This window comes from Lissotriton helveticus, chromosome 8 (assembly GCF_964261635.1).
Source record: "Lissotriton helveticus chromosome 8, aLisHel1.1, whole genome shotgun sequence".
Classification (NCBI taxonomy): Eukaryota; Metazoa; Chordata; class Amphibia; order Caudata; family Salamandridae; genus Lissotriton; species Lissotriton helveticus.
The window spans coordinates 1,214,723,046-1,214,795,134 of record NC_136069.1 but is presented as its reverse complement, the minus strand read 5'-3'; positions in this window follow the sequence as shown (position 1 = coordinate 1,214,795,134).

The following is a 72,089-nucleotide window of genomic DNA, read 5'->3' as shown; positions in this document are numbered from 1 at the left end:
CTTATATGCAGTCTCCCAAGATGGCCACCAGAGACAAAAGAGCCCAAATGTAGCCCAAATATCAGCCAGATGTAGCCCAACTCTAGCCCAATGCCAGAATGTCCCAGAGTGTTCTAAAGAACAACTAAAACTCTGACAGTTTTACTTATGACAAAAGCATGGCACACCTGAAGTCATCTTGATTGGAATAAAGTGGTAACACTTAATACATTTAATTTGAAAAGGAACAAAATGAGGGGTTTCATTTTGCCATAGAATTTTTATATTACCTACTGGCGATAGCCAGTAGGTATATATAGTTAGGATTGTTTTCCATAGGGTAATCGCAACATTCTATTGGGAATAACTTTGGCGCCGGTTGAGGAATCTTCCTGAAATTTTCCCTAACTTTGCCTCGCGGCGCTCCGCTCCTTACCTGAAAGTTTGGTGGGGATTCGTCAAGCGGGGGCTGAGATAAAAGGGGTTCCCAAAACGTGTTTTCCCCATGTTAATTTCCATAGGACGGTTGGACTCACTTTTAGCCCGAACGGCTGAATGGTTTTCCACCAAACTTGGCAAAATTGTAGGGACTGGTAGCCCAATGTGCCTTTGCTATGTCTCAAGATATGTGCTCCAGTGGTTTTTACGAAAATTAACTTTGAAAAAATATATATTGGCCTACATTGGGCTATATATATGTTAGAGCCCAAATGTAGCCCAATGTAGCCCAATGTAGCCCAAAGATGGCCACCAGAGACAAAAAAAAACAAATGTAGCCCAAATATCAGCCAGATGTAGCCCAACTATAGCCCAATGACAGAATGTCCCAGAGTGTTCTAAAGAACAACTAGAGCGCTAACAGTCTTACTTATGACAAAAGTATGGCACACCTGAAGTCATCTTGATTGGAATAAAGTGTTAACACTTAAAACATTTAATTTGCAAAGGAACAAAATGAGGGCGTTCATTTTGCCATAGAAATTATGATTAGTGCTGAAGAAAGAAAAATTAGGGCACATTTTGAGTGACTTCTCAAATCCTCTTATATTTCATTAAAAGAATTCGGATATGCAGTCTCCCAAGATGGCCACCAGAGACAAAATAGCCCAAATGTAGCCCAAATATCAGCCAGATGTAGCCCAACTATAGCCCAATGACAGAATGTTCCAGAGTGTTCTAAAGAACAACTAGAACTCTAACAGTTTTACTTATGACAAAAGTATGGCACACCTGAAGTCATCTTGATTGGAATAAAGTGGTAACACTTAATACATTTAATTTGAAAAGGAACAAAATGAGGGGTTTCATTTTGCCATAGAAATTGTATATTACCTACTGGCGATAGCCAGTAGGTATATATAGTTAGGATTGTTTTCCATAGGGAAATCGCAACATTCTATTGGGAATAACTTTGGCGCCGGTTGAGAAATCTTCCTGAAATTTTCCTTAACTTTGCCTCGCGGCGCTCCGCTCCTTACCTGGAAGTGTGGGGGGGATTCGTCAAGCGGGGGCCGAGATAAAAGGGGGGTCCCAAAACGTGTTTTCCCCATGTTAATTTCCATAGGGCGGTTGGACTCACTTTTAGCCCGAACGGCTGAATGGTTTTCCACCAAACTTGGCAAAATTGTAGGGACTGGTAGCCCGATGTGCCTTTGCTATGTCTCAAGATATGTGCTCCAGTGGTTTTTACGAAAATTAACTTTGAAAAAATATATATTGGGCTACATTGGGCTATATATATGTTAGAGCCCAAATGTAGCCCGATGTAGCCCAAAGATGGCCACCAGAGACAAAAAAAACCAAATGTAGCCCAACTATAGCCCAATGACAGAATGTCCCAGAGTGTTCTAAAGAACAACTAGAGCGCTAACAGTCTTACTTATGACAAAAGTATGGCACACCTGAAGTCATCTTGATTGGAATAAAGTGTTAACACTTAAAACATTTAATTTGCAAAGGAACAAAATGAGGGGGTTCATTTTGCCATAGAAATTATGATTAGTGTTGAAGAAAGAAAAATTAGGGCACAATTTGAGTGACTTCTCAAATCCTCTTATATTTCATTAAAAACAATTCTGATATGCAGTCTCCCAAGATGGCCACCAGAGACGAAAGAGCCCAAATGTAGCCCAAATATCAGCCAGATGTAGCCCAACTATAGCCCAATGAGAGAATGTTCCAGAGTGTTCTAAAGAACAACTAGAACTCTAACAGTTTTACTTATGACAAAAGTATGGCACACCTGAAGTCATCTTGATTGGAATAAAGAGGTAACACTTAATACATTTAATTTGAAAAGGAACAAAATGAGGGGTTTCATTTTGCCATAGAAATGTTATATTACCTACTGGCGATAGCCAGTAGGTATATATAGTTAGGATTGTTTTCCATAGGGAAATCGCAACATTCTATTGGGAATAACTTTGGCTCCGGTTGAGGAATCTTCCTGAAATTTTCCTTAACTTTGCCTCGCGGCGCTCCGCTCCTTCCCTGAAAGTTTAGGGGGATTCGTCAAGCGGGGGCAGAGATAAAAGGGGGGTCCCAAAATGTGTTTTCCCCATGTTAATTTCCATAGGGCGGTTGGACTCACTTTTAGCCCGAACGGCTGAATGGTTTTCCACCAAACTTGGCAAAATTGTAGGGACTGGTAGCCCGATGTGCCTTTGCTATGTCTCAAGATATGTGCTCCAGTGGTTTTTACGAAAATTAACTTTGAAAAAATATATATTGGGCTACATTGGGCTATATATATGTTAGAGCCCAAATGTAGCCCAATGTAGCCCAATGTAGCCCAATGTAGCCCAAAGATGGCCACCAGAGACAAAAAAAACCAAATGTAGCCCAAATATCAGCCAGATGTAGCCCAACTATAGCCCAATGACAGAATGTCCCAGAGTGTTCTAAAGAACAACTAGAGCGCTAACAGTCTTACTTATGACAAAAGTATGGCACACCTGAAGTCATCTTGATTGGAATAAAGTGGTAACACTTAATACATTTAATTTGAAAAGGAACAAAATGAGGGGTTTCATTTTGCCATAGAAATTTTATATTACCTACTGGCGATAGCCAGTAGGTATATATAGTTAGGCTTGTTTTCCATAGGGAAATCGTAACATTCTATTGGGAATACCTTTGGCGCCGGTTGAGGAATCTTCCTGAAATTTTCCTTAACTTTGCCTCGCGGCCCTCCGCTCCTTCCCTGAAAGTTTAGGGGGATTCGTCAAGCGGGGGCCGAGATAAAAGGGGGGTCCCAAAACGTGTTTTCCCCATGTTAATTTCCATAGGGCGGTTGGACTCACTTTTAGCCCGAACGGCTGAATGGTTTTCCACCAAACTTGGCAAAATTGTAGGGACTGATAGCCCGATGTGCCTTTGCTATGTCTCGAAATATGTGCTCCAGTGGTTTTTATGAAAATTAACTTTGAAAAAATATATATTGGGCTACATTGGGCTATATATATGTTAGAGCCCAAATGTAGCCCAATGTAGCCCAATGTAGCCCAAAGATGGCCACCAGAGACAAAAAAACAAATGTAGCCCAAATATCAGCCAGATGTATCCCAACTATAGCCCAATGACAGAATGTCCCAGAGTGCTCTAAAGAACAACTAGAGCGCTAACAGTCTTACTTATGACAAAAGTATGGCACACCTGAAGTCATCTTGATTGGAATAAAGTGTTAACACTTAAAACATTTAATTTGCAAAGGAACAAAATGAGGGGGTTCATTTTGCCATAGAAATTATGATTAGTGCTGAAGAAAGAAAAATTAGGGCACATTTTGAGTGACTTCTCAAATCCTCTTATATTTCATTAAAAAAATTCTTATATGCAGTCTCCCAAGATGGCCACCAGAGACAAAAGAGCCCAAATGTAGCCCAAATATCAGCCAGATGTAGCCCAACTATAGCCCAATGACAGAATGTTCCAGAGTGTTCTAAAGAACAACTAAAACTCTGACAGTTTTACTTATGACAAAAGCATGGCACACCTGAAGTCATCTTGATTGGAATAAAGTGGTAACACTTAATACATTTAATTTGAAAAGGAACAAAATGAGGGGTTTCATTTTGCCATAGAAATGTTATATTACCTACTGGCGATAGCCAGTAGGTATATATAGTTAGGATTGTTTTTCATAGGGAAATCGCAACATTCTATTGGGAATAACTTTGGCGCCGGTTGAGGAATCTTCCTGAAAGTTTCCTTAACTTTGCCTCGCGGCGCTCCGCTCCTTCCCTGAAAGATTGGGGGGGATTCGTTAAGCGGGGGCCGAGATAAAAGGGGGGTTTCAAAACGTGCTTTCCCCATGTTAATTTCCATAGGGCGGTTGGACTCACTTTTAGCCCGAACGGCTGAATGGTTTTCCACCAAACTTGGCAAAATTGTAGGGACTGGTAGCCCGATGTGCCTTTGCTATGTCTCAAGATATGTGCTCCAGTGGTTTTTACGAAAATTAACTTTGAAAAAATATATATTGGGCTACATTGGGCTATATATATGTTAGAGCCCAAATGTAGCCCAATGTAGCCCAATGTAGCCCAATGTAGCCCAAAGATGGCCACCAGAGACAAAAAAAAACAAATGTAGCCCAAATATCAGCCAGATGTAGCCCAACTATAGCCCAATGACAGAATGTCCCAGAGTGTTCTAAAGAACAACTAGAGCGCTAACAGTCTTACTTATGACAAACGTATGGCACACCTGAAGTCATCTTGATTGGAATAAAGTATTAACACTTAAAACATTTAATTTGCAAAGGAACAAAATGAGGGCGTTCATTTTGCCATAGAAATTATGATTAGTGCTGAAGAAAGAAAAATTAGGGCACATTTTGAGTGACTTCTCAAATCCTCTTATATTTCATTAAAAAAATTCTGATATGCAGTCTCCCAAGATGGCCACCAGAGACAAAATAGCCCAAATGTAGCCCAAATATCAGCCAGATGTAGCCCAACTATAGCCCAATGACAGAATGTTCCAGAGTGTTCTAAAGAACAACTAGAACTCTAACAGTTTTACTTATGACAAAAGTATGGCACACCTGAAGTCATCTTGATTGGAATAAAGTGGTAACACTTAATACATTTAATTTGAAAAGGAACAAAATGAGGGGTTTCATTTTGCCATAGAAATTGTATATTACCTACTGGCGGAGAAGTGTGGCTCAGGGGTTAGAGGCAGCAGATCCGGAAGCTGAGATCGGTCCTGGACCAGGGTTCAATTCCCCGCCTCGGCGGGTCTTGGGCTAAAAATTCCACGGACTCGATAATTCTCGCCCCGGTGCCTCCTCGACTCACGGGTTCACACTCTGCGACTCTGGGCAATAGCTTGCTTAATCTCCACAACGGCACCTCGCCTGACTGACTTTCACCTTGTGGATACCCTGCTATCTCACAGGGGAATACCAGGACGGGTTCCCTAAGCAAGCGCCGGGAAACCCACTGCGGGTAGCTGTGCGCTATATAAGCTCAACTACATTTACATTTACATTTACATATATAGTTAGGATTGTTTTCCATAGGGAAATCGCAACATTCTATTGGGAATAACCTAGGCGCCGGTTGAGGAATCTTCCTGAAATGTTCCCTAACTTTGCCTCGCGGCGCACCACTCCTTACCTGAAAGTTTGGGGGGGATTCGTCAAGCGGGGGCCGAGATAAAAGGGGTTCCCAAAACGTGTTTTCCCCATGTTAATTTCCATAGGACGGTTGGACTCACTTTTAGCCCGAACGGCTGAATGGTTTTCCACCAAACTTGGCAAAATTGTAGGGACTGGTAGCCTGATGTGCCTTTGCTATGTCTCAAGATATGTGCTCCAGTGGTTTTTACGAAAATTAACTTTGAAAAAATATATATTGGGCTACATTGGGCTATATATATGTTAGAGCCCAAATGTAGCCCAATGTAGCCCAATGTAGCCCAAAGATGGCCACCAGAGACAAAAAAAAACAAATGTAGCCCAAATATCAGCCAGATGTAGCCCAACTATAGCCCAATGACAGAATGGCCCAGAGTGTTCTAAAGAACAACTAGAGCGCTAACAGTCTTACTTATGACAAAAGTATGGCACACCTGAAGTCATCTTGATTGGAATAAAGTGTTAACACTTAAAACATTTAATTTGCAAAGGAACAAAATGAGGGCGTTCATTTTGCCATAGAAATTATGATTAGTGCTGAAGAAAGAAAAATTAGGGCACATTTTGAGTGACTTCTCAAATCCTCTTATATTTCATTAAAAAAATTCTGATATGCAGTCTCCCAAGATGGCCACCAGAGACAAAATAGCCCAAATGTAGCCCAAATATCAGCCAGATGTAGCCCAACTATAGCCCAATGACAGAATGTTCCAGAGTGTTCTAAAGAACAACTAGAACTCTAACAGTTTTACTTATGACAAAAATATGGCACACCTGAAGTCATCTTGATTGGAATAAAGTGGTAACACTTAATACATTTAATTTGAAAAGGAACAAAATGAGGGGTTTCATTTTGCCATAGAAATTGTATATTACCTACTGGCGATAGCCAGTAGGTATATATAGTTAGGATTGTTTTCCATAGGGAAATCGCAACATTCTATTGGGAATAACTTTGGCGCCGGTTGAGGAATCTTCCTGAAATTTTCCTTAACTTTGCCTCGCGGCGCTCCGCTCCTTACCTGGAAGTGTGGGGGGGATTCGTTAAGCGGGGGCCGAGATAAAAGGGGGGTCCCAAAACGTGTTTTCCCCATGTTAATTTCCATAGGGCGGTTGGACTCACTTTAAGCCCGAAAGGCTGAATGGTTTTCCACCAAACTTGGCTAAATTGTAGGGACTGGTAGCTCGATGTGCCTTTGCTATGTCTCAAGATATGTGCTCCAGTGGTTTTTACGAAAATTAACTTTGAAAAAATATATATTGGGCTACATTGGGCTATATATATGTTAGAGCCCAAATGTAGCCCAATGTAGCCCAATGTAGCCCAATGTAGCCCAAAGATGGCCACCAGAGACAAAAAAAAACAAATGTAGCCCAAATATCAGCCAGATGTAGCCCAACTATAGCCCAATGACAGAATGTCCCAGAGTGTTCTAAAGAACAACTAGAGCGCTAACAGTCTTACTTATGACAAAAGTATGGCACACCTGAAGTCATCTTGATTGGAATAAAGTGGTAACACTTAATACATTTAATTTGAAAAGGAACAAAATGAGGGGTTTCATTTTGCCATAGAAATTTTATATTACCTACTGGCGATAGCCAGTAGGTATATATAGTTAGGCTTGTTTTCCATAGGGAAATCGCAACATTCTATTGGGAATACCTTTGGCGCCGGTTGAGGAATCTTCCTGAAATTTTCCTTAACTTTGCCTCGCGGCCCTCCGCTCCTTCCCTGAAAGTTTAGGGGGATTCGTCAAGCGGGGGCCGAGATAAAAGGGGTTCCCAAAACGTGTTTTCCCCATGTTAATTTCCATAGGGCGGTTGGACTCACTTTTAGCCCGAACGGCTGAATGGTTTTCCACCAAACTTGGCAAAATTGTAGGGACTGATAGCCCGATGTGCCTTTGCTATGTCTCGAAATATGTGCTCCAGTGGTTTTTACGAAAATTAACTTTGAAAAAATATATATTGGGCTACATTGGGCTATATATATGTTAGAGCCCAAATGTAGCCCAATGTAGCCCAATGTAGCCCAAAGATGGCCACCAGAGACAAAAAAAAACAAATGTAGCCCAAATATCAGCCAGATGTAGCCCAACTATAGCCCAATGACAGAATGTCCCAGAGTGTTCTAAAGAACAACTAGAGCGCTAACAGTCTTACTTATGACAAAAGTATGGCACACCTGAAGTCATCTTGATTGGAATAAAGTGTTAACACTTAAAACATTTAATTTGCAAAGGAACAAAATGAGGGGGTTCATTTTGCCATAGAAATTATGATTAGTGCTGAAGAAAGAAAAATTAGGGCACATTTTGAGTGACTTCTCAAATCCTCTTATATTTCATTAAAAAAATTCTTATATGCAGTCTCCCAAGATGGCCACCAGAGACAAAAGAGCCCAAATGTAGCCCAAATATCAGCCAGATGTAGCCCAACTCTAGCCCAATGCCAGAATGTCCCAGAGTGTTCTAAAGAACAACTAAAACTCTGACAGTTTTACTTATGACAAAAGCATGGCACACCTGAAGTCATCTTGATTGGAATAAAGTGGTAACACTTAATACATTTAATTTGAAAAGGAACAAAATGAGGGGTTTCATTTTGCCATAGAAATTGTATATTACCTACTGGCGATAGCCAGTAGGTATATATAGTTAGGATTGTTTTCCATAGGGAAATCGCAACATTCTATTGGGAATAACTTTGGCGCCGGTTGAGGAATCTTCCTGAAAGTTTCCTTAACTTTGCCTCGCGGCGCTCCGCTCCTTCCCTGAAGTTTGGGGGGGATTCGTTAAGCGGGGGCCGAGATAAAAGGGGGGTTCCAAAACGTGCTTTCCCCATGTTAATTTCCATAGGGCGGTTGGACTCACTTTTAGCCCGAACGGCTGAATGGTTTTCCACCAAACTTGGCAAAATTGTAGGGACTGGTAGCCCGATGTGCCTTTGCTATGTCTCAAGATATGTGCTCCAGTGGTTTTTACGAAAATTAACTTTGAAAAAATATATATTGGGCTACATTGGGCTATATATATGTTAGAGCCCAAATTATGCCCAATGTAGCCCAATGTAGCCCAATGTAGCCCAAAGATGGCCACCAGAGACAAAAAAAACAAATGTAGCCCAAATATCAGCCAGATGTAGCCCAACTATAGCCCAATGACAGAATGTCCCAGAGTGTTCTAAAGAACAACTAGAGCGCTAACAGTCTTACTTATGACAAACGTATGGCACACCTGAAGTCATCTTGATTGGAATAAAGTATTAACACTTAAAACATTTAATTTGCAAAGGAACAAAATGAGGGCGTTCATTTTGCCATAGAAATTATGATTAGTGCTGAAGAAAGAAAAATTAGGGCACATTTTGAGTGACTTCTCAAATCCTCTTATATTTTCATTAAAAAAATTCTGATATGCAGTCTCCCAAGATGGCCACCAGAGACAAAATAGCCCAAATGTAGCCCAAATATCAGCCAGATGTAGCCCAACTATAGCCCAATGACAGAATGTTCCAGAGTGTTCTAAAGAACAACTAGAACTCTAACAGTTTTACTTATGACAAAAGTATGGCACACCTGAAGTCATCTTGATTGGAATAAAGTGGTAACACTTAATACATTTAATTTGAAAAGGAACAAAATGAGGGGTTTCATTTTGCCATAGAAATTGTATATTACCTACTGGCGGAGAAGTGTGGCTCAGGGGTTAGAGGCAGCAGATCCGGAAGCTGAGATCGGTCCTGGACCAGGGTTCAATTCCCCGCCTCGGCAGGTCTTGGGCTAAAAATTCCACGGACTCGATAATTCTCGCCCCGGTGCCTCCTCGACTCACGGGTTCACACTCTGCGACTCTGGGCAATAGCTTGCTTAATCTCCACAACGGCCCCTCGCGGCGGGATGCCTGACTTTCACCTTTGTGGATACCCTGCTATCTCACAGGGGAATACCAGGACGGGTTCCCTAAGCAAGCGCCGGGAAACCCACTGCGGGTAGCTGTGCGCTATATAAGCTCAACTACATTTACATTTACATTTACATATATAGTTAGGATTGTTTTCCATAGGGAAATCGCAACATTCTATTGGGAATAACTTAGGCGCCGGTTGAGGAATCTTCCTGAAATTTTCCTTAACTTTGCCTCGCGGCGCACCGCTCCTTACCTGAAAGTTTGGGGGGGATTCGTCAAGCGGGGGCCGAGATAAAAGGGGTTCCCAAAACGTGTTTCCCCATGTTAATTTCCATAGGACGGTTGGACTCACTTTTAGCCCGAACGGCTGAATGGTTTTCCACCAAACTTGGCAAAATTGTAGGGACTGGTAGCCTGATGTGCCTTTGCTATGTCTCAAGATATGTGCTCCAGTGGTTTTACGAAAATTAACTTTGAAAAAATATATATTGGGCTACATTGGGCTATATATATGTTAGAGCCCAAATGTAGCCCAATGTAGCCCAATGTAGCCCAAAGATGGCCACCAGAGACAAAAAAAAACAAATGTAGCCCAAATATCAGCCAGATGTAGCCCAACTATAGCCCAATGACAGAATGTCCCAGAGTGTTCTAAAGAACAACTAGAGCGCTAACAGTCTTACTTATGACAAAAGTATGGCACACCTGAAGTCATCTTGATTGGAATAAAGTGTTAACACTTAAAACATTTAATTTGCAAAGGAACAAAATGAGGGCGTTCATTTTGCCATATAAATTATGATTAGTGCTGAAGAAAGAAAAATTAGGGCACATTTTGAGTGACTTCTCAAATCCTCTTATATTTCATTAAAAAAATTCTGATATGCAGTCTCCCAAGGTGGCCACCAGAGACAAAATAGCCCAAATGTAGCCCAAATATCAGCCAGATGTAGCCCAACTATAGCCCAATGACAGAATGTTCCAGAGTGTTCTAAAGAACAACTAGAACTCTAACAGTTTTACTTATGACAAAAGTATGGCACACCTGAAGTCATCTTGATTGGAATAAAGTGGTAACACTTAATACATTTAATTTGAAAAGGAACAAAATGAGGGGTTTCATTTTGCCATAGAAATTGTATATTACCTACTGGCGATAGCCAGTAGGTATATATAGTTAGGATTGTTTTCCATAGGGAAATCGCAACATTCTATTGGGAATAACTTTGGCGCCGGTTGAGGAATCTTCCTGAAATTTTCCTTAACTTTGCCTCGCGGCGCTCCGCTCCTTACCTGGAAGTGTGGGGGGGATTTGTTAAGCGGGGGCCGAGATAAAAGGGGGGTCCCAAAACGTGTTTTCCCCATGTTAATTTCCATAGGGCGGTTGGACTCACTTTAAGCCCGAACGGCTGAATGGTTTTCCACCAAACTTGGCAAAATTGTAGGGACTGGTAGCTCGATGTGCCTTTGCTATGTCTCAAGATATGTGCTCCAGTGGTTTTTACGAAAATTAACTTTGAAAAAATATATATTGGGCTACATTGGGCTATATATATGTTAGAGCCCAAATGTAGCCCAATGTAGCCCAATGTAGCCCAAAGATGGCCACCAGAGACAAAAAAAAACAAATGTAGCCCAAATATCAGCCAGATGTAGCCCAACTATAGCCCAATGACAGAATGTTCCAGAGTGTTCTAAAGAACAACTAGAGCGCTAACAGTCTTACTTATGACAAAAGTATGGCACACCTGAAGTCATCTTGATTGGAATAAAGTGTTAACACTTAAAACATTTAATTTGCAAAGGAACAAAATGAGGGGGTTCATTTTGCCATAGAAATTATGATTAGTGCTGAAGAAAGAAAAATTAGGGCACATTTTGAGTGACTTCTCAAATCCTCCTATATTTCATAAAAAAATTTCTGATATGCAGTCTCCCAAGATGGCCACCAGAGACAAAAGAGCCCAAATGTAGCCCAATTATCAGCCAGATGTAGCCCAACTCTAGCCCAATGACAGAATGTCACAGAGTGTTCTAAAGAACAACTAGAACGCTAACAGTCTCACTTATGACAAAAGTATGGCACACCTGAAGTCATCTTGATTGGAATAAAGTGGTAACACTTAATACATTTAATTTGAAAAGGAACAAAATGAGGGGTTTCATTTTGCCATAGAAATTGTATATTACCTACTGGCGATAGCCAGTAGGTATTTATAGTTAGGATTGTTTTCCATAGGGAAATCGCAACATTCTATTGGGAATAACTTTGGCGCCGGTTGAGGAATCTTCCTGAAATTTCCTTAACTTTGCCTCGCGGCGCTCCGCTCCTTCCCTGAAAGTTTGGGGGGGATTCGTCAAGCGGGGGCCGAGATAAAAGGGGGCCCAAAACGTGTTTTCCCGATGTTAATTTCCATAGGGCGGTTGGACTCACTTTTAGCCTGAACGGCTGAATGGTTTTCCACCAAACTTGGCAAAATTGTAGGGACTGGTAGCCCGATGTGCCTTTGCTATGTCTCAAGATATGTGCTCCAGTGGTTTTTACGAAAATTAACTTTGAAAAAATATATATTGGGCTACATTGGGGTATATATATATGTTAGAGCCCAAATGTAGCCCAATGTAGCCCAAAGATGGCCACCAGAGACAAAAAAAACCAAATGTAGCCCAAATATCAGCCAGATTTAGCCCAACTATAGCCCAATGACAGAATGTCCCAGAGTGTTCTAAAGAACAACTAGAGCGCTAACAGTCTTACTTATGACAAAAGTATGGCACACCTGAAGTCATCTTGATTGGAATAAAGTATTAACACTTAAAACATTTAATTTGCAAAGGAACAAAATGAGGGGGTTCATTTTGCCATAGAAATTATGATTAGTGCTGAAGAAAGAAAAATTAGGGCACATTTTGAGTGACTTCTCAAATCCTCCTATATTTCATTAAAAAAATTCTGATATGCAGTCTCCCAAGATGGCCACCAGAGACAAAAGAGCCCAAATGTAGCCCAATTATCAGCCAGATGTAGCCCAACTCTAGCCCAATGACAGAATGTCACAGAGTGTTCTAAAGAACAACTAGAACGCTAACAGTCTCACTTATGACAAAAGTATGGCACACCTGAAGTCATCTTGATTGGAATAAAGTGGTAACACTTAATACATTTAATTTGAAAAGGAACAAAATGAGGGGTTTCATTTTGCCATAGAAATTTTATATATATATATATTCACTGAAAAAACCATAGGTTACACACCAGTTATAGTTAGGGATTAGCATTTAAAAAACCTTTGAAATTCACTGAAAAAACTATAGGTTTCACACCAGTTATAGTTAGCTGGAAATTTTACTCGCATAAAACCATTGAAATTCCCACGTTATAGTTAGTTGGACTCACTATAACTTGCAGGTCTGCAATGCACTGCTGATGACGTCACATATTACATCACTCATGCATATATTTAAATATTTAAACATTACTCGCTAATATATGTATTCACTAAGATACACTTAATAAGCCAGTTAACCAATCAATTAAAAAAAAAAAACACTGAAAAAACCATAGGTTTCAGGCCTTATATAGTTCGGAATTAGCATTTAAAAAACCTTTGAAATTCACTGAAAAAACCATAGGTTTCAGGCCTTATATAGTTAGGAATTAGCATTTAAAAAACCTTTGAAATTCACTAAAAAAAACACAGGTTTCAGGCCTTATATAGTTAGGAATCAGCATTTAAAAAAACTTTGAAATTCACTGAAAACACCATAGGTTTCAGGCCTTATATAGTTAGGAATTAGCATTTAAAAAAAACTTTGAAATTCACTGAAAAAACCATAGGTTTCAGGAGTTATATAGTTAGGAATTAGTTTTTAAAAAACCTTTGAAATTCACTCAAAAAACTATAAGTTTTAGTGGTGTTGTAGTTAGCTGGACATTTTACTCATACAAAACCAATGAAATTGCTCCTATATAGTTAGTTGTACTAACTATATTTCGCGCACCCGCAATCCACTGCTGATGATGTCACATATTAGATCATTCATGACATGGTCAGTGACATGAAATGAAATGAAATGAAATGAATGAAAATGCGTCTTATATAGCGCGAAGTAGCTGCCCGGGGGCGTCCAAGCGCTGAAAGACATCTCAAATGACATCACTGATGACATCACTGATGACATCACTGATGACATCATCCACGTGACAATCACATACACCTTTTCATACACTATTACAATTTTTCATCACTGTTTGTAAAATACAGAGTATCATATTTAAATCTATTGTCACAGCAATACAAGTATCTAAAAATCCACTCAGTGATTCATAGATGTATACACACATCTAATCACTTACCTATGGATTCACTCATACATGCTGTCAATGAACAATAGAACACTATCAAAAATACTTATACATCTATATCGCCATTAAACAACAGCACGCATCCCATTCACATATGAAGTCATCCTACTCACTTATGCAAACAATGGATCATACTTACATATTTACTTAGCAAAAACACTTATACAAACACCACTTCTTCTATTCATTTAGATAGTAAGTCATACTTAGTGAATTATAAAAAACAAGTATACAGTTATCCATACAGTCACTCACACAATCACTGTGTCTTATGTATACTTATTTACATACAACAACTGACACATACACTGCCTTTTATTTTTATAGTTTGTTGGACATGTACCTTTGAGAAATATATTTGCTCATCACCACACCCATGAAGAGATTCCCTCACCCAAACTGTAGAAAATGTAGTTTTGACTTCATATATCTACTGAATCAACTATTCACACATCTTTGGACAGTCAAACCCCCCCCACCGAACCACACACACTTTCACACTCCCATACAAATACTCAGTTAACTAATCAATAACTAATATAGACTTTCACATAGCTAGTAACCAACTGTAGAATCAGTTTACACAACAACTGACAAAGTGATACAGATATTCACACAGTTTAGTCACTATCCACTATATTTAGTGAGACATTATAAATTGGTCAAGTAAACAGTCAATTACACTGCTACTAAATCCTCCATCCAAATATTTATTTATATATATCCACTCATTCTTCAATGTAAATTGCTATATATATAACGCATATTTAAATAACGAAGCAAACCACATTCACTGGATGATGTCATCAGTGATGTCATCAGTGATGTCATTTGAGATGTCATCAGTGATGTCACTGACCATGTCATGAATGATCTAATATATGACATCATCAGCAGTGGATTGCGGGTGCGCGAAATATAGTTAGTACAACTAACTATATAGGAGCAATTTCATTGGATTTGTATGAGTAAAATGTCCAGCTAACTATAACACCACTAAAACTTATAGATTTTGAGTGAATTTCAAAGGTTTTTTAAAAACTAATTCCTAACTATATAACTCCTGAAACCTATGGGTTTTTCAGTGAATTTCAAAGGTTTTTTTAAATGCTAATTCCTAACTATATAAGGCCTGAAACCTATGGTTTTTTCAGTGAATTTCAAAGGTTTTTAAATGCTGATTCCTAACTATATAAGGCCTGAAACCTATGGTTTTTTATTGAATTTCAAAGGTTTTTTAAATGCTAATTCCTAACTATATAAGGCCTGAAACCTATGGTTTTTTCAGTGAATATATATATATATATATATATATATATTAATTCTGGTTCCAAAAGGAAAAAAGGAAAATAAAAACGCACTCACTCGTTGGGGCTAAGGTTGCATTAAAACCGCTATTACTTCAATTCAAAACGAGTGAGTGCATTTTATTTTCCTTTTGGAATCAGGATTAATACAAAACGGCAGACCCAGCCGCAAAAAAAACGCACCACGCTACAACGAGAGCGCCGGTACCACAAAGGGTCACAACTGCCATATCTATATATATATATATATATATATATATATATATATATATATACATATATATTCACTGAAAAAACCATAGGTTTCACACCAGTTATAGTTAGGTGGAAATTTTACTCGCATAAAACCATTGAAATTCCCACGTTATAGTTAGTTGGACTCACTATAACTTGCGCGTGCAATGCACTGCTGATGACGTCACATATTACATCACTGATGACATCTCAAATGACATCACTGATGACAGCATCCTTGTGACAAAGTGGCAGACCTCCTATCAGCATAAAATAACCTTTGACACACACACATTCAAAAAAAGAAACTAACATTTTCTTAAAAAAGGAGAAACCAATACCAATTACAACAACTTATTAGGTAATTCCAACATCTACATACACATCCACTCATTCACCAACAGTTCTATATAGTCACTCATGCATGTACTTACTCATCATATGTACTCATACACCTATACATCCTGTTACACACTAATACTCATCCATATAGTTACTCACACACAAATTCACACATGCAAATAAACTATCAAAAAAACATTTACTTGATTATACTGCTATATACACACCACTACACATACTTCTACAGAAACGGAAAATTATTTACTCTCCTAAACAATCAATTATAAAAACACATACTCACTAACCCACCCATACACACAATCATCCACCCATACAGTCTTGCACACATGCTGTCTTCAAAATACATACAAATAGTGAGTCACTCATTCATGCATCTGTGCTCTAAGTAATATCCCCCACCGATCCATACAGACACTGATACTGATACTCAAAAAAACAACTAATAACCCATATACACACTCATGTAGCTACTCACCAACCCATGTAGCCACTTATACACAAAGTGAGACACAGATACAGATATTTAAATATTTAGACATTACTCGCTAATATATATATTCACTAAGATACATTTAATAAGTCAGTTAACCAATCAATTTTACACAAAAAAAACATCCATTTAGACATTTATTTACCCATTTATTCTTCCATCAACCTTTAGATATACATATATAAAAAATATTTATTTTTCAGAAAGATACACATTCACTGGATGATGTCATCAGTGATGTCATTTGAGATGTCATCAGTGATGTCATGAGTGATGTCACTGACCATGTCATGAGTGATGTAATATGTGACGTCATCAGCAGTGCATTTCACGCGCAAGTTATAGTGAGTCCAACTAACTATAACGTGGGAATTTCAATGGTTTTATGGGAGTAAAATTTCCACCTAACTATAACTGGTGTGAAACCTATGGTTTTTTCAGTGAATTTAATAGGTTTTTTAAATGCTAATTCCTAACTATAACTGGTGTGAAACCTATAGTTTTTTCAGTGAATATATATATATATATATTTATATATATATATATATATATTACCTACTGGCGGTCGCCAGTAGGTATATATAGTTAGGATTTTTTCCCTATGGGATTTTTGAAAATTCTATGTCTAATAACTTTGGCGTTTGTGGACGGAATTGGCTGAAATTTTCAGCAAAATGGAACATTTTGTTTCTGAGCAGCCCCTGGAAATTTGGGGGGAGTTGGTCCAGGGGGGGCCGAGAAAAAAGGGGGGTCCCAAAACGTGTTTTTAACATTGAGTTTTCCATAGGGCGGTTAGCCTCACTTTTAGCCAGAACGGCTGAATGGATTTGCATGAAACTTGGCAAAATTGTAGGGACTGGTAGCCCGATGTGCCTTTTGTAGGTCTCAATATATGTGCTACAGTGGATTTTGAGAAATTAACGTTCAAAAAAAGATATATATCTAGAGCCGCGCCTGGAGCGCTCCTCCGTACGCGTACCGGGGAGCGCTACAGGCGCGCAACGCGACTTGCGCACGGCAAGCTGATTGGTTCTCGGGTGTCTATAAACATTCGAAACAGTCCGCAGCGGCCGCCATCTTGTGTCTCGGTAGGATTGAGACACAAGAGGTGGCAAAAATCAAAGGGGGAAATGAGCAAGAGGGAGCAGGGTACACACCCCCTGACCCCCTAGGTTTCATGTGGGGGCCATAAAAGGCTCCCGCGGGTGAAAAAAAAAATTAAAAAAAAATCGATTTTCGCGGGGGTGAGCGCCCGGTACGCGCACCGGGGAGCGTACGGGGGAGCGTACCATGGAGATTAAAAATGACAGACTTTTAAAAAAATAAAGCTTCTTTTTAAAAATTGGAGGTAGTTCTGAAAAGAACTTTTTTTTTCATTTTGTTGTTTTATATATTTTTTTAGACTTTTTAAAACAATTTTATATTTTTTTTGGATTTTTTTCAAGGGAAAAACAAAAACAAGGATTCCAAAACTGCTCAACAGGAGCAAAAAAAATTGAAAATTTAGGGACTGGAAGAGCAGCGGTGTTGCTGTTTCTTTAGGGCAATCAGTTCAACACTCTGCTCCCCATAGCAGAGCAGTTCGTCACACTCTGCGCACAAAAATTTGATGCCCGCAAACACCGGCTGAATGTTAGGGATCATTCTTCCACGGGGTGGTCCCGAAGGTGTTGCTCCACCAGTGGAGGTGCTGCCGCCATCTGTTGGTACATTCCGTGCCAGCTCTCTGACACTCTCCCTGGCAAAGTTGTTAGGGTGTCTTCTTTTGACATGCCGGATCAAATTGGCATTGCCAAAACTATATTTTTTCAGAGGATTGCCTCTGGATAAACTACTCCCACATATTTTGCATGTTACTTTGGGAGCGTTGACTTTTTTCTGTCCTTCTGGGATGTCGTAAAATTTCCAGATGAAATGGGTTTTTTTCTTTTGCTGAGGAGGGTCCTCATCTAAAAATCCCTCTGAATCACTGCTGGATGACTCTCTTGCAGCCATTGCTGGAGATCAGAAAAGTAGGAGATAGAGTAGACACAACAGCTCTTGCTCTCTCCAAGTACAAAGCAATAGTGAGAGAATTGGGTGGGTTTCACACAATTTGGAAAAAAAAAAGTTCTGAACCAATGAAAAGTGTTATTTTAAAGTCACATGGTTTGACGCGCTTACGCTACGCGCCCGGGGCGCGCCCCGGGCGTGTATCGTAAGCGCATCGGGGCGCTTACGTTGCGCGATCGTATGCGCTTCCGGGTGCGCTTACGCGGTGCGTCATAAGACGCATCTCGCGATACGTGTCTTATGACGCAAGGCGTGGCGGCTACGCAATATGTCACGATGTTGTTTTCGTTCTCGGCAATAGCGCTTCCGGGACGCGCAATAGTACGCGCCCCGGGGCGCGCCGCAAGATTGCGCTTACCCGTGCGTTCACCTGTCCGCGCCCCGGGAGCGCACTAAAAATAATATTAAAAAAAAATAAAAAAATTATAAAATATAAAATTAGATTTAAAATGTATTATTTTTATAAAGATTTGCTATTAAAAAACCTATGAAATTCACTGAAAAAACCATAGGTTATAGACCATATATAGTTAGGAATTAGCATTTACAAAACCTTGAAAATTCACTGAAAAAACCATAGGTTATAGACCATATATAGTTAGGAATTAGCATTTAAAAAACCTTATTTTACTCACACAAAACCATTGAAATTCCATATATAGTTAGTTGCACTAACTATATATCGCGCACCCGCAATCCACTGCTGATCATGTCACATATTACATCATTCATGACATGGTCAGTGACATCACTGATGACATCACTGATGACATCTCAAATGACATCACTGATGACATCACTGATGACATCTCAAATGACATCACTGATGACATCATGATACAGCAATACCAGTTACTACATACGCACTCACTGATTCCTACGTCTACACACACATTCACTCATTCACCCATACAATCACTCATACATACAGTCACTCATTATTACAACACTATCATATGCACTCATACAGCTATGCAGACACTCACACACTGCCACTCATCCATGGAGTTACTCACACACCTAGTCAGTCCTGTAAAGAATCAATCACACTTCCATTTCCTCATCTATACAGTTAAACACAGAACACCATACTTCAGTGACATCACTGATGACATCACTGATGACATCTCAAATAACATCACTGATGACATCTCAAATGACATCACTGATGACATCATGACACACCAATACCAGTTACTACATACGCACTCACTGATTCCTACGTCTACACACACATTCACTCATTCACCCATACAATCACTCATACATACAGTCACTCATTATTACAACACTATCATATGCACTCATACACCTAGTCAGTCCTGTGAAGAATCAATCACACTTCGATTTCCTCATCTATACAGTTAAACACAGAACACCATACTTTTCACACATATACTAACACATACTTACTCTCTTATACAATCACTGATACAAGTACACATTGATATGCACAGTCACACACCTCCCAGCCAGCCACACACACACTCAGTCTTCCATACATCCACTCATTCTTCAATATGTAAAACATATTTAAACTTTACAAAAACACACAGACACTAGATGATGTCATCAGTGATGTCATCAGTGATGTCATTTGAGATGTCATCAGTGATGTCATCAGTGATGTCACTGACCATGTCATGAATGATGTAATATGTGACATGATCAGCAGTGGATTGCGGGTGCGCGATATATAGTTAGTGCAACTAACTATATATGGAATTTCAATGGTTTTGTGTGAGTAAAATAAGGTTTTTTAAATGCTAATTCCTAACTATATATGGTCTATAACCTATGGTTTTTTCAGTGAATTTTCAAGGTTTTGTAAATGCTAATTCCTAACTATATATGGTCTATAACCTATGGTTTTTTCAGTGAATATATATATATATATATATATATATATATATATATATATCCAAACACAAGTCTTGCCCGTTGAGAGAGGACACCTCACAGCAGAGTTCTTTATCTTGCTAGTTTATTTCAGCGAAGACAAACACAGTGAACAAGCACCGCGGCAACATTCGTAATCCCTCTTCCGACGCGTTTCGTGCAGTGAGCGCACTTAATCATGGAATGCTGGGGGTATGATGTTCGAAACCCGCTTTTGTCCGTTAACTACTCATAAACCATTTCTCTCCGCCCCACTGGGCGTGGCCACCGATATGGCCTGATGGTTATTGTAGTGCATACAATGTTACTCCAGTGAGTTGCAAAAGTTCCGAACACCAAATAAACAATGAAATCCCAAGTGGGTCTGCACACTGCATGCTGGACTCTGTGTTGCCCATTAGCTCGTTGAAACGCACTCCTCTGGCCTTAAACCAAAATGCCAGGTGACATCTCGGCAGGACTGCGCGAAGCGCAGGGGGTCACTCTCGCGGCTCAGGCGGGGCCGCAACAAATCCAAACACAAGTCTTGCCCGTTGAGAGAGGACACCTCACAGCAGAGTTCTTTATCTTGCTCATTTATTTCAGCGAAGACAAACACAGTGAACAAGCACCGCGGCAACATTCGTAATCCCTCTTCCGACGCGTTTCGTGCAGTGAACGCACTTAATCATGGAATGCTGGGGGTATGATGTTCGAAACCCGCTTTTGTCCGTTAACTACTCATAAACCATTTCTCTCCGCCCCACTGGGCGTGGCCACCGATATGGCCTGATGGTTATTGTAGTGCATACGATGTTACTCCAGTGAGTTGCAAAAGTTCCGAACACCAAATAAACAATGAAATCCCAAGTGGGTCTGCACACTGCATGCTGGACTCTGTGTTGCCCATTAGCTCGTTGAAACGCACTCCTCTGGCCTTAAACCAAAATGCCAGGTGACATCTCGGCAGGACTGCGCGAAGCGCAGCGGGGTCACTCTCGCGGCTCAGGCGGGGCCGCAACATATCCAAACACAAGTCTTGCCCGTTGAGAGAGGACACCTCACAGCAGAGTTCTTTATCTTGCTCGTTTATTTCAGCGAAGACAAACACAGTGAACAAGCACCGCGGCAACATTCGTAATCCCTCTTCCGACGCGTTTCGTGCAGTGAGCGCACTTAATCATGGAATTCTGGGGGTATGATGTTCGAAACCCGCTTTTGTCCGTTAACTACTCATAAACCATTTCTCTCCGCCCCACTGGGCGTGGCCACCGATATGGGTTTCGAACATCATACCCCCAGCATTCCATGATTAAGTGCGCTCACTGCACGAAACGCGTCGGAAGAGGGATTACGAATGTTGCCGCGGTGCTTGTTCACTGAGTTTGTCTTCGCTGAAATAAACGAGCAAGATAAAGAACTCTGCTGTGAGGTGTCCTCTCTCAACGGGCAAGACTTGTGTTTGGATTTGTTGCGGCCCCGCCTGAGCCGCGAGAGTGACCCCGCTGCGCTTCGCGCAGTCCTGCCGAGATGTCACCTGCATTTTGGTTTAAGGCCAGAGGAGTGCGTTTCAACGAGCTAATGGGCAACACAGAGTCCAGCATGCAGTGTGCAGACCCACTTGGGATTTCATTGTTTATTTGGTGTACGGAACTTTTGCAACTCACTGGAGTAACATCGTATGCACTAAAATAACCATCAGGCCATATCGGTGGCCACGCCCAGTGGGGCGGAGAGAAATGGTTTATGAGTAGTTAACGGACAAAAGCGGGTTTCGAACATCATACCCCCAGCATTCCATGATTAAGTGCGCTCACTGCACGAAAGCGTCGGAAGAGGGATTACGAATGTTGCCGCGGTGCTTGTTCACTGTGTTTGTCTTCGCTGAAATAAACGAGCATGATAAAGAACTCTGCTGTGAGGTGTCCTCTCTCAACGGGCAAGACTTGTGTTTGGATATATATATATATATATATATATATATATATATATATATATATATATATATATATATATATATATATATATATATATATATATATAAAATTTCTATGGCAAAATGAAACCCCTCATTTTGTTCCTTTTCAAATTAAATGTATTAAGTGATACCACTTTATTCCAATCAAGATGACTTCAGGTGTGCCATACTTTTTTCATAAGTAAGACTGTTAGCGTTCTAGTTGTTCTTTAGAACACTCTGGGACATTCTGTCATTGGGCTATAGTTGGGCTACATCTGGCTGATATTTGGGCTACATTTGGTCTCTTTTGTCTCTGGTGGCCATCTTGGAGACTGCATATCAGAATTTTTTTAATGAAATATAAGAGGATTTGAGAAGTCACTCAAAATGTGCCCTAATTTTTCTTTCTTTAGCACTAATCATAATTTCTATGGCAAAATGAACCCCCTCATTTTGTTCCTTTGCAAATTAAATGTTTTAAGTGTTAACACTTTATTCCAATCAAGATGACTTCAGGTGTGCCATACTTTTGTCATAAGTAAGACTGTTAGCGCTCTAGTTGTTCTTTAGAACACTCTGGGACATTCTGTCATTGGGCTATAGTTGGGCTACATCTGGCTGATATTTGGGCTAAATTTGTTTTTTTTGTCTCTGGTGGCCATCTTTGGGCTACATTGGGCTACATTTGGGCTCTAACATATATATAGCCCAATGTAGCCCAATATATATTTTTTCAAAGTTAATTTTCGTAAAAAACACTGGAGCATATATCTTGAGACATAGCAAAGGCGCATCGGGGTACCAGTCCCTACAATTTTGCCAAGTTTGGTGGAAATCCATTCAGCCGTTCGGGCTAAAAGTGAGTCCAACCGCCCTATGGAAATTAACATGGGGAAAACACGTTTTGGGACCCCCCTTTTATCTCGGCCCCCGCTTGACGGATCCCCCCGAAACTCACAGGGAAGGAGCAGAGCGCAGCGAGACAAAGTTAAGGAAAATTACAGGCACATCTCTCATTCGGCGGCAAAGTTTTTCCCAATAGAATGTTGCGGATTTCCTATGGAAAACGATCCTAACTATAACTACCTACTGGCGACTGCCAGTAGGTAATATATATATATATATATATATATATATATATATATATATATATATATATATATATATATATATATATATATATATATATATATATATATCTATATATATATATATATATATATATATATATATTACCTACTGGCGGTCGCCAGTAGGTATATATAGTTAGGATTTTTTCCCTATGGGATTTTTGAAAATTCTATGTCTAATAACTTTGGCGTTTGTGGGCGGAATTGGCTGACATTTTCTGGAAAATGGAACATTTTGTTTCTGAGCAGCCCCTGGTAATTTGGGGGGGGTTCGTCCAGGGGGGGGTCGAGAAAAAAGGGGGGTCCCAAAACGTGTTTTTAACATTGAGTTTTCCATAGGGCGGTTGGCCTCACTTTTAGCCTGAACGGCTGAATGGATTTGCACGAAACTTGGCAAAATTGTAGGGACTGGTAGCCCGATGTGCCTTTTGTAGGTCTCAATATATGTGCTCCAGTGGATTTTGAGAAATTAACGTTTAAAAAAAGATATATATCTGTAACAGCGGACCGGGCAGCGCCCCGGTTCGCGGACCTTACGCGTACCGGAACTTCGCGTAGCGAAGCTGATTGGTTCTCCGGTGTCTGTCAACATTCTAAACAGTCCGGAGCGGCCGCCATCTTGTCTCTCGGTAGGATTGAGAGACAAGAGGAGGCCAAAACAAAGGGGGAAATAACCATAAGGGGGCATACTAGATCCTCCCTGACCCCCTAGGTTTAATGTGGAGGTTTTAAAAGGGCCCCGCGGGGCAAAAAAAAAAGAAATTTTGTTTTTGTTTTTTTGCGTGGGTAGCGCCCGGTCCGCGAACCGGGAAGCGTTCTGGGCAGCGTACTGCAATGAAAAATGAATGATAGACTTTTCAAATACTGTATGTTAATTGATTGTTGGTTTTGTTGATTATTTTTTTTTTTTTTTTATTTTTCAAGCAATTATTTATTATTGTGATTGTGTTTCAAAATTTAATAACATTTCAAACATTTCACTGTCTGAAATGTCGTCATTTTCATTGAACATAGCTTGTAATCTATGAGGGTGTAAAATGTCCTCATTTTGAAGGAGGTCATCCACTGCTTGCACACATTGCAGTAGTTCTTGGTCCCAAGTTTTATCCATAAATTCTATATAATTTGGATCAATTAATTCTTGACTGCTCTGTTGCAGGACAATTTGAAATGAAACTTTCTGTTCGCCTTCCATGTTGCCTGAAATTTGGATAAAAAAATATATATTAGTAGAGATAGGGCACTGTTGGGATTAATTTTAGATAGGCATTTTTTAACAGAGAATTTATTATTATTTATATATGTATATATATATATATATATATATATATATATATATATATATAATATAATATATATGTATGTGATTTAACGTAAGTAAATTCATAATTATAAAAGAGAAGCCTAACTCCATCCATAACTATAACAGAGAAGTCTATCTAAATCTATAACTACTACAGAGGGATAGTATATAACTATCAGAAAAAGTTTACCATATTAACTGATAGTGCACAATATAGTTCAGTTTTTAAAATAACAACTTACCTTTAGAAAGAAGTTGAAGTGATTAGTGAAAATCCAATTGAAATGTACACCAGGAAGTAGTAGTCAAAATGGCTGTGTTTCATTCTCTTCTTTTATATATATTCAGGTACATAACCAATCAAATGTCAGGTAAAAAAAGTAGAAAATGAAAGTAACATTTTAATTGGTTGTCAATTCCAACACTTCAGATGTGTTTTGAGAAGTAATTTACCTCAGGGTATTTAGAGAGGTCTACAGGCTAAATGGCTAAATGGAATTCCAATCAAATTTGTGAAAATGGTAGGGATTGGTATGTAGTATGAGCTAATCTATATTTGGTGAAATTGTCTCCAGTGGCTTTTCTGTAAACTACTTTCCCACCTTTTTTGATGGTGCGCTTCCCAGGGAGCGACCCGGTACGCGAACCGTTGAGCGCCCCGGTTCGCGAACCTTAAGCGTTACGGGAGTCCACCATTTTGTGTTTCGGTCGAATTAAGATACAAAATGGAGGGCAAATAATGTTCAGAATGGGTAGAAGGGGGCACGGTAGACTTATCTTGACCCCCTAGGTTTTGTGAGGGTGGCTGAGGAGGCTTATATGTGCGAAAAAAACCCATTTTTTAAAAAAAATTCGCGAGGTTAGCTCCCGGTTCGCGTACCGGGTAGCGCCCCCGGGGAGCGTACTTTGTTGAAAATTAGTGAAAAAAGTTAGAGTAAAATAATAATTGTGAGTGATCAGATGTAGGGTAGCTCTGAGAAGAGCTTTTGGGTTTATGGTACATTTAGGTACTTATAAGTAGGTACCAATGCACAGTCTTAAATTCAGAGTGAAAATTCTGTTGCCCTCATCTGAGAAGTGAACTCCATCTCCTCTGTAGATATCTTGCATGTAGTAACGCAAGTTATTGTTGTACATGGAGCCCATTCCATGGTCTCTCATGTAAGCTGAAACAGATTTGTTTACATGCTTCCTCGACTTCTCAATTTGTGGACAAAATTGGTTTGACCACCTCCATTTCTGTTTTTGGCATATATTTGAATATACCAAGGTAGTCTGAGGAAAAAGTGCCATTAATTGCTCAAAGGTGTCCTTTAAAAGCATTTCCAGACCTACCCCAGTCAAAGTGCCCAAATCATTAACTCCACAGTGCACAATTAACAGGTCAGGTTTGGGCAAATGCATAAAGGTTTTCACCAATGGTATCAATTGGTGACATTTTAATCCTCTGTGGCCAAACCACTTAATTTCCACATCTTGTAAATTGAGGTTAGGTAATTTTCTGTTCTCAGCATACCTGTGAGCCCAGTGGATATAACTATGTCCAACAATCCAGACAGAAAACATGGTGAGAGAAGGTTCTCCTGCAGTCAGATGAAGTGTGGCAATGAAATGGCAGTTGAAAAAATGAGAGTTTAAAATGAAAAAAACTGTGGAGTTTCTGTGTTCATGAAGCAGTAACAGTGATTGGTGGATTTTGATTGCTGAAAACAGAAAGTTAGGGTGCATGGATGAGTTATTTGAAAGATGTATTTTGAATGGTCAATAAAAAATCATTAAATGAAAGAATGCACTGGATATGCAGGTGCACTGAGAGTTCAGAGTTCAATTGCAACATTGTTGTGTGAACTTGCAAACACCAGACGTCTTCCAAGAGGTGGTTGCCATGCAGAAAAGGCATGAAATGGCAGAGGGGGGAAGGGTTTTCATTTGAAAAAAAGTGAGGGAAGAGTTTTGATTGGGTGACATGAGAGATATGTGTGAAGAATTACAGCATTTCTGTGCTTTTGATAGCTGCAGACTCTGGAGTGCATACCTTTTGCTCTGCTGAAGACAAATTGGTGTGTTTCTGAGACTGTTTTCAAACTCAAAGTATTTGCTAAGGTGAGAAAATATTTCTTTAATTTAGATAGAGAATAGTGTGCTTTAAGGAGAAAATTATGAATTATGTGTCGCAAATTGCTTGTAAATATGCTCCCACCTGTGCATGGCAAATTTAGATTTTAAATGTTTGTGTTACATAGCCATGTTAAAAGTGACCCAACCATGCTGGAAAGGCAATCAAAAAACACTTTCATGTGTCTTAAGGACATTTTAAGTAATTTCCCTGTGGGCAGTGTTTTCAAATTATGAATTGAAAATCGTTTTTGAGGTAAAGGAATGTTGTTAAAATTTATGTGCGCCATATGCCCCCAAATTTCTTTTTCAGGGGTGCAGCAGGGTGTTCTTGAGACACCCCTGCACCTTTGGAAAAATTCCTAATTTGCGATGAGCTAATTGCTAATCGCAAATTGCACCTTCATTCATATGGGTATCCTGGCCCATGGAAATGAATGGGTAATTTGCAATTAGCAATTTGCTCATCGCAAATTTGGAATGGTAAAGAATCGCTATTTATTCCTTAAAATTCGCTATTTAGGAAATGCAAAATAGTTTGATGGTACATATGGCGGTTGATGTCTAACAAGATAAGAAGCTTAGGGATACATTTATGATGACTGGCGCAATGAAGTGGACATCACTTACTTCATTGGTAGAGCTTTACATGTATTATGTCCTCTGTATTCTTCATCAAGCGTAACTTTAATCTGCAATCCTGAGTAGGCCTCACCTTAAACAAACCTCTGGATAGGCCACACCTTATCGTCATCATGAATTAATCATTTAAAATGCTAGGGACAGATTTATGATAGGTGTATGCCTCTTTTGCGCCACTTACAAAACACTGTCCACGGGGAAATGACTTAAAATGTCCTTAAGACACATGAATGTGTTTTTTTAAAGCGTTTGCAATTTTTTTGGGTAACTTTTAACATGGCTATGTGACTCAAACAGTCAAAATCTAAATTCACCATGCACAGGTGGGAGCATATTTACAAGGAATGTGCTCCATGGGGAAAGGTCTTATAATGTAATATGGGAAAAATGACATCAGAGACAGTGAAATGCCTTATAGAGAAGCATACACCATTATGTCCTTGTCATAATTTTGCAAACCATTCCTTTTCCCCAAAAACGATTTTCAAATCATAATTTGAAAACACTGCACATGTGGAAATGACTTAAAATGTCCTTAATTCAAAATTTGCTATTCTTTATTTTGCGATTGCACTGAAGGATTTGCAAATTTTGCGATTCCTTAAATGCAATGTATCAAACAAAAAATATGTAAAAAATAACATTAAGGATTTGGAAACTACCACCAACTTCTAGTTTGTGGTAATTTCCGAATTCTTTTCAAAAAGCATTTTTTTCCAAAAAACAAAAGGTGCCATATGACGCCAATACATGTCCTTAGGGCATGTATGTGCGCCATATGCCCCCAAATTTCTTTTTCAGGGGTGCAGCAGGGTGTTCTTGAGATACCCCTGCACCCTTGAAAAAATTCCTAATTTGCGATGAGCTAATTGCTAATCGCAAATTGCACCTTCATTCCTATGAGCCTCCTAGCCCATGGAAATGAATGGGTAATTTGCAATTAGCAATTTGCTCATTGCAAATTAGGAATGGTAAAGAATTGCTATTTATTCCTTAAAATTCGCTATTTAGGAAATGCAAAATAGTTTGATGGTACATATGGTGGTTCATCTGTAACAAGATAAGAAGCTCAGGGATACATTTATGATGACTGGCGAAATAAAGTGGACATAACTTACTTCATTGGTAGGCCTTTACATGTATTATCTCCTCTGTATTCTTCATCAAGCGTAACTTTAATCTGCAATCCTGAGTAGGCCTCACCTTAAACAAACCTCTGGATAGGCCACACCTTATCGTCATCCTGGATTAATCATTTAAAATGCTAGGGACAGATTTATGATAGGTGTATGCCTCTTTTGCGCCACTGTGCGTCACTTTTATGATGCAGCGGCGGTGCAAAAGATTTGCTATGAGGCGACAAAATTACAAATTGATGCATTTAGGCAGATATGTCATGGTGTAAAAAAAACGTACCACATGAAACCGATGCAGCAGTGATGCAAAAGATGCACCATGTTGCAAGACAGGCCTCACTTGGGGCCATATGTATCAAGCTAATTAGCATTCGCAAAGATCAAAATTCTGCGAATTTCGGCCTTTGCGAATGCTAATTAGACAAATGGTATGTATCAAACAAGTTTGATGCAAAATAAGGAATAGCAAAATTTGCTATTCCTTATTTTGCGATTGCACTGAAGGATTTGCAAATTTTGCGATTACTTAAATGCAATGTATCAAACAAAAAATATGTAAAAAATGACATTAAGGATTTGGAAACTACCACCAACTTCTAGTTGGTGGTAATTTGTGAATTCTTTTCAAAAAGCTTTTTTTCCAAAAAAAAAAGGTGCCATATGACGCCAATACATGCCCTTAGGGCATGTATGTGTGCCATATGCCCCCAAATTTCTTTTTCAGGGGTGCAGCAGGGTGTTCTTGAGACACCCCTGCACCCTTGGAAAAATTCCTAATTTGTGATGAGCTAATTGCTAATCGCAAATTAAACCTTCATTCCTATGAGCCTCCTAGCCCATGGAAATGAATGGGTAATTTGCAATTAGCAATTTGCTCATTGCAAATTAGGAATGGTAAAGAATTGCTATTTATTCCTTAAAATTCGCTATTTAGGAAATGTAAAATAGTTTGATGGTACATATGGCGGTTCATCTGTAACAAGATAAGAAGCTTAGGGATACATTTATGATGACTGGCGCAATAAAGTGGACATTACTTACTTCATTGGTAGGCCTTTACATGTATTATCTCCTCTGTATTCTTTATCAAGCGTAACTTTAATCTGCAATCGTGAGTAGGCCTCACCATAAACAAACCTCTGGATAGGCCACACCTTATCGTCATCCTGGATTAATCATTTAAAATGGTAGAGACAGATTTATGATAGGTGTATGTCTCTTTTGCGCCACTGTGCGTCACTTTTATGATGCAGTGGCAGTGCAAAAGATTTGCTATGAGGCGAGAAAATTACAAATTGATGCATTTAGGCAGATGTGTCATGTTGTAAAAAAAACGTGCCACATGAAACCGATGCAGCAGTGATGCAAAAGATGCACCATGTTGCAAGACAGGTCAACTTGGGGTCATATGTATCAAGCTAATTACCATTCGCAAAGATCAAAATTCTGCAAATTTCAGCCTTTGCGAATGCTAATTAGACAAATGGTATGTATCAAACAAGTTTGATGCAAAATAAGGAATAGCAAAATTTGCTATTCCTTATTTTGCGATTGCACTGAAGGATTTGCAAATTTTGCGATTCCTTAAATGCAATGTATCAAACTAAAAATATGTAAAAAATGACATTAAGGATTTGGAAACTACCACCAACTTCTAGTTGGTGGTAATTTGCGAATTCTTTTCAAAAAGCATTTTTTTAAAAAAAACAAAAGGTGCCATATGACGCCAATACATGCCCTTAGGGCATGTATGTGCGCCATATGCCCCCAAATTTCTTTTTCAGGGGTGCAGCAGGGTGTTCTTGAGACACCCCTGCACCCTTGGAAAAATTCCTAATTTGCGATGAGCTAATTGCTAATCGCAAATTGTACCTTCATTCCTATGAGCCTCCTAGCCCATGGAAATGAATGGGTAATTTGCAATTAGCAATTTGCTCATTGCAAATTAGGATTGGTAAAGAATTGCTATTTATTCCTTAAAATTCGCTATTTAGGAAATGCAAAATAGTTTGATGGTACCTATGGCGGTTCATCTGTAACAAGATAAGAAGCTTAGGGATAGATTTATGATGACTGGCGCATCACTAGGGATGTGCCAGTCATCCTGCGCCGCTGTTCCGCCACCCATGGTGTGCTGCATTTACAATGCGGGGCATCATGGGGCAAAAATGGCACAGATGCGTGACGTATCTGTGCTGTAAAGGTAGTGATTGCTGGAGTTGTATCGCAAGTGCGATGCAGCTCAAGCAAGGCTCAGGGGTGCCCCATCTCCACAATGTTGCGTCAAGACCTATGCCTGCTTAAAGCAGGCGCAGGGTTTTGACGCAGCTTTCTCCTATCTGATTGTAAATACGGCACACCATGGGTGGCAGAGCAGCGGTGCACGTTAACTGGTGCATGCCTGGGGATGTGCCATTTAACATAAATCTGCCCCTTTACATTTAAGTATGTGCAGGGGACACAGAGTTGGTGAGGCTTATCCAAGGTTAAGAAGAGATGAGTCCTGTTCACTGAAAAATTAGACATAGGCTTCACCTGCTCAGCATCGCTGGACATGGCTAAATAATAGCTGCAAAATGTTACTCTTGTTAAACAATTTTACTATTATAATCTCTGAGATTTGTCTCTTACTCTGCAACATCTCATTGTTGTTATCTTTCTTTAAAGATAAAGACAACATCAACATGAGCGACAATCTGCAATCAGTTGATTTTGACCTCATCATTGAACTTGTAATTGAAACATCAGTGGATGTTGATCCCTTGGATGATTTAAATCCTGAGGATGAAGAAGAGCGTGATGAGGATGCAGATTTGTCCGAATTATATGACATAGGGTGGGAAGCTGACCTGCTTGAGCCTATGGAACTATAAACATTTATTTTTAAAATTTATAATAAATAAAAAGTAAAAGTGTAAACCGTTTAATTTAAAAATAAAGACACCTTCAAAAACAGGTTATGTGTAGTGTCTTCAATAAAATATTAAAATATGCTCATAAAATTAGATCAGATTCACATATAAAATAGCACAGGTAACATGAATATAAATTCCATTTCTTTTCTGCTATTTCTGTATTGTAAATTTGCCAAGGACTAAAAAATCTTCTATTTAAAATGTCAAGTAGTGTGTTAAGTTTTTGATCACTGTTATTGATTTACTGTTTGGTAATAGTGGTTAATAAAATTTTTTAATATATTTTACCACAGATTCAACTGCAGATCATTTCAACATTTCACCATGCAAATGAAAGAAAGAGAGAGAAAGGCTGCAAAACGTCAAAGACAGCAGGTGAATCAAAAGAAGCAGCAGTCCTCTAACAAAAAGATTTGTCAAGTCACGAAGAAAGCACCGGGTAAGAGTACAAAAACATTCATAAGAAATATGTGCAGTAAAAAAAATATTACTACAGAAAATGTTTCAGTCCATAAAAAGAGAAGCAATTCAAATGGAAAGGAAAGGCCAAGCAAAAATGTTACTGCTAGAGCAAGAGATAACTCTGTGCATGATAGTAGAAGGAAACAACAGTTTAGGGACATTCGTAAACGAATGTTCCGCAACAGGATAATTGGCAATTTGTTAAAAAATATTAAGAAAGGTCAACAGAAAGTGGTTTTTTATAAGAGAAAAAAAAAAGTTGAGAAAGTTATTGATCAGGCATTTGAAATTAAACGTAAGTTATTTATTTTGATAATCAATAGAATTAGGAAGCTAAACAAGGCAATTTATGATTTCAAAAGAAATAGTAGATGGAAGAGAATAGTTAATCGTAGTAATTTTTGTGAAGTTTTTTCTGGAGAATGGATTCATAGTTCAAGCTGTGAGGCATTTTTTAATGAGGAGAGTTATTTCCAGGATAATGATTTGGTGCATGCAGTTGACACCAGTGGTCGTGCTTATGAAGTGAAAGATGGTTGTCCAGTTGAAAAAGAAAAACTTGTGACAACAGAGGCAGAAGAGGTGTTAGGTAATGAGGTTTTAGGAAGACGTGCTATGGGTCCTGTGTACACCTGGAAGTGTAGTAGTATTTGTAGTGTGCACAGGATTCCATCAATTTGCTTTGTGATTTTGTACGGTCATTTAATAAGAAAAGTTTGAAGCAGAAAATAAGGTTGTTGCAAGAATTAGATACTTGCAGAGTGAGAGAAGTGACAGGTTTGCATGGTCATTCACTGGCTTGTCTTTCCAGGAGAGTATGCCAGAGTGTTTTTCATCATTTCAGGATGCTAGCAGTGCATCATAATAAAGTGAGGAAATTAGTTAGAATGTTGTATTATGCTAAGAGTCCAGCAATTATGCTTAAACAATTATGCGCTGCTCTTTTGCATGGTTCTGAAATAGATGTGAAGAATATATGTGAAGAAATTGAGTTTTGTTACTTTGGAAGTAAAGAGGAGAATGTTGAAATTGACCAAGAAGAAGCGGGTAATGTGGAAGATAGTGTACAGGTTTCCAGTACAGATAATTTCCAGAGGGAAATTGTCACATTTCAGGTCAAATCAAGTGAGAGGCCAAATTTCACTTGTGTGTGTTGTCGACGCACTTATTATAAGAATCAGACTAAGTTAGTGGATTTATATGCAAAAAGTGAAAGGGAAAATAATAGTGAATGGAAGGATTTTGCAACATACTTGATGGTAGAAAATTGTTTTGATTTGGGATTGGATCAACGTGTGTGTACTTATTGTTGTTGCAAATTAAATCAAAACCAGATGCCTGCTAGAGCAGTTCATAATAATCTGGAATTGGTTGAGATTCCTTCTGAATTGAAGGATTTAAATACTTATGAATCTATTTTGATTCAAAGTATCCATCCCTTTCAGGCTATTGTAAGAATGGAGCCAAAGACAGGGAAATTGCCTCCATCAGATTTACAGAGAGGATTAAAGGGAAGAGTTGTTTATTTGCCTCTAGATTTGAAGAAAAACATTAACACAATTGGAGTAGAAAAAGTGGAAGAGGAACCTCTGGTTATCTTAGTTAATGGGGTTCCGACAAAGAATAAGAAAATATGGCAAGATTTAGTAGATGTTAGGAAAGTTAAAAAGGCAACATTGTATTTGAAAAAAATAAATAAATACTATAAGAATGTATATGTTGCAGAAGAGGAAGTAAGTGAGGAAGAGGATAGCGATTTGTGTGCTGGTCAAATTGAGAAAGTAGAACCCTCTACTAGTGAAGAAATATATGAACATTATAGTGTTCATCCTTTGCATTCCAAGGAAGTCATGGGGAATGCTATTGAGTTGTTTCAAATGAAACAAGCCAAAGGGAGTCCCATTAGTGTTTGGGAGGAAAGTTTGGAAGCTCGGTGTTTCCCACAGCTTTTTCCAACAGGTCAGGGAGGAAGATATGATGAGCGACCTCATCAAATTCCTGCTTCTGAATACCGGACTTTGCGATTGTATGCAGGAGATGCTAGGTTTCGACAATGCATTCCTTATTTGTTTCATCTCCTGTTTGAAAGCGATCTGTCTGGACTGTCATATGCAGTGAACCACATCTTGAAAAGTGGTATACACATGCAAAACATCTCGGCAAGTGACTTTATGGATAAAGTCAATGTCCAAGACAGTATTTTGGATTCTCACCTGATTAATCTCATGGCGTGTCAGCGTGGTACTAATGAGTACTGGTACCGTCGTCATGGTGATTTAAAATGTATGCTGAGGAACTTAGGTACTCCCACATGGTTCCTCACTCTGAGCTGTGCCGAGTATGCCTGGGAAGACTTACTTGAATTTCTACGAGAGGCAAATGCTAACGTAGATAACATCGAATTCAAGACACCCGGAGAACTGTGCTCTTTGGATCCAGTCAATGTATGTAGGTACTTCAATCATAGATTTGAAGCTATGATGTCTTTCATCATGAATAAGAAGAATCCACCTCTTGGAGAGGTGTTGGATTTCTTCTGGAGAAAGGAGTACCAAGCAAGAGGTGCTCCTCATATACATATGTTGCTGTGGATCAAGGATGCACCTAAATTTGGAACGGATCCAGAAGACTCAGTGATGAGTTTCATCCAACAGTATTCTACGTGTGCTGTTCCAAACGCAAAGGAGAAGAAAAGCCTAAGAGAAAAAGTTCTGCGTTTCCAAAGCCATCGATGTGGAAAGTACTGCCGTCGTAAATTCCGAAACAAGGACAAGTTCTACACCAAATGTCGTTTCGGCTTTCCACGACCGGTGATTTCTAAAGGAAGAGTAAACAGTTTGATGTCTTCGCTGCGACATAATGTCATGAAGAAATCACCTAAAAACACATACAATTTGAAGAGGAACGAAGAGTCCAAGTACATCAACGACTACAACCCGGTGATTTTGTCCATGTGGAATGCTAACATGGATATACAGTTTGTGGCTGATAACTGTATGGCTGTGGCTCGGTATGTGACGTCTTACATCACCAAAAAAGAGAAGACAGAATTGAAGGATATGTGGGAGGACATTTCCCATGAAAAGAGCCTCAGCAAGAAGTTGTACAGTTTCAGTCTGAAGATGTTGTCGCATCGAGAAATTGGAGCTTACGAATGCTCTGACCGGTTGTCTTCAGCAAGTCTCTATGCCAAGTCCAGGAGTATCGTTTGGGCGAGTCTTGGTCTTGCTGCAACGCGTAATCGAGTTCTGAAACCTGTGCGGGAAATTGAGTATTTGGCGGAAAAGGAGCCAAACAGTACCGACATTTTGAAGACCAACATGTTGGATACATATTATCCAAATAGAAGCAGTCACCTCGACAATGTTTGTCTGTATGAGGTTCTTCAAAATTACATATTCAAGAGGAACATCAAAGAAGATACTGAGAAAGGAGTGTATGCTGTAATAGGAAGTGAGGGATGTCTGGTCAAGCAAAGAAAATGCCACTTGGTAAACCATCGAAAATTGAGTGGCGAATCTCCTGAAAAAAGGAGTTTTTCTATTTAGCACTTTTGCAACTTTTCAAGCCTTGGCGTGCAGAAGAGGAACTGCTTGGAGATTTCCTCTGTTACGAAGACTCTTTCAATGCCGCCAAGGAGACCATAGAATGTCCTGCTTTTCCCAAATATGTAGAAATGTTGAATGCGGAAATTGAGCAGGAAGCAACGATTGCAGCCGAGATTGCCAGAGACAGTTCTCAGGACAGTCAGAGTTCTGCTTCATTGAGTCAGGATCCACTAGGAGGACCTGTTATCGAAAATGAAGCTGCCACTGCCATGAAAGAAGTGGAAAGAGCCATGGCACATGCTCAGGAGGATGCGGTTAACTTAGAAGAGTTGGAAAGACAACTCAACGTTGAGCAGAGGAAAATATATGACGAAGTTACCATGCAAATTGATCATGGATTAAGTCATGACAAGAAAGAGTGCTCATGTACGTCGTTGAAGCCTGTCCGTCTGTACGTGAGTGGAGAAGCGGGAACTGGAAAAAGTTTCCTCATTAAAGCAATTTCATGCTATTTGCAGGAAAGGACAGAGTCATCGCTGTCTTGTGTTGTCACCGCTCCAACTGGACTGGCAGCACATAACATTAAAGGGATTACTTTACATCGTTTACTGATGCTGCCAGTGGAGCATGACAACAAATTACAATATCACAAGCTATCTGGAGATGCTTGTTTTGAAGTTTCAAGAATCTTGAGGAAAATGAAACTTCTTATCATTGACGAAGTAAGCATGGTTTCCAATGTCATGCTTGCCTTTGTGCATTTGAGAATGCAAGAAGTTCTCAAAACAGAGTATGATGTGTTATTTGGTGGCAAACACATCATTGTTTTCGGAGATCTTTTGCAGCTGACACCAGTGAAAGGGCAACCTGTGTTCAAAATGCTCACGCATGAAGATACCAGGAAGTGCCTAGGCAGCATTGGCAACGTCAATATATGGTTAAACTTCAATTATGCTGAACTGCATGAAAATATGCGTCAGGCGAAGGATGAAGTTTACAAGACTATTCTACAAGATGTTAGAATTGGAAAAGTGACCGAGCATGGGAAAGAAGCTTTACATGCACGATTACTGTCAAATTTATATCCAGAACAAGATGTTGTGCCTGAGAATATTTTTCAGAAAATTAATGATAAGAAATCTGGAATATGTTTGATGCCAACTCTTGCAGAATGTGCCAAATTCAACAACAAAATGTTGCATTTAGAAAAGCAAGAGATTGTGAAACTGGAAGCTATTGACAGAGTAGAGCATATGGGATCAACAATTATTTTGTCTGAGAATCTGAAAACAAAATTGGATTCATTAGAGAAGAGTATATCTAAAACTGCAGGTTTTGAAAAGACTCTGAATGTGTGCTTGAACTGCCGTATAATTTTAAGAAGGAATTTACATGTTGAAAGAGGTCTGGTAAATGGATCAATGGGTAATGTTGTTGATTTTGTAAAATACAGAAATAGAGATGGAATTGAATTTTTAAAAATTAAATTTGATGGCATTGAGGAAGTACAGCTAATTGGTCGTTGCTCTGCTAGATTTTTGCTTGTAAAAGACTTATATGTTCGCCGTAAGCAGTTTCCTGTTTGCTTGGCATATGCGGTGACAATCCATAAATCGCAAGGTTTAAGTGTAGACTGTGCATTGGTGAATATTGGCAGTTCTGTGTTCAAGGAGGGTATGGCATATGTGGCATTGTCACGAGTTAGAACTTTATCGGGATTGTACTTGATTGAGTGTGATGTCACAAACATTTGTGCGGATCTAGATTGTGTGAAGGAATACAATAGGTTAAGAAGAGAGTATGCGCCACATTTGCCTCAGTATCCTTTGTTTGAGAAACGTGTGGTAGGCCGGAAACGAAGAAATGTGACCAATACTGGGGAGGTTGTAGCAAAAAGACGAAAAGTCGATGAACCTAAAATTACAAGCAGAAACAAAAAGGATTCTGTTGAAGATGTAGTTGGTTTTCAATTTGAAAACAGTTCTGGTGTCAACTGCTATGCTAATGTAGTGGTTAATGTTTTGTTTTCTCTAGAAAATGTAAAAGAAGAGATTGTGGTCAATTCTGATCAAAGATTTTGCAGTTTGTTAAATTCTGTGTTAGAGAAATGTAGCACTGATAGAACAAACATAGAAAGTGTGTCTGAAATTCGAAATCTGTTAGACAGATGTTCAGGCCAAACACAATTCTCTCAAAATATTCAGCAAGATTGTCAGGAGTTTTTAATGTATATGTTTGATGTATTGCATGCTGAAGGTGTAGATGTAGATCAGCTGTTTGGGCTTTCTTATCAATGGCAGCATGACTGCGAGAACTGTATGGTATCAAGTACTACTAGTGTAGACTCAGAAAGATTTATATATTTAACTTTGCCAGACAGTAAATCAGTCTCCTTTAATAAGCTAGTAAAAGCAGCTGATCACAACATGGAGTGTAGCCAATGTAAATCTGAAATGATGTCCACATTATTTATACGAACATATGGCCAGTATGTCATTTTAATGTTCCAACGATGTAGGCCTGATGGAACAAAATTGACAACTTTAATTAAAAATTTTGTAGCTTCGCAGTTGTCAATATCAGGAAGGACTTTTGTAACTGCAGCAATTATATATCATGACGGCCCTTCAATAACATCAGGACATTACACAGCTTATTTAAAGTCTAGAAATGGCTGGTCATTCTGCAACGATTCTGTTTTAATTTTCAAAAAAAAATTGCCGTATGACCTTAAAAACTCTTACCTGGTGTTTTTAAAACCAAAATTTTAGGGAAATAATCTCGGGATGTGCTCTGTGGAATTTCAAGAAGTTCTAATGGCTCCTACACAATTTGGCCTTGAGGATAAGTGTAGTTCAGAGACATAACTTCTAACCATAAGACTGGACGTCATGGAGAAATAAGTGCACTTTGAATGAGTTCAGAAAAACTATTTCTTTTTATAAGCTAATTGAAGCAGCCAATCAAAACATAGAGTAGAGGGAATGTAAGTCTGCAATGCTGTCTACTGTTTTACATTGCTTTGTGATTGAAAGTGATGTAGAGAATTAAATAATTGTAGTAGTCATAGAGTTAGTGTAAGTCTGCTTCATAGTAAGCAGTATCAGTGTCATAGGAAATGTAGAACATGACTGAGCAAGAAGGGGAAGATATTACTATTCCTGGATTGTGAAAATGATCTTCAACATTTTAATTCTGAAAGTTGCAGAAATGCCAAATGATGGGATTGGCTTACAAGAAATCCAAGAGTTATAAATGGCTCTGACAAGATTTGGCCTTGTGGAAACTTGTGGTAGAGAGCAAGAAGTCATTTATTGCATGTAACATGTTTTTAAAAACGATGGAGATTTTCTTTCAGAAAGTGGCGGGCTGAAAGTAATAACAGCACAACAGAGTGTAAGCTGTTCATAGGACATCCTTTGACGTCATGGAAAGTAAGTTAACTTTAAGGAGTTCTGAATTCTGATTTGTTATGTTGTATGGGTTTTTTAAACACAATCATTTTGATTGTGTTTTTTTTTCCCCGCTGTTATATGATGAATACCTTCAAGTCACTGTTTTTAGTGAATTTTGATACATTCTGAGAACAGCAAAAATAAACCATTTAACATGTATAATTAATTCTGTACTGTTTGCATTTATGATGTATATGTAGAACTGTGTAGGAGGCATGGAGAAGGTGAGGCTTCTGTAAGTGTCAAAGTTGTTGCATGCAGTGCTGCGCTTCTGCGTATTCTTTCATATGCTAGACTACATCTGCACAATGAGATACCTAAGCAAAAGAAACACAAGTGATGTGATTGTGAAATGAGCAAAATAAATTGCACGTATTTCATTTACATCACCTGTGTTTCCTATCATTACGAATCACATTGTGCAGATCAAGTTTAGGTCTGTCCAGGGAAACATAGGAGGTTTGGACTTTGTTCAAGAGTGCAGTGGACATGACTCACTTCATTGGTAGACCTTCACATATATTATGTCCTCTATTCTCTTCAACAACTCGAAATTTCATCTGCAACCCTGAGTAGGCCTCACCTCAAACAAACCTCTGGATAGGAGACATCTTATTGGCATCCTGAAGCAATCATTTAAAATTTTAGTGTCTTGCGACACTTTTCTGAGACAACAGCAATGCAAAAGATGCACCATGTTTTAAGATAGGCCTCACTTCATCTGCATCAAGATACTGTTAGTTTAAAATGTATATCTTTAGGACTGTGTAGGGGGCCTGGAGAAGCAGAAGCTTCTGTAAGTGTCAAAGTTGTTGAAAAACTGTTTGTCCTTCAATCTTTTCCCTTGTCTTTTGTAATTTTTAAATACATGTTTTAATATTTTTCAAATGTTTGTTCTCTCTTTCACAGATTGAAAGTATAAAAACAAAAAGTGAGTAATTTAACGACAATTATAAGGTAAATGTTTTGTACTCTTTTCGTTACATTTCTATCACATTCACCTACTATTAGTTCCACAGCTTCATTTCTTTAACCCTCAGTTTCCTGCCTTTGCTACTTCCCTCCTTCCTTTCTCTATTACCTACTTACTCAACTCCTTCCACTCTTTTTGTCAGTCCCTCTCTTCTCATAGTTCCTCACTCTTGTTCACTCACTCCGTCTCTATTACTCTTAGTGTCTTTGACTGATCACTGTATCACTATTTGTTCATAATGCTTTCTCTGTGTAGTTGAAGCACACTAAGGGGCATATTATGAACACAGCCAATAAAATTATTGCTCTTTTTATTGGCAGAAAACTGGTGCAAAAGTGGTTTTAGCGGCAGTTTTCTGCCGCAAAAGCAGCTTTAGCGACACATTTCTGCCAATAAAAGCTGCAAAACTTTTATTGCCTATGTTGATGATATGGCTCTATGTTACTTACATTTCTTTGCTGTTTCAATTAATCTTTTTCTGTTATTTTTTGTTTTCTGTTTTCTATTTTTTCTCTCTGTTATTCCTCATGTTTTAATCTTATTTTGAACATCCACTCACATTCTCCAAGAAACTCTTCTTTGTTAATGTTATACTCTCTTTTTTTTTCTTTCACTTCGTTATCTATTTTGTTTTTCACAATTATACCCTCTTCCGTCTTTTCTTCGGTAAATAGATCTATTAAACAGTATCTCTTCTTTACTCCCTATAGCTGTCTTTCTTTTAACATCACTCTCTGTTTACTTTCCTTATACTTACTCTTTTTAAAAAAAAAAATATTTTTGGTTAGCTCCCGGTCCGCGTACCGGGAAGCTAACCGGGAAGCGAACCAAAAGAAATAGGGCTTGCCAGAGTGCTAAACATTCTAGCAATTTTTTTTGAAAGGGAAGGTAGTTCTGAAAAGAACTTTTTTTAAAATATTTTTGTTGTTTTATATTTTTTTTTTATTTTTTGAACATTTTTTGTTTTTTTTTGTATTTTTTGAACGATTTTATATTTTTTTTGGTTTTTTTTTGGGGGGGAAACAACAAAAAACAGGCATTGAAAAGGGCTCAACAGGAGCAAAAAAAAAATTACTGGGGGCGGTTAGGGCAATTATGATGTTCATAAGCCAGGTTGATAGCATTTATGCTCACATTGCCACATGCTAACAACGCACGACAGTGCATACAAGTGTGTATCATGTGGCCAAAATTTTCTTGTATGTTTGGCACAGTTTCCCGTGCCTCTGCTGGTGTCAATGAAATTGATATTCTTGATCTGGCCACAGGAGTTGATCTTGGATTTTCCTGCAAATCCCGTATTTCCGCCCGGCTATAATTGAGTGGATGCTTCCTGGTCATGTGCCTGTGCATAGTATGGTTCCCATAACTATATTTCTTATCCGTCCCTCTGGATAATTGTTCTTTGCAGATGAGGCAGGTGACATACCTCGCATTCACTTTTTTTTGGCCAGGAGGGATCGAATAAAACTGCCAGATGAAACTGGCTTTCTTATGGGAAACCCGGGGCACCTCTTCTAAGAACTGTGGTTCTTCTCCCTCCTCTTCCTCCATTTCTTCCTCTTCCTCCTCAGTGTTGGTCATGACCTGGGGAGGTGGTCCTCTCTTCCCATGAGGAGGTGGAGGTGGTGGTGGTGGTGCACCAGCTGAAGCAACTACTGAAGCCATTTCTGATATAGTAATAAAGGTCTTCCTCTCACAATGATGAAAGTCAGAGTGAGGAAAGAAGGAGGGGTTTTCATCATTTGGGAAAAACAATACTTCTCAACCAATGAAAAGTGTTATTTTTAGGTCACCTGACCTAGCCTTACATGATTATGAAACCAAAAGTGAAATGAACCAATGAAAAGTGTTATTAACAAGTCACATGACCTGTTATGCTTACGTTACGCGCTCCGGTCCGCGCCCCGGATAGCTTCCGGGTCGCTGCGCTTCGCGCCTCGGTCCGCGCCCCGGGGCACTTCCGGGTGCGCTAACGCGGTACGTCACAAGACGCATTACGCGGCAACGCGATACATCGCGCTTTCGCGACGCGCCGCGGATCGCTTTCGGGGAGCTGCGTTTCGCGCCTCGGTCCGCGCCCCGGGGCACTTCCGGGTGCGCTAACGCAGTACGTCATAAGACGCATTACGCGGCAACGCGATACCGTCACTATGTTGATTTCTTACCGGTTCGCGGACCGGGTCGCGGCATCAATTTGAGCTAATGGAAAGCTTTCCGGTTCGCGGACCGAGAGCGAAACAAAAAAAATATTTAAAAAAAATTATTAATAAACATATAAAATATATTTTTGGATTTAAAGAAGAATACATTTTACAGCTATAGATATTAGCTTTTAAAAAACCAATGAAATTCACTGAAAAAAACATAGGTTATAGACCATATATAGTTAGGAATTAGCATTTACAAAACCTTGAAAATTCACTGAAAAAACCATAGGTTATACACCATATATAGTTAGGAATTAGCATTTAAAAAACCTTATTTTACTCACACAAAACCAATGAAATTCCATATATAGTTAGTTGTACTAACTATATATCGCGCACCCGCAATCCACTGCTGATCATGTCACATATTACATCATTCATGACATGGTCAGTGACATCACTGATGACATCACTGATGACATCACTGATGACAACATCCAGTGACTGTATTTTTCTGTAAAGTTAAAATATGTCTTACATATTTAAGAATGAGTAGATGTATAAGTGTCTGGATGAAGGATTTAGTAGGTGCATGACTGACTGTATGAGTGAGTGGTTAAATGTGTCTCACTGAGTGCATGGTTTAGTGACTAAACTGTCTTAATTTGTGCATCATTATGTCTGTTGTTCTGTAAACTGCTGCATGTGTTGATCAGTAGCTATATGAGTAACTATATGGGTTATTGATTGGTTGCCCAAGCATTTGTATGGGAGACTGAGTGTGTGTGTGGGTGGCTGGGAGGTGTATGACTCTGTGCATAGATGTATGGGTTCAAAAGTGCATGTGGAAACAGCTGTATGGGCGGTTGACTGTGTGCATGACTGTATTGGTGAGTGAATAGATATCTCAGTGCTACATGTCAAAGTAAGTACATATGTAAAATACAGTACATGTGAGAGTTGACATATATAAATAACTGTGCATAAGAGCCAGTGAATGTGTGAGTGGCTGTATGGATCATTGTGAACTTGTATCCAGGATTGTATAAGTGAGTAAATATGTTTTAGTATATGTTTGAATAAGAAAGGTGTGTATAACTGTATAGTTGTGAAAATGGAGGTGTGATTGATTCTTTGCATGACTGACTAGGTGTGTAAGTAACTCCATGGATGAGTGACAGTCTGTGAGTGTCTGTTTACACTGAGTGTATCTAAGGTTATATTAGAGTCTGAAGAGGTTCATCGTATTATCACATGAATGATGTCATCAGTGATGTGATCAGTAATGTCAAATGAGATGTCATCAGTGATGTCATCAGTGATGTCATTTGAGATGTCATCAGTGATGTCATTTGAGATGTCATCAGTGATGTCATCAGTGATGTCACTGACCATGTCATGAATGATGTAATATGTGACATGATCAGCAGTGGATTGCGGGTGCGCGATATATAGTTAGTACAACTAACTATATATGGAATTTCATTGGTTTTGTGTGAGTAAAATAAGGTTTTTTAAATGCTAATTCCTAACTATATATGGTGTATAACCTATGGTTTTTTCAGTGAATATATATATATATATGTATATATATATATATATATATATATATATATATATATACATATATATGATTGTTTTCACCTCCTCCGAGATTGCCGGGACACCATGTCAGCGGTGCACAAAACAGGATCAGAGGTTATCCTGTATTCATACAAGTTTCACAGCAAAAACACGTTCTGCAAATGCACTCCACTCCGATAAAATTGTCAAATCCACGTAAAGTTGCAAGAAAGAATTAATTTATTCCAGCATGTTCAATTACGAGAGATGGAAAAAACCCAACGCGTTTCAGCGAACACCTCGCCTTGGTCACGGGTGATTGACACATGGAACTCAATACCTTAAATAAAGTTACTTCAAAAAAACAAAGTGCATGACATCACAATGTGAACAAAATAAACAAAGGACTGTAAGCCAACATACCAATATCGCGGCCATTTGTAAACATATCATATGTGTAACACATAACACAATAGAATCATCTCGTGTTAATAACAACTGACAATAAAGGCAGATAATTCAATGTCCTTGGTCAAAAAATTAATGCTGCTGAGGGAATACACATTCCTATATGGAGAACTCAAATGAGTGGTTACATTGAGTAAATAAATGTGTCCCCGCCGATGACATATCAAGACAGACCTCATCCATCACAACATCCTAGTTCAATCAATAAGGGCAAATAAATATCCATATATGCCCAATTACGCGGCAGATAATGTCCCAAGTGGGAAATTACATAAAGTACGGCAAATAAATCAATAAATGCATCAGTCCTTATACATTGTATCAGATTACATATTCCCAGTGGTAAGGTCATAAACAATACTTCAGTTCTCACAATCCCAGTGAAAAAATAGCGGAAGACCTCAGTAATTATTTATAATCAATGTAGCACCCTCTTGTAGCTTCATCCCCAGTGGGTATGACCAACTGGAATTCTCCACATAGAAGCCTTCTAGCTTGCATGACCTGGACATAAAAAGAAAAGTAACGCCTGTCAGAACAGACCTAGATGTTGCAACTTGTGGCCATGGTATAACTGTTGACATACAACTCGTAGTGAAAGATATCTACAATTTGTGAATTAAAAACATCAGAGCTCCAACAGCTGCACAAGGCTCAGAGAAACATATATCTACATATATCATACATGAATTGATAGCATTGCCACTAACTGATCAGATCTAAGGAATAGAGATTCAGTCTCCCAGGTGCCAGACCAATTCCTCTTCTGAATTCAACCCAGATGGAACTCTGGTATCTAGGTCTAAAATGTATCTACTCTCCATTTGACGTAGTTTTCGTATCCTGTCACCACCTCTCTTGCTAGGGGGAATTCTATCGATTACAAAGAACTTCAGCAAATTCCGATTGCTGTTGTGTTGTTCTTCGAAATGTCTGGCAACCGGTGAATGTTGATCCTTATTTTGGATTGCCCGCATGTGTTCGAGAACACGCTTCTTTGCCAGAAACATGGTGCTCCCCACATACTTCTTAGCACATGGGCAAACCAAAACATATACACAGTAGTCAGACAAACAGGAGAGATGTTTGCTGATGTTTTTTTCGATTTCTTCTACAGGATAGAGAACTTTCTTAACATTGGAACTGAACTTGCAGGCCTTACATGTCATACAAGTAAAACAACCTTGTATATCAGGTTTCTTCTGTACTGCCTTGGTCATGTCATTCTTGCTGAGTCTCGTCCTTAAAGAGTCTGCTTTACGAAATGTAACATTCGGATTGTTGCCCAGAACGTCATCAAGAGTCAACTCTGTTCTCAGGACTTTCCAATGTTTTTTCAAACATCTCTGAACCTGCCATGAATTGGAATGATAGGTAGAGACAAATGTAATTGTATCATTGTCATTGATGGATGTGGTTTTCACTTTCGGAGTTAGTAGGTCACCATGGGAGATTCCACTAGCTCTCAAAAATGCCTCCTTAATCACATTAGGTTGATAGCCTCTTTCCAAGAAGCGTTCTGTCATACATTCACCTTCGTCAATGAAATCTTGCTCCTGGCTGCAATTTCTTCGAGCCCGAAGAAATTCGCCAAAGGGTATACTGCGTATGAGAGACTTCAGGTGACTACTGTCCGCATGCAGCAGGGTATTCCCAGCGGTGGTTTTTCTAAACAGTTTGGTTACAAGTTTGTCATTGGACACCCTGATCGATAGATCCAAAAACTCTGTTGTGCACTCAATTATTTTGCCTTCCAATTTCAGATTTAGTTCGTTCTGATTCAGAGTTTTGATAAACTGTTCTGCCAATGTCTGGGGTCCATCCCAAATGATGAACAAATCATCAATATATCGCAGCCATAATTTAACATGGCTGCGATCTAATGATTGGGTTCTTTCCACCTGCTGCTCCCAGCTCGCCATAAAAAGATTAGCGAAACTGGGAGCAAAACAAGTTCCCATCGCAGTCCCTTGTCACTGTCTATAGTAGGTATCATTGAAGATAAAGAAATTGTTCTCCAGACAAAAAAACATCATCTGAAGGAGCATCTCTGTATGGTTCAAAAAGGATATTGACCTAGTACTCAAGAATTGTCGACAGGCCTGGATACCATCTGCATGTCTTATTGAAGTATAAAGACTGCAGACATCTAAGGTGATAAGTAAATAGCTGCTTTTCCATTGAATGTCCTTGACTTTATTCATAAAGTCCCTACTGTCCTTCAGATAGGAGGGGAGTTTTTCTACAAAAGGACGTAAAAAGAAGTCTATGTATTTGGAAGTTCTTTCCAGCAACGAGCCCATAGAGGAGACAATCGGTCTCCCTGGGGGCTTGAGGGGGTCCTTATGGAGCTTGGGTAGCAAATATAAAATAGCTACCTTGGGATTCCGATTTAGTAGGAAAGAATATTCATCCCATTCTAATGGACCTGTAGTGTGCCAGTTTTTTAACATTTCAAAGTACCTGTTGTTAGATTCTTCAATAACAATAAGCGTGGTCGTTTCATAACACTCTACACATTGTAATTGGCGCATACCCTCTAATACATAGTCTTTCGTATCCAAAATAACAACATTCCCCCCTTTATCTGACTGGCGGATGACAATTGAAGGATCACTTTCCAAAGCACGTATTGCTAAGCGTTCAGGTTTACTGAGATTGTCATTGGCCCAGCTTTTCTTTTTCGCCAAACTTTTTAAGTCAGATACCATAAGGGTTTCAAAAGTATCAATGCTACAAGCTGGTAGAATTGGATTAAAAATAGATTTTGGCTTGAAAGAGTTAGGGTAATTCAAATTGGTCTCAAAACCCAAGGTGGTTGCATTTATAGTTCCCTCTTCCAAATCATCAAATTCCAATTCCTTCAGGGCAATCAGGGCTTCAATCTCCCCAATAGTTTCACGTGCCGGAAGGGCCGTGATGGTTTCTCTTACAGTGCCCTTGACTTTTAGTTTATGCCATTTGTGTAATCTTAGTTTTCTGGTAAACTTGAACAGATCAATACGTTCTTGGGAATAAGAGAAATTGGAAGTGGGACAGAAGGAAAGACCAAATTGCAAAACATCTTGTTCAATACTGGAAAGTAAGCATGAGGATAGATTTACCACGTTCTTTTGGTTCATTTTCCTCTTCTTTTTTGGCCCCGTGTTTCCACTCCCATTGGGGTTGTGTTCACCTTGCCACCTTCCGCCTCTCCTGACTTGCTTTTGGAGTTTGTAGCATTTCCTCCATCTTTGCCTCCTCCTCTGCCTCTTCCTCGAAATCCCGTCCCCCTTCCGCGTCCTCGATCTATCTGCCAGTTTTGTTGCTGAGCTGATAGGTTCATCATTCGTAATTCCTCCCAAAAATTTGGCGGCTTCGGGGGGTTTTTGTTAACAGCAGTCGTACCCTCCTCTCTGTTCTCCAAAGTTGTACCATCCTCTGAAATATCACTTTCACTGACTTCGCCATCACCTTCCCCACCAACATGTACTGCATCCAGATTGGCTTGTACGCCCTTTCTTTTCATATTGTCGTACTTGCGACCAAATGTGAAAATTCTGCCCGACTGATAGTCGATCTTGTCCCTTAGGAATTTCCTTTCTTTCTTAGCGACAATTTCATCCTCGTGTTTTGAAATTCTTTTATTTAAACCATCCATTTTTTTGGTAAGGACATCTGATGTTTCTTCTTTTTCTATTTCCTCTCTTAATTCAGCAATCTGTTTCAATAGTAGCAGTCTATCTTTCCATGCATGTTTGATCAATATGGACAACATTCTGTTCGAACAGTCCATGAGATTTTCAGCCCACTCCTCAGCCAATAACACATCAGGTTCCTCATAAGAGGGGGCAATTAAGATTCTCAGACCCCTCGGAATTCTTTTTTCCTCCTGATATTTCTCAAGCGTTATAGCTTCCCACCATTTGGAAACTTCTTTCCTAATTAACTTCTCCAGTTTCTGATATTTATGCTGGATAGAGGTGGGTAACGTCGTAGTTTCTTTTGTTTGAGGCTGGTTGCCTTGTTGAATAAACATGGACTGCGCTCTGAGCCTTCTGCGAGACTCTGTTTCTTCATCCATCTTCTCACTTTGAAACTATGCAAACGCACCAGTATTGCATGCCCAAGTATTCGGAATACTATTCTTCAACAGACTTAGCAACTCTGTATTTCGTATTTTTTAACGTGGTGGAAATCGGAGGTCTCTGCTCCCGGTAACTGTTAGCTGAAATAACCGGGCAGAGAAAAGTCGCGTTATACGATTGGCGCTGGTTCACAGTGGAAAGTGTGGCATGCTTAGAGTCCTTATCGAATGTTATTTGTCGAGTGATTTTTGTTTTTACACACCCTCCTAACACTCAAAATGTCACTGAGACGGATCCAAACGGACACGGAAAGAATTCAAAATGACTCACCCTCGCAACATTCAAGCACGGCGATTGTATCTGAACACCGACCCGCGGTGCTCAAACTGCCGTCCTTGTACGGGTTGAAAGTCACAACCTCGCCGATCTCCGTCTCATAGATTACATCTAGTTGTTTCCCAGCATATCCACTCGGGCGCCATATAACGCGGTCAACCGGCTCGCTTGCAATGATTGTTTTCACCTCCTCCGAGATTGCCGGGACACCATGACAGCGGTGCACAAAACAGGATCAGAGGTTATCCTGTATTCATACAAGTTTCACAGCAAAAACACGTTCTGCAAATGCACTCCACTCCGATAAAATTGTCAAATCCACGTAAAGTTGCAAGAAAGAATTAATTTATTCCAGCATGTTCAATTACGAGAGATGGAAAAACCCAACGCGTTTCAGCGAACACCTCGCCTTGGTCACGGGTGATTGACACATGGAACTCAATACCTTAAATAAAGTTACTTCAAAAAAACAAAGTGCATGACATCACAATGTGAACAAAATAAACAAAGGACTGTAAGCCAACATACCAATATCACGGCCATTTGTAAACATATCATATGTGTAACACATAACACAATAGAATCATCTCGTGTTAATAACAACTGACAATAAAGGCAGATAATTCAATGTTCTTGGTCGAAAATTTAATGCTGCTGAGGGAATACACATTCCTATATGGAGAACTCAAATGAGTGGATACATTGAGTAAATAAATGTGTCCCCGCCGATGACATATCAAGACAGACCTCATCCATCACAACATCCTAGTTCAATCAATAAGGGCAAATAAATATCCATATATGCCCAATTACGCTGCAGATAATGTCCCAAGTGGGAAATTACATAAAGTACGGCAAATAAATCAATAAATGCGTCAGTCCTTATACATTGTATCCATCTCTCGTAATTGAACATGCTGGAATAAATTAATTCTCTCTTGCAACTTTACGTGGATTTGACAATTTTATCGGAGTGGAGTGCATTTGCAGAACGTGTTTTTGCTGTGAAACTTGTATGAATACAGGATAACCTCTGATCCTGTTTTGTGCACCGCTGTCATGGTGTCCCGGCAATCTCGGAGGAGGTGAAAACAATCATTGCAAGCGAGCCGGTTGACCGCGTTATATGGCGCCTGAGTGGATATGCTGGGAAACAACTAGATGTAATCTATGAGACAGAGATCGGTGAGGTTGTGACTTTCAACCCGTACGAGGACGGCAGTTTGAGCACCGCGGGTCGGTGTTCAGATACAATCGCCGTGCTTGAATGTTGCGAGGGTGAGTCATTTTGAATTCTTTCCGTGTCCGTTTGGATCCGTCTCAGTGACATTTTGAGTGTTAGGAGGGTGTGTAAAAACAAAGGACTCTAAGCATGCCACACTTTCCACTGTGAACCAGCGCCAATCCTATAACGCGACTTTTCTCTGCCTGGTTATTTCAGCTAACAGTAAGACTGGTTACCGGGAGCAGAGACCTCCGATTTCCACCACGTTAAAAAATACGAAATACAGAGTTGCTAAGTCTGTTGAAGAATAGTATTCCGAATACTTGGGCATGCAATACTGGTGCGTTTGCACAGTTTCAAATTGAGAAGATGGATGAAGAAACAGAGTCTCGCAGAAGGCTCAGAGCGCAGTCCATGTTTATTCAAAAAGGCAACCAGCCTCAAACAAAAGAAACTACGACGTTACCCACCTCTATCCAGCATAAATATCAGAAACTGGAGAAGTTAATTAGGAAAGAAGTTTCCAAATGGTGGGAAGCTATAACGCTCGAGAAATATCAGGAGGAAAAAAGAATTCCGAGGGGTCTGAGAATCTTAATTGCCCCCTCTTATGAGGAACCTGATGTGATATTGGCTGAGGAGTGGGCTGAAAATCTCATGGACTGTTCGAACAGAATGTTGTCCATATTGATCAAACATGCATGGAAAGATAGACTGCTACTATTGAAACAGATTGCTGAATTAAGAGAGGAAATAGAAAAAGAAGAAACATCAGATGTCCTTACCAAAAAAATGGATGATTTAAATAAAAGAATTTCAAAACACAAGGATGAAATTGTCGCTAAGAAAGAAAGGAAATTCCTAAGGGACAAGATCGACTATCAGTCGGGTAGAATTTTCACATTTGGTCGCAAGTACGACAATATGAAAAGAAAGGGCGTGCAAGCCAATCTGGATGCGGTACATGTTGGTGGGGAAGGTGATGGCGAAGTCAGTGAAAGTGATATTTCAGAGGATGGTACAACTTTGGAGAACAGAGAGGAGGGTACGACTGCTGTTAACAAAACCCCCCCGAAGCCGCCAAATTTTTGGGAGGAATTCCGAATGATGAACCTATCAGCTCAGCAACAAAACTGGCAGATAGATCGAGGATGCGGAAGGGGGACGGGATTTCGAGGAAGAGGCAGAGGAGGAGGCAAAGATGGAGGAAATGCTACAAACTCCAAAAGCAAGTCAGGAGAGGCGGAAGGTGGCAAGGTGAACACAACCCCAATGGGAGTGGAAACATGGGGCCAAAAAAAAAAAGGAAAATGAACCAAAAGAACGTGGTAAATCTATCCTCACGCTTACTTCCCAGTATTGAACAAGATGTTTTGAAATTTGGTCTTTCCTTCTGTCCCACTTCCAATTTCTCTTATTCCCAAGAAGGTATTGATCTGTTCAAGTTTACCAGAAAACTGAGATTACACAAATGGCATAAACTAAAAGTCAAGGGCACTGTAAGAGAAACCAACACGGCCCTTCCGGCACGTGAAACTATTGGGGAGATTGAAGCCCTGATTGCCCTGAAGGAATTGGAATTTGATGATTTGGAAGAGGGAACTATAAATGCAACCACCTTGGGTTTTGAGACCAATTTGAATTACCCTAACTCTTTCAAGCCAAAATCTATTTTTAATCCAATTCTACCAGCTTGTAGCATTGATACTTTTGAAACCCTTATGGTATCTGACTTAAAAAGTTTGGCGAAAAAGAAAAGCTGGGCCAATGACAATCTCAGTAAACCTGAACGCTTAGCAATACGTGCTTTGGAAAGTGATCCTTCAATTGTCATCCGCCAGTCAGATAAAGGGGGGAATGTTGTTATTTTGGATACGAAAGACTATGTATTAGAGGGTATGCGCCAATTACAATGTGTAGAGTGTTATGAAACCACCACGCTCAATGTTATTGAAGAATCTAACAACAGGTACTTTGAAATGTTAAAAAACTGGCACACTACAGGTCCATTAGAATGGGATGAATATTCTTTCCTACTAAATCGGAATCCCAAGGTAGCTATTTTATATTTGCTACCCAAGCTCCATAAGGACCCCCTCAAGCCCCCAGGGAGACCGATTGTCTCCTCTATGGGCTCGTTGCTGGAAAGAACTTCCAAATACATAGACTTCTTTTTACGTCCTTTTGTAGAAAAACTCCCCTCCTATCTGAAGGACAGTAGGGACTTTATGAATAAAGTCAAGGACATTCAATGGAAAAGCAGCTATTTACTTATCACCTTAGATGTCTGCAGTCTTTATACTTCAATAAGACATGCAGATGGTATCCAGGCCTGTCGACAATTCTTGAGTACTAGGTCAATATCCTTTTTGAACCATACAGAGATGCTTCTTCAGATGATGGTTTTTTGTCTGGAGAACAATTTCTTTATCTTCAATGATACCTACTATAGACAGCGACAAGGGACTGCGATGGGAACTTGTTTTGCTCCCAGTTTCGCTAATCTTTTTATGGCGAGCTGGGAGCAGCAGGTGGAAAGAACCCAATCATTATATCGCAGCCATGTTAAATTATGGCTGCGATATATTGATGATTTGTTCATCATTTGGGATGGAGCCCAGACATTGGCAGAACAGTTTATCAAAACTCTGAATCAGAACGAACTAAATCTGAAAATTGGAAGGCAAAATAAATGAGTGCACAACAGAGTTTTTGGATCTATCGATCAGGGTGTCCAATGACAAACTTGTAACCAAACTGTTTAGAAAAACCACCGCTGGGAATACCCTGCTGCATACGGACAGTAGCCACCCGAAGTCTCTCATACGCAGTATACCCTTTGGCGAATTTCTTCGGGCTCGAAGAAATTGCAGCCAGGAGCAAGATTTCATTGACGAAGGTGAATGTATGACAGAACGCTTCTTGGAAAGACGCTATCAACCTAATGTGATTAAGGAGGCATTTTTGAGAGCTAGTGGAATCTCCCATGGTGAGCTACTAACTCCGAAAGTGAAAACCACATCCATCAATGACAATGATACAATTAGATTTGTCTCTACCTATCATTCCAATTCATGGCAGGTTCAGAGATGTTTGAAAAAACATTGGAAAGTCCTGAGAACAGAGTCGACTCTTGATGACGTTCTGGGCAACAATCCTAATGTTACATTTCGTAAAGCAGACTCTTTAAGGACGAGACTCAGCAAGAATGACATAACCAAGGCAGTACAGAAGAAACCTGATATACAAGGTTTTTTTACTTGTATGACATGTAAGGCCTGCAAGTTCAGTTCCAATGTTAAGAAAGTTCTCTATCCTGTAGAAGAAATCAAAAAAAACATCAGCAAACATCTCTCCTGTTTGTCTGACTACTGTGTGTATGTTTTGGTTTGCCCATGTGCTAAGAAGTATGTGGGGAGCACCATGTTTCCTGCAAAGAAGCGTGTTCTCGAACACATGCGGGCAATCCAAAATAAGGATCAACATTCACCGGTTGCCAGACATTTCGAAGAACAACACAACAGCAATCGGAATTTGCTGAAGTTCTTTGTAATCGATAGAATTCCCCCTAGCAAGAGAGGTGGTGACAGGATACGAAAGCTACATCAAATGGAGAGTAGATACATTTTAGACCTAGATACCAGAATTCCATCTGGGTTGAATTCAGAAGAGGAATTGGTCTGGCACCTGGGAGACTGAATCTCTATTCCTTAGATCTGATCAGTTAGTGGCAATGCTATCAATTCATGTTGGGTATATGTAGATATATGTTTCTCTGAGCCTTGTGCAGCTGTTGGAGCTCTGATGTTTTTAATTCACAAATTGTAAATATCTTTCACTACGAGTTGTATGTCAACAGTTATACCATGGCCACAAGTTGCAACCTCTAGGTCTGTTCTGACAGGCGTTACTTTTCTTTTTATGTCCAGGTCATGCAAGCTAGAAGGCTTCTATGTGGAGAATTCCAATTGGTCATACCCACTGGGGATGAAGCTACAAGAGGGTGCTACATTGATTATAAATAATTACTGAGGTCTTCCGCTATTTTTTCACTGGGATTGTGAGAACTGAAGTATTGTTTATGACCTTACCACTGGGAATATGTAATCTGATACAATGTATAAGGACTGACGCATTTATTGATTTATTTGCCGTACTTTATGTAATTTCCCACTTGGGACATTATCTGCTGCGTAATTGGGCATATATGGATAATTATTTGCCCTTATTGATTGAACTAGGATGTTGTGATGGATGAGGTCTGTCTTGATATGTCATCGGCGGGGACACATTTATTTACTCAATGTATCCACTCATTTGAGTTCTCCATATAGGAATGTGTATTCCCTCAGCAGCATTCATTTTTCGACCAAGGACATTGAATTATCTGCCTTTATTGTCAGTTGTTATTAACACGAGATGATTCTATTGTGTTATGTGTTACACATATGATATGTTTACAAATGGCCGCGATATTGGTATGTTGGCTTACAGTCCTTTGTTTATTTTGTTCACATTGTGATGTCATGCACTTTGTTTTTTTGAAGTAACTTTATTTAAGGTATTGAGTTCCATGTGTCAATCACCCGTGACCAAGGCGAGGTGTTCGCTGAAACGCGTTGGGTTTTTTCCATCTCTCGTAATTGAACATGCTGGAATAAATTAATTCTTTCTTGCAACTTTACGTGGATTTGACAATTTTATCGGAGTGGAGTGCATTTGCAGAACGTGTTTTTGCTGTGAAACATTATATATATATATATGTATATATATATATATATATATATATATATATATATATATATATATATTACCTACTGGCGGTCGCCAGTAGGTAGTTATAGTTAGGACCTAGTTTCCATAGGAAATCGTCAACATTCTATTTGGATTAACTTTGGCCCTGGTGGATGAATCTTTGCGAAGTTCTCAAAGAAGATGGCTCGGTCCACTGCGCTCCTTCCCTGAAAATTTGGGGGGGATTGGTGAAGTGGGGGCTGAGATAAAAGGGGGGTCCCAAAACGTGTTTTCTCCATGTTATTTTCCATAGGACGTTTAGACACGGCTACAGGTCGAACGGCTGAATGGATTTATAAGAAATTTGGCAAAACTGTAGAGTCCGGCTCGCAGATTACGCTTTTTGTGGAATGGTGTAAATCCGTTCAGTAGTTGCTGAGAAAATTAAAGTTAAAGTCAATTATATATCTATAAGCGCGGACGGGTGCGCGCACTCAAGCGGCTGCACGCGAGCGGAATTTTTTTTTTGCTGCGTGACGTCTGTTAACGTTTGATTCGAAGGAAATCAGGAAGTGTTGACCGCCATTTTGTCACTGCGAGTAAATATATTGTCATTTCAAAGCGTTGGAACATGGAAAGGGGAGAAGGTAGAGGTTGTTTTGCTGCGTAGGTTTTCTCAGGGTGTGCAGTAAGGTCCTTAAAGGCGAAAATATATAAAAAAAAAATTGAAAAAATTGCGGGGTGCGCGCACACCTATTTACAAGAGTGTGAAAATGGAGATAAATCAGAAGTTTGAGTGCTTTGATATAAGGTGGCTCTGAAAAGAGCCCTTGTGTTTATTGAGTTGTTTCTGCATTTATAAGTAAGTACCGATGCAGAGTCTGATGTTGCAGAGGAAGATTTTGTTTCCCTCATCCGTGAAATGAACACCATCTGTCCTATAGATGTCTTGCATGTGGTAACGCAAGTTGTTGTGGTAAATAGAACCCATGCTATAATCTCTGAGGAAAGCAGAAACAGATTTATTAACATGTCTCCTTGCTTTCTCAATTTGTGCACAATGTTGATTGGACCAATTCCATTTCTGTTTTTGGCATATATTGGAATATACCAAGGCAGTTCGAGGAAAAAGTGTCATCAATTGTCTAAAGGTGTCTTTTAGAAGCATTTCCAGACCTACCCCAGTCAATGTGCCTAGATCGTTCCCACCACAGTGCACAATTATAAGGTCTGGTTCTGGGAGATGCATAAAAGTTTTCACCAATGGTATTAATTGGTGACATCTTAATCCTCTTTGCCCAATCCACGTTATCTGCACATTTGGTAAATCAAGGTTGGAAATTCGTCTGCTTGCTGCATATTTTCCACTCCAGTGAATATAGCTGTGTCCTAAAAGCCAAACCTTCATTTTCAAGGCAGATGCAGCCGTGCTCCGATGGGTTGTGGAAGTGGAATGGCAGTTAGAAGCTGAAATTCAGGATAAAAAAAATGGATGAGGCTTGGTGTGGTTGAAAAACAAAAGATGATTGGTTGATTCTAATACGTGAAGATTGAAGACTACGTTGCATGTTAATGTTATGTAAAAGAAAAAGTAGTATTGGGTGTCAAAAAAATGACATGTAACAGAGCTGTGGATAGGCAGGTGTTTCTGGAGGGAAAACAGTGTTGTTAGTTTGCTGTAGAACGTTGAGATATGAACTTTTGACCTGTGCCTTCAGCCAGGTGCAGAATGAGGTGTTACCATGGAAACAGCCAGAGATGGCAGTGGGTGATGGGTGACTTTTATGTGACATTGAAAATATTGTGAGGGACAACCAACTGAAATGTGAATTTGAATACAAAATTTTGCGGGAGGAAATATGATTGGCTGAAGAGACATATATGAGTCTGTATTGACTGGATATCTGTGCCATTGAATTTTGGTTGCAGTGATAGCAGCATAATTGAGACTTCCGTCAAACGAATATCTATTTTGTGACTGTCACTGTTGTACATCGTACAAAGCATTGGTAAAGGTAAGTCTGTAACTGTTTGTTTTGTCATGTACTGTAAAAGAAAGGGTTCACTGGCTGTTATAGGCCTGTGGGTTCTAGTATGAGTAAATCAGGTCGACAAAAGAAAATATTAAGTTAGTACAGCTGAAGTTACCTGGAACTCATGAATACTGTTTCAATATACAATCATTTTAGTTGAGATTATGGATTAAAAGAGAGAACGTGTATATTTGAAATGTTTATTCAGAAATGCACTGTTTTCAAGGCAAGTTTCTTATCTAATACGAGTGCAGACATTGTAAAAAACAAAGTAATCTGTATAGCCACTAGTACATAAAATACAAACGGTATAGTTGATGAAAAATGAATATGGTTTAGCAAAATTAATTATACACTCTTATGAGGAAGTATATTGGGGCAGATTTATAAAGGCCTTGCGCCGCCGGTGCGTTACTTTTAACATAAATAAGGCTCATTATATGTTAATAAATGGATGAAGGTCTCTGGCTTTTCAGTTTAGGAACGAAACATGAAAATGCTAGTGGTTAGACCAGTGTTTCCCAAACTGTGGTCCGCGGACCCCCAGGGGTCCTTGACCCATTCTCAGGGGGTCCACAGGCAGCAGTTTTAAAAGCACTTCAAAGTTCCTTGCAGAATTATCAGTTTTGGAGCAACAATAAAAGTGTCAAGATAACACCAGTGATTAATGTACCTGCTGGAGAGAGGAGAGTTTTGTCCAGTGGCAACTTCAACTTATCTAATGTAGCACAGAGGGTTACTGCAAAGAATATGTACCATGTATTTAATTTAAAAAAATGTTATATGCATAAGTCAGTGGGTTACTTACTGCTTTTGTAAGTAACTTATTTTTCTTCCCAGATTGTCGTATCCTTGTGCATAATAAGGTCTTCATTTACTATTCTTTGAAAGCTAATAAAATTCAATCTGTAATGATAACTGTGTTGTAGACTGCACCATTGTTTCCCAAAAACCTTTGGGGGAGAGCATTCCAAAGCACCCTCTGTAGTGGTCAGGCTCACTCATTGCACTTGGTATGCACCGTATGGGGACTTGTCTGAAAACATTTTCTAGGGCTGCTTTTGGTTTCCAGACTGGCCCTTGCAGGAGCAGGAGCCTCGAACAGCAAAATAAAACCAGCCATGTAAAGGTTTGTCACTGGGATGCAGCACCAATCTTCCCATTAAATTATTTAGTTTTTTGTAAATTCACAGAAGTGGAGGAGCGTGTCGTTATCCTCCTTGGCTTAATGACACGGTCCACCACTTCGGAAATGAGGGTTTTGGCCATATTTACAAGAATATGGTGCAGCCCTGTGTTTCCCCCTGCGCTTGCGCTACACTTAGCAGGGTAGCGGCAATGCAGGCACCCTTGCACCATAGTGAAAGTGTGACTGCGTGCAGGGGAAGATTGTTTATGTACAGGAAGATCCTCCTTCCTGAACATAAAAAATCCAAGGCGTTTTGCTTTTTCCATGTGTACTGCATAAGGCAGCACACATGAAAAAAGCAAAATCGAGGAGAAATAAAGCATTTATCCTCGTTTCGTCAAGTTAAGTCCAGGTGTTTCCTGGTTTTAATTATGGCGCAGTCTCCTATTTACGCTGCCCTTGTAAATAGGAGGCAGCGTTAAAAAATCAATGGCTGTTGCAGTGGAACGCCCATCGCAACACCCACTGCCCACCTCTTTCCCGTTAAGTATTGCATGAAAGTGGTTCTTATTTGCAAAGCAGCGTTAAGCCATAGTAAGTGGCTCAACGGTGCCTTGTACATAGGGCGAAACCCATATCGCCCCGGGAATATCGCAAAAAGTGACGTTCCCATGGAGATAGGGGTTTGTAAATCTGCCCCAAAAATTTTTAGTAATTCGAGTTTTTCTTTTGTGTACACCTGAAACAATTTCCCTGAGATATGTGGCATACAAGGTAAAACAGAACACCGGGACCTTTATCGATTGCCTTATGTTGCACAAAAGAAAAAAATACACGTAACAGACTTGGATCGTTTACATTTTCACTATTTCTGGGCACTTTGATTTTTGACCTTTCAGTAACCGACTTGCTTTATTTCGCCTGTATTTTACGTAGATCGGAAACAATGGCTATGTATTCGAACTTACCAATTCAAGAGCTACTATTATATTTGGTTTTCACAAAATCTTTATTCAAAAATGATGACGTACAAATGCAGGCATACAACCACGTAAGTGATGACGCACAAATGCAGGCCTAAAACTACGTGGGCCAGCCACGGAGCAGACTGGGGCTGTACAAGAGGGCATATTTATCTGAGGAAAACATAACTGAGTCGGTGGTCATTTTATTTCATCAAGGTACGATAAGTGCAATAGAATCATATCGAAAATTCATTGTGGGCAAGTACCATCAGTGTTGAAAAATCGACCTTTCAATAATAATGTAATTAATGATGCGTCAGAACTTAATATCAATTAATTGTCCGAATGGTCAAGCAATACTCATCCCCTCCCGCCATGTGCTTCAAGAACTGCATCCATATTTCATGATCTGAAGTCTGAGCATCCGGAACACAACGGGGAATTGCGAGTTTCGTTTATATCGGCGCCATTTTGGGTGGGGTCAGGCGGGCCCAAGTATAGTCAAAATGTCTCCACCAACTCGGGGTTGGACCAGAATCTCTTTCGGCAGTCCAGAAGTGCCGTTAAGGGGCAACAGAAGGGACCGGTGACATGAACCATCAATCAAAGAAAAGGGAGGGGCAACAATCTTTCCTACCGGGTCATACTGATGTTCCACCAGAACCGATCGAATCAGTAGTCTGCAGGATTTTTGGTCATTCAAACTGAGGCTGGCGTCAGCATGAGAGCGCCAACGTCTCGTGGCTACGCTTTGGTCGTTCTGCGGGCAATCATGGCAGTCCTTTTCCATCGGGGGCGGCCGGAGGCCCGCGGAGGCCGAGGGCCCTCCGCAGCTCTCGTAGAATCTTCAAAGTTGAGGAGAACGCCTCTGGACAGGTGTCTTCCATTCAGAAAATATTGTTGGCAGCATTTTGAAAGGAAAGACAGGGGCCCATTTTCTGGTTAACAGGCGACCAGGCCAACTTTTCACGCCAGGCCCATTCCTGCAAAGTCGACCAACATTTTTAGGAGATCTGCAACCACCGGCAGTCACTGGGTTGCAGGAGCAGATGGACTCAAGCCTGTCGGGCGAAGCATCGTTGCACCGCCACAGTGGACGAGACCCTGCTGGGTGAGTGGAGCGTCGCTGTACCGCAACAGTGGGCGAGTCCTTTGCTGGGCTCGTGGAGCGTCCCTATACCGCCAGAGTATGCGAACCCTTTGCTGGGCTCGTGGAGCGTCCCTATATCGCCACAGTGGACGAACCCTTTGCCGGGTGCGTGGATCGTTGGGGGTGCAGCTGAGGGGCCTTCACCTGGGGAGGCGGGAGAGGCTCGTCCGCGCCGCCTCTCCCTCCCAGTGCACCCCACGGCGTCTTGGTGACATTTGTTATGGCCGGACCAGGCGATGAAGAGGGGGGGGGTCGGAGGCATATGCAAGACATCCCCCCCTTGTGGCCTGCAAGGCGCCGAAAAAAGAAGAGAATGGGAAGACAACTACAACTCGGGTAGGGCCCATGCCTTCTCTGGCCGATGGCGGCCGGCCGCTCTTTGCCACAACCCCAGGAACGGATCCCTTGGTTCATCCTGGGGACAGGCCTTGGCGTGTGGTGTCGCCTCCGGACTATTCGCGTAATGGTTCTCCACCCCAGGCCGTTGCCGACGGCTTTTGTAGACTTTCTGACGCTCAAAAACCCTACTAGAAAGCAGCCCAAAAGTAGCCCAACATTGCTACTTTGGGGAAGGAGGGACAGGGACGGCGTCAAGTAGACGGCGAAATGCATTGTGGGTTTGTTGCTGCGACCGTTTGTCATGTAAATAGTTGTTTTAATATATTTTTGTTCAAGAATAAAAACGTTTTAACCTGTTATTTTGCTGTTGTGTGGTATATTTCTAATATTTGTCGCTCTGATGTCGTTTCCCCTCCCAAATGTAACATGTGATTGTAATCTACAGCCGGACATTCCGACAGGACATGAGAGCAAAAGGGGGGGGGGGTCAGATCTGAAGTTGGGCAGGCGATAAGATCACGTTTTGCTATGTGGGGCTATCTATGTTCGTGATGGGGCCTAAAAGGGGGCAAGATGGCGGGGCCACTGTGCCGTGACTTTCGCTTTAACTCCAACAGTGGTGAGGGTGAACACAAATGAACGCCGTTTATGTACATATACATTTTCATTTTCTACACCACATGAAACCTGCGTCAGGTTTCATATAGGCGTTTTGTTGCAGGGTGGGCATTCATTTGCATGAAAGCCCTGTAAAACTAACACAGTGAAATTTAGAAGATTTCACTGAGTCAGCTTTATAGCATTGCTGAATCAAATCCTTACGCCTGTTTGAAACAGGCATAAGGAGTGATGCACCATGCAATGTGTGGCTTGCTCCTGTGCATTGCAGTAGACATGTCGCGCTTACGACGTGATTCCTGCAATGTGCTGCTTTTGCGGCACAGATGCGTGACGCATCTGTGTTGTTTTTGCTCAATGGTGCTCCACATTGTAAATGCGGCACACCATGGGTGGCAGAGCAGCGGTGCACATTAACTGGTGCATCTCTGGGGATGCGCCAGTTAACATAAATCTGCCCCTTTACATTTAAGTATGAGCAGGGGACACAGAATTGGTGAGGCTTATCCAAGGTTAAAAAGAGATGAGTCCTGTTTACTATTATAGTCTCTGAGATTTGTCTCTTACTCTGCAACATCTCATTGTTGTTCTCTTGCTTTAAAGATAACGACAACATTAACCATGAGTGATAATGAGCAATCCGTTGATCTCGATGTTATTGTTGAACTTGTCATTGAAACGTCAGTGGAAGTGGATCCCTTAGATGATTTAAATCCTGAGGATGATGAAGAACATGATGAGGATGCCGATTTGTCAGAATTGTATGACATAGGGTGGGAAGCTGACGTGCTTCAGCATATGGAACTATAAACATTTATTTTTAAAATGTATTGGAAATAAAAAGTGAAAATGTAAACCGTTTCATTTAAAATTAAACATAACTTGAAAAACAGGTTATGTGTAGTGTCTTTAATAAAATAGTCAAATATGCTCATAAAAATATTTCTAAAGCAATGAAAAGCTTTATTAACAAGTCACATGACCTGTTATGCTTACGTTACGCGCTCCGCGCCGCGCCCCGGATTGCTTCCGGGAAGCTGCGCTTCGCGCCTCGCGCACCGGAGGACTTCCGGGTGCGCTAACGCGGCGTGTCATATGACGCATTATGCAACAACGCGATACGTCGTTGGGGCTCCACCGGAACTGATTGAATTGGTAGTCTACAGTGTTTCTGGATGTTTCAGACTGAAGCTGGCGTTAGCATGAGAGCACCCCGTGGCTACGTCGTGGCCATTCTGCAAGCAATCATGGCAGAAGCTTCCCACCGGAACTCTGCGGGAGTCGGGGGCCCCGGTGACTCTTGTAGAATCTTCAAGGCTGATGGGACGCTTTTGGGAATGGGGCCCATGCCGTAGCAGTGAAGCGTTCGAGTTCCAGGGTTGTCCAGAGCCATCCTTGCAGGCCAGGCCCAAGTCTGTGGAGCCGACCGCCATTTCCTGAGCTCCGTGGCAGCCGCCTGTCGCTGTACCGCAAGAGCGGGTGCAATTCAGCTGGATGGCGGGTGAGACGCTGTAATAGCAAGAGCAGGCGTAATTGAGCTGGCCGAGCGAGGCAATGTGCCGCAGGAGCGGGCGCAACTCAGCTTGTCGAGTGAAGCGCTGGGGTGCAGCTGAGAAACCTCCACCTGGGGAGGTGGGGGAGGCTCGTTCGCGCCGCCTCTCCCTTCCAGTGCACCCCACGCCGTCTCCTGGTGCAGCTATATGTGATGGTTGGACCAGGGCACCGCAGGATGTGTCTTCAGGTCAAACAGATTGTGGGACAAGGTCCAGAATGGAAAAGTCACCAAAAGGCTAAAAGTTCCGCCGGACCCCGGGAGCCGGCCGCCTATGTCGAGTGAAGTGCTGGGGTGCAGCTGAGAAACCTCCACCTGGGGAGGTGGGGGAGGTTCGTTCGCACCGCCTCTCCCTTCCAGTGCACCCCACGCCGTCTCCTGGTGCAGGTATATGTGATGGTTGGACCAGGGCACCGCAGGACGTGTCTTTAGGGGTGTAGCAGAGAAACCTCCACCTGGGGAGGTGGGGGAGGCTCGTTCACGCCGCCTCTCCCTTCCAGTGCACCCCACGCCGTCTCCTGGCGCAGGTATATGTGATGGTTGGACCAGGGCACCGCAGGACGTGTCTTTAGGTCAAACCCTCAACTATGGCACCCAACATCCAGGACTTATGACATTTGTGGAAGGCTGTGACATCGAAGCATCTCAGGGACCAAGCATATGCAGAGTCCTTTCTACAGCCTCTGCGTTCCTTCTTACCTAGTTATGGTTTTTTCACTGCCACTCCAGGCTTTTAGTCTGTGGATGGCAAACTATGAACCTACACTCACCTATGAAAATCTTACTATTGATGCTTGACTGAGGACAAGGAGATCAGTGAAGCGCTGGGGTGTAGCTGAGAAACCTCCACCTGGGGAGGTGGGGGAGGCTCGTTCGCGCCGCCTCTCCCTTCCAGTGCACCCCACGCCGTCTCCTGGCGGAGATGTTGCAGCAGGCTGCCATGTAAATAGTTATTTAATTAAACGTTTTACCATGTTACTTTGTTGGTGTGTTGTATATATTTATAATATTTGCATAGGGTTTCTCGTTATTTTGGGCGGGGTGGGCGGCGGAGCAAATTCACTGAAAAAACCATAGGTTATAGACCATATATAGTTAAATATCTCAAGTCCTTCTGTGCACTCGATGGAGATACAGGTCGTCGATCAGAAAATGTGCTGGCCACCTCTAATGGTAATAGCGTGGCCAGGGCTTTTGTCGATGCCTCTGCAAATTGCACAGGGTGCACTTGTTTGACATGCCGCACCATGGTATGTATGGAAAAGGAATATTTTTTTGTTGGATTTCCTCTTGAGAGAAACGAGTCACATATCGTGCAGGTTACTTTTGGTGCATTTACTTTCTTTTGATCTTCAGGATAAGTGAAAAATTGCCAGATGAAAGATTCTTTTTTTCTTCTTAAAGGTAGTCGATCATTTTGGAAGTGTTGTTTTCATGTTGCAGCAGGCTGGCATGTAAATAGTTATTTAATAAAACGTTTTACTCTGTTACTTTGCTGGTGTGTTGTATTTATTTATAATATTTGCATAGGGTTTGTCGTTATTTTGGGCGGGGTGGGCGGCGGCGCCGAGCTATGTTGCAGCCATCATGGCGTCGAGCTCGGTTTCTCTCACTAGTTTCATATTTCTCATGAGGGGTTGTTCCAAATGTTTCTATTTTAGCGAGGTCAAAAAGAGATCCTATCAGTGGCCTACTGTTTTTGCTCTATTCTTTTTGTTTTCTCTAACGATTTTTAAGTTAAAGTTTGCTAGTACGATACAGCGGCTAGTCCGCATTTTATATATATGTCTTTTTTATTAGGGGTGTCCTCCGGTGGAGTCGGACGATCTACCTCTAATAAACGGTAAGTGTTCCTCTGAAGGAATGCGTCTTGAAAGTGGCTGACTGTAATGTATGATATTTTACTCAGTGACTTTCAGGCCCAGGTTGTATGTTTTTTCAACGAACTCCGTTGTAACGCATGCCTTTACCACGCATGCGTTACAACGGAATGCTATTTACACGCCTATCTTTTTCCACGTATTTTAGTGTGGTGACATCATTAGTAAAAAAAAAACGGCCTTTTCCTTCCTCTCAGATGTCGATTGGCTGCACATCACGTCTAATGGTGAGTGTTTTTTTTGGGGGGGGAAGCCCCCCAAACCCCCCTTTTTTATATGTACCCTTTACCATACATGCCTTTACTACGTACCTCGTAGTAAAAGTATGCGTGGTAAAGGCTGTCGTTGTAACCACGCATGCGTTGTAATGCATGCGTGGTTAAAGTTTTCGTTGAAACGGCCTCGTTGTAGTGGTCGTTTCCCTTCAGGCCCATGCTGTTTCAAAACTGTGCATGTGCTTGAAGCAGGCGTAGGTATTGACGCAGCATAGAAACTACTAAGAACCAATTGGAAGTGTTGTTTTCAAGTCACATGACTTCACATGCGCGTCTCAGGACGTGTACGCGGTGATAGTATCTAGTCACGTACGCCATTTGGAAGTAGCGGTCTAATTCAACGAAGTTTCAAAACGTGAAAAGGAGTAAATTCAAACATATCCGGATTTAATATATCTTTTGAGCTCGATTCAAGCATACAATTGTTAAAGTATAAAACCTTTTATATATTTTTTTGAAAATAGCAAGGTGTGTACATTCGGTCACACACGAAAGTTTAAAAAGACATTCGACTCCATTTAATGAAAATTTTCATAATAATAAAAAAGAAGCCTAGGTTTAGTGTCTTTGACGTAGTATAAGTTCTTTGATGGGTCTATGAAGAAATTCAATAAGTTCAGATTGCAAAGTTTTCACGTAATATGTAGGTGGGTGCGCGCACATGGTCGCGCACGAAAGCCTGGAAATGCGCTATCCATTTTATTGAGAACTGTTGCCGAGAGTGCGCACACCGGGTCGTGCACGAAAGTTTAGAAAGGCTATTTTTATTTACAGACAAATTTTAATGCGTTGAAAAAAAGGCAAGGTACAGACTTTCTAATTCTGTATCGCTTTACAAGGAGTCTCTATGCAACTTGAACAGTGAAGAAAACGGCTTGTTTCCGAAAAAAATATTGCCAGAACTTTATTGACAAAAGTATAGGTTGTATACACGAGATATTTCTGAATTAGCATTTTAAAAACCAATGAAATTCACTGAAAAAACCATAGGTTTTACACACGTTATAGTTAGGAAGTAGCATTTACAAAACCTATGAAATTCACTGAAAAAACCATAGGTTTGACACCAGTTATAGTTAGCTGGAAATTTTACTGATATAAAACCAATGAAATTCCACGTTATAGTTAGTTGGACTCACTATAACTTGCGCGTGTAATGCACTGCTGATGACGTCACATATTACATCACTCATGACATCACTGATGACACCATCCTTGTGACACAGTGACAGACCTCCTTTAACTGTAATCTAACCCTTGAAACGCATATTCAATAATAGAAACTAAAGTTTTCAAAAAAATGGAGATACCCATACCAGTTACAACAACCAATTCAATAATTCCATCATCTATATACACATGCACTAATTCACCAACAGTTCTATATAGTCACTCATACATATATTCACTAATCATATGTAGTGATACACCTACACATCCTGTTACACACCGACAGTCATCCAAAAGTTATTCACACACATACTCACACATGCAAATAAACTATTGAACATCCATTTATTTGCATAAACAGCTATACACACACTACCACTTTACTTCTAAGGAAACTTACACATACTTACTCTCTTAAAAAATCACTTATAGAAACTCAAACTAATTTAAACAGGAACTCTTACAATACCTCACTCTCACATATACTCACTTATATACATCAATATTCACATATACTACATTAAAACATATGTAGTTACTGATAAAGACACTAATAAGAGAGTCATTCACTCACTCAAAGTCAAAGTCAAAGTCAAAAAGGTTTTTATTTGTGTTGGTACTCGACAGAGGACCACAAATATAGCATTTTAAAACAAGAGTAAAAAAGAATATACATCATTAATTAATATAAAAACAACATAGTTTTAAAGAATTTGTAAAAATTATAGCATACAAGTTCGTTCTGAGGCAATTTGCCCACTGCTAATAGTTATTTTTCCTTTGTTATCCTGCATGTACGATATATTGGATCAAGATACATAGCACGAGCTTCTACTACTTTAGAACTAGGGCAAACAAATAGTAAATGCTCCATGGTCTGCTCGCCCCCTTGACATAGAGAACAGAGAGAGGAAGATTCCCCCGCTGACCATTTTGATTTATAGGATTGCACAGGCAAAATACTTAATCGTAACATCAAGATCACCCTCCTTGCACTATGTGTAAGGGAAAACCCGATATAAGGCTGGATGTGTTTATACTCTAATGGGTCTGTGAAGGATTTGTATGTTGGTAATTTTTTACTATGCGCAAGGTTCAAATCAAAGCTCAGCCTTGGGGTAAAACATTTAAGAAAGAGTTTTAATTGCGATACAGACCAGGGGAGTAATATATCTGTAGTAATTTCAGCCATTCGAAATGCAGCTGTCATGTTCCCTAGAAAAGTTTGCTTAGCTGCTTCTGTGTCAAAAGTTTCTTTGTTCAGCAGGAATCTAAGTGTTCCCTCCTTTGCATGGAGGAGGTTGTAGGCCCACCTAATGATATTGGCCACGGCCGTGGCATAAGCACTTGTTATAGCAAATTCTAGCCTTAGAACTTGTACTGGTGTTGCAGCTGGGACCTTCATGATTCTTTTCAGGATTTTTCCTTCTTGGCGATCCATGAAGCCCCATTGTTTGATAGGGATATATTCCATTGCATACGACAGGACTGCTGGAATTTTTACTTTATATATTTTTAATAGTGAGGAAAAATGCCTGCTCCCAGTGGCGCTATAAAGTCTTAAGAGTGCTCCAGCATGTAAATCAGATTTCTTTATTAAATTATCTAAATGTTTTGTGTTTGTTAGTTTCTTTGAAAGAATCCTGCCAAGATACATATATTCATTAACTTCATCGATTTTTTCTCCGTCTAGCCTCCAGTTGTATTTAGCACTTTTTTTTCTCCCAGAGAAAGCTACAACTTTTGTTTTCTTTATATTTGGGATTAAGAAATTTACTTTTGAATATTGATACAAGATGTCCAGAGAATTTTGCAAACCAAATGGAGTGAGGTCAAACATCACTATATCGTCCGCATAAAGCAACGAATGTATACTTTGTTTGTTTATTTTTGGAGGCAGGCTCGAGCCCCGTTGTAACTGATTTGGCAGGTCGCTGAGGTATAACGAAAATAGCATAGGGGCTAGGAGACATCCCTGTTTAAGACCATTAGCTGTATCTATTCTTTTCGTTAAGCCTTTTTCGCCCCCCATTTGGACTTGACACCAAGTTTTGGTGTGAAGGCTTATTATTACTTGTAACAGGTGTTCGTTGATTCCAAGACTCCTCAGTTTACTCCATAATGTGGGTCGATCAACACGATCAAATGCAGTCGAATAATCTATAAATGCCATGTATACAGTCTGACTTTTTCGTGTCACATATTTGTCGAGGATAACCTGAATAATTGCGATATTATCCGTGACAGAATGCTTAGGTCTAAATCCAGCCTGGAACATAGGTATTAGACCCAGCGAAAAAGCCCAATTTTTCAGATGATATAATACTTCCGCAGCGAAGATTTTTCCGGTGGCATCCATCAATGCTATTTGACGGTAGTTTCCTGCTACCGTTTTGCTACCTTTTTTATGTATAGGGATAATTATGCTCCCCTGCCATGATTTTGGTACTTGTCCAGTGGTCAAAATATAGTTAAAAAGTGGTGTTAGCATAAAACTCCATTCCTTAGGATCTACCTGCAGGGCCTTGATCGGTATTTGGTCGGGACCGAAGGCACCTGTGCTTCTGGCTTTTCGAATATGGGTTTCTACCATTCTTGCTGTTGTTGTAGGAATTAAGAATTTATGATTTTCCTTTACTTTTTCTGTGCTATTTTCTTGTGATTTAACCATATTTGATTTATAGAGATCAGTCAGATAAATTTCCCACTCTTTCGGCGGAACCGGTACCGCTAATAGTTTCTTTTTTGTTCCTGTTAGTTTAGCTATTAGGGACCAATATGTTCTCTGGTTGTGTTCTTTTGCAGCAATTTGTAAGTCAACCCAGTTGCGATCTTGAAAGATTTTTTTCTTACTTGTTTTTTCTCTTCTCAGTTGATTTTTCAGTTTGTTTATTTCTTTTTTTTTGTAGGAGAAGAATTTAGATATTGAGCACGTATCAATTTATTTAGTTTTTTCTTTGTTAATGTATTCCGGATTTTGTTTGTATTTTTCTTCGTTTTGTTACCTGTATTTTCTTGTTGTATCATTTTTTTTAGTACCTCTTTGACTTCGTTGAGCCTACTCTCAAAGTTTACTATAGGGTCATCTGAGTGGGATTTCCTTAATAGTTGTGTATGTTTGATCAATATTGTTATTTTGTCCATGAGAGATGAATTCCAAAAGATACGTCTCTGTACGCAATTTACCAGGGTTGCATTTCTATAGAGGATCATCTGACCTTCTGCTGCAGAGTGAGCTGACCAACTGGTACATAGTTGCATCACGGCGTGATCGCTGTCGGGTGTAAACTTGGAATGAAGATACATGATGGTTTCAAATAGATCTTTGCCACAGATGATGTAGTCTATGATTGAAGGACTCCCATTTCCCTGTCTAGTGTATGATGCCGGTATGTCTCCTTCGATATTTCCGTTCAGGATTACCCCATTTATATTAAATAGAGCAGATAGCATCATTTTCCCTCTTTTATTAGAGTGAATATCTATAGGGAATTGGGGAGTAGAAAAGTCCAGTGCTTCCTCTTCAAAGATTCTTTCCCACTTTTTTATTTCCAAATTTGAGATTTTTCCATTGAAATCACCCATGATTATGTAAGATGGAAACATATGGACTTCTATTATTTGCATGATAGTTTCCATGGTATCTACGAATAAAGTGTCCTGCTTTCTTCCAGGGGGGGCATATATATTAAAGAGCAAAATTGCACTTTGTGAGGCCGTGTTGTGAGTATTTAGAAAAAATTTGATACATTGCAAGTTGTCACAATTTGTCTCGGCTATCTCCTGCGCCCATAAGTATTCCTCCCTCATTAGAATAGCCAAACCTCCTTTGGCATGGCCCCGATTAGTTGCTTTTGCTGATATGTTATAAACATAGTAACCTTTCTGTGAGAAGGGTTCTGTTGCCCAAGTTTCTTGTAAGGTCAGAATATCAGGCTGTTTACTGAGAACTTCCTTCATTTTGTTTATTGTTCTCCCTGCCATATTCCACGATGATAACTTTAAACCTTGGTTAAACAGGGTACTTCAGGCGGTTAAAACTTTTGCTACAGTTCAGTGTCCCCGATAACCAGGTACAGGACTTCGCAGTATCTATATCGGTTGCTCTTTTCTCATTTGAATCCGAGTACCAAATTTCCCTTTCCCCTTTATTCACACGAATTTTCAAGAAATCTTCTCCTTGTCGCATACCTTTTACATAGTTTACTCCTGAGTCTTCATACTCCGAAAAGGTTCCATGTGCATTTTTTTGTGTGTTAAAGATTGGTTGCATATAGTCTTTTGAGGTTTTATAGTTTTTATTTCCTTTGGGCTCAACCTTCTCGATTACATCATATCCGAATCTGTGTATTATTTCTTTTTCCCTGAGTATGATCCCAGGTATTACTGGTGACCAAAAGGAAACCAGTGCAATTTTGTTATTATAACCTCTTTTTGGGAAGGTCACTAGGTCCATTTCATTGCTAGTCAATGATTGGAGAGGCTGTATATTTTGCAAAAGATTGAGTATCCTGCCTCTATTGAGTGGCGTATTATCGGTGGGAAAAAGTTCCTCAAACTGTAGTGCATTTGACTGTATATTAACACTGCGTTGGGGGTCCTTCTCATCGCTTCTTTCAGCACCGATATTCTCATGTCTTGTCTTTATGACCCTCCTAACTGGGAGATATTCATCCGCTCTTGGGTTCAATATTGGCCTTGTCTCTATAATATCTCTTTTAGTGGATTCTCCTTCTTTAATAGAATGTAGCGTGTTATTCTCACCATTTTTCTCCTCTAGATCGTTTCGAGGTATATTAATTTTTTGGAATTTTAGTTTGCGGGATTTCTTTTTGTGAATCCTTCTTAGAGGTTTTTTCCTCCTCTTATTTCTTTCCGTTTGCTCAAGATCCTTGACTTTATTTGTTGTTATTTCTCCTTTTTGGGTTTCTGAGTTAGTTTTTGTACTAAGATCCTTATCTTCTTTTACAGAATCTTTATCATATGTATCCGTTTTTCTTTGTTTTATGAAAATCGGGAACTGTTTTAGCCTTTTTTGTGGTTTTTCTCTAAATAATTTTTTTAAGGAATAGAGTGTAGATTCATTTAGAGATTCCGATTTTTTCCTTTCATAGGTTTCTATTAGGTCTTTTTCTGATGTCTGAGTAGCAAAATTACATTTTCTTTATTTGGGACCATCTTCTGTTTCTTTAGGTGTATCATTCAAATGCTTTTCTGTTGGTTTTGAAGACTCCTTTTTCCTTTTCTCTTCTACTAGGAACTTCAGAATACCAATTTGGACATCCAATGTTTGATCTGAGTTTTCAAGGATGTTTCCTAAGAAGGAGAGAACCGATTCTAATATTTCCTGTAGTGAGGAAAGAGCCTTAGATAATGGAATTGTGGATTTGTCAAGATTGTTATTGTCAGTTAAGAAAGGGTCCAAGAAAGAGTCTTGTTCTTGAAATTGATCAGATTTTTTTGGGGATCTGTATTTGATAACTTTCTTTCGGGATTATATTCTTCTAGTTCTAAGTGAGGTATACTTGGATCCTCTATTTTATATAGGCTCCCATCGCCTTTTGTAGGAGGTAGCTTTGTATTAGAACTATTTTCTTCTGAATTATGATTGAGTATATTTGAGTCATCTGTTTTATTTAGAATCTCATGGCCTCTTATAGGAGTTGATGATTTCAAGAGAGTAGCTTTATAGTCCGTTGATTCTGGATCATTTGAGGAGTGATTGGACTTATTAATCGACGCCATGTCACTTGCATTGTGGGTCAAATGGGGAGATTCTAAGAGGCATGTTTGATCCCCAGTACTCAAGAATGGTTTAGTTTCGATGTCGGACATTATATTATCTGGTTTCTTTTTTGATGGTATAGCAGAAAAGTATTCGTTAATTGCCGATGTTAGAGTACTTCGACCAGGTTTTATCGCTTTGTCTGTAGATTTCCTGACTGCTTCCTCAGTTCCCATGTGCTTCATAAATATTGTGCGTGAAAGTAATTTTTTTAGACCCATTTAACTTTCCTTTTAGAGATTATACAATGATTTAACTGGTAAAAATCTCAGTGAGTCACGTTCCAGCGCGGTATGTGTATTAGCGAAATACTTTAGACAACTCCTCCTCACTGGTAGAATATTGATTTACCTCAATTTACAATGTGGAAGTAATAACCTTTTATAAGGGATTCGGCTCCGCACTGACCAGTTCTTTTTGGTGGTGATGTTAATGGGGTAGCCCGTCCCGTCCTCGTTCGTCCCCGGACGGCCACAGACGGCCCGCCCTTTGCCCGGGCTTAGCCCCGGGCGCTCCCGCGCAGCGTGCCTTCAACGTATTTGTGGAGTAGATACCTGGAGGTGGGCGGGGCGGTCAGGGAGAGCGGGCCAGGTGTCTCGGCCAGTGGAAGAACCGGGACTCCTGGGAAAGCGAGTCCCGGGTTCCACGCTCGCAGCCCTGCCCTGTCGCTCACCCCTCTTTCCCCACAGCAAGCAGGCAAGCGCTCAGTCCTCTGAGCAAAGCGGGACCCGCGTAGCGGGTACCGCGAGGTATAGGCGGTTAGATGTCAGGAAGCAAGAGTCTCTTC